This window comes from Schistocerca americana, chromosome 2 (assembly GCF_021461395.2).
Source record: "Schistocerca americana isolate TAMUIC-IGC-003095 chromosome 2, iqSchAmer2.1, whole genome shotgun sequence".
NCBI lineage: Eukaryota > Metazoa > Arthropoda > Insecta > Orthoptera > Acrididae > Schistocerca > Schistocerca americana.
The window spans coordinates 44,568,261-44,640,349 of NC_060120.1; positions in this window are offsets into that span (position 1 = coordinate 44,568,261).

Genomic DNA, 72,089 nt, shown 5'->3' on the forward strand with positions numbered 1-72,089 from the left:
ACGATGTTTGATTATATACGTAATTCCTGTTGTACCCTTCATGTAATAGAGCTGTTACAGACTGAGTGCAGGTAAGCTGATTTTAAACAATAGCAGTGAAAATACTGGAATTAATTGTAGGCAGTAGTCTTGAGTTCGAATTCCGATAAGTTAAAGGTGAAAACCATCTTTTAAATCCAGGTAAAAATTGTCCTCTGGGGCGATAGCTAGTGCCACACCACTGTAATCGTCAATAGTGAATTTAGAGCGTTAATCGTATTCATCCAGTTTCTCATAACACTCACCCAGATACAGAAATGAGGTTAGTGTGCCTCTCAAAACGTTCAGAAAAGAAGAAATGATGGGGATAATATGCTACAGAACGTGACGGTGTACCTTTTATACCCTAAAACTTTCATTTCTATCTCCTTCTGCATTTCCATGCTGGCCTCAGTTTTTGATTCTTCCACTTTAAGGGAGAGTAATATTCCAACTGAAGTAAAAATAGGTGATTTGAAATGCTATCTGCTTCTTCACTATTTGTTATAAGTTCATACAGAATGTCTCTCCCTCAGAGTCCAATATTTCCTGAATGTTGGAAATGGTTAACACCGAATATGGGATCTCTATATTAGAAGTCAATGATGTAGCAGGAAACATCGGTGATGGTCAACAGGCTTTTGACACCATGTGCTCTGTTAATCCACAACGGTGCGGTGGTGCTCGACTCGGTGGATAGCAGGTTCGGGCCGTAGTCGTGTAAGAAAATTTTACCGCTAATATTTATCCAACTGTGGCCAACGGCCTCGCCGCAGTGGTATCACCGGTTCCCGTCAGATCACCGAAGTTAAGTGTTGTCGGGCTTGGCTAGTGCTTGGGTGGTGACCATCCGGTCGGTCGAGCGCTGTTGGCAAGCGGGCTGCACCCAGCCCTTGTGAGTCAATCTGAGGAGCTACTTGATTGAGAAGTAGCGGCTCCGGTTTCGTAAACTGACAAACGGCCGGGAGAGCGGTGAGCTGTCCACATACCCTTCGATATCCGCATCCAGTGGCAGCTGTTGGATGAGGATGACACGGCGGCCGGTTGGTACCGTTGGGCCTTTCGAGGCCATATCGGACGAAGTCTAGTTTAGTTTTTTAGCCGATTGTCCTGGTTTAACTTACAAATTTTTCAGCAGACTCTCCAGAAGGCATGAAAACGGTCAATAATGAAAGCGAGGATTAAGAAGAAAAAACTGTCAGTAATTAAAGCCAGGATTAAAAAGAAAATATTTTGGAACTCAGCCAATAAAAAAGTTCGCTTCAGATCACGGAAAGGAACCGGAGGATTAATTTTGATACTACGTCAAATTTTGGAAAGCAGGTCACATCTAAACAGAAAAATTAATGTAGCATTTATTGACTTTGAAAAATCATTTATAGTTGTTGCTTGAAAGTTACTGTTTGAAGCAATGCGCAAAGTAGGTGATTCATTATGAGTACAGACATAAGTCAGAGTACAGAACTGGCTAACAAGGTTAGCAGGAAATGAAGAAAAATCAGGAGTGTAAGGCAAGGGTGCCCTCTATTACCTTTTCACAAGGCAGTGCCCCACAGTTCTAAAAAAAAAAATGGTTCAAATGGCTCTGAGCACTATGGGACTTAAGTTCTGAGGTCATCAGTCCTCTAGAACTTAGAACTACTTAAACCTAATTACCCTAAGGACATCGCACACGTCCATGCCCGAGGCAGGATTCGAACCTGCGACCGTAGCGGTCTCGCGGTTCCGGACTGTAGCGTCTAGAACCGCTCAGCCACCTCGGCCGGCCACAGCACTCATATTTTACAAAATAGCTCTCATATATTACCTCCTTAAGCTGCCGGTAGAATAATCTATTTATACAACCTGTTTCAGTCGTCTGAAAATCATGAGGTTCGGAAAAGTATTCATAGCATAATGTTAGGCGAAATATAAAATGGTTACCGTTAGATAAATTGAGAACGTTATTTGTATTAACATTTGATAACAGTACATTACTCATTGTTTTGCTACCTGATGATGACGATTTTGTATTTCGCCGAACATGAGACCGTGAATACTTTTATTAACGTGATGATGGTCAGACGACTGAAACTGGTTGTATAAATCATGTACTCTACCAGCAGCTCAAGGCGGTAATACCATAATTTTCAAAAGAGAAGATGACTGGAATCAATATTAAAGGTATTCACATTCAATGCATCAGATTCTCCGAGGACACTGCAGTAGTGGCAGACTCAGAGAAAGAAGTAACTGAAACGCTTCGATTCAGACCTTCAGCCCATTTTCCCCTTGTTAAATCGTCAGTATTGCCGAGGCTCTCCAATATTGGAATAGCACACCAGCTTTGAATTAACGTCTTTGTTAGGAAGGGCACTGGACTAGGGTGGTCCGTGCAGCTGTGGTAGCCAAAATGCTTAGAGCTTTAAATCAGGAGATAAGAAAACTAAAACTGAAAATAAATCCCAAAAAGACAAAACTTATAGACAAAAAAGGAGATGGAGTGAGTGAGCAACTCGAGGAAGTAACAGAATTTCATTGTCAGTTTCACTCTCGCTGCAGCATGATGGAGGAAAACAATAGCTGTCTCAAGGAAATCAAGAGGAGAATAGCACTGGACAAGAGTACATGCTAAAATAAGAAGAACCTGCTACTGAACAAGCACATCAGCTTCCACCCAAAGGGAAGACTTGTAAACAACTTTGTGTGGAGTTTCGTGGCATATGGATGCGAAATCTGGACGTTAGCGAAACAAAAGAAAGCTTGCCTCGAATGAAATGTGGTTCTGGAGGAGAAATACTAAAACACACTAGAATGACAGAAAAAAGAATGAAATGGTTCTGCAAGAATAGGAGAGGGGGAACAGCTATAGAAACTTTCAGGTCAACGCAAAGCAAAACTAATTGGAAACATTACTTGACATGATATGTTTCTACAAAATGTTTTCAGTCTTGATCGTTGGGGAGAAACGAGGGGACGAGTGAGGGTATCCTGTTTAAAAAATATGATTCGTGAGATGGTATGTTCTGGACACATGGAGATGAAGAGGACTGCTAAAGAGAAAATTTGTGGCTGCGTAGGCAAGAAGAAAGCTATGTGACTGTATCTGGTGAAATCCTCTCCCTTCTCTCATACCCAGAATACAAACACTGCACTTCACTAAACTTACATGCATTGTGTGGCATTCAATTTCTGCGAAGAAAGACTCCCAGCCGACCGGTGAGGCCGAGCGATTCAAGGCTCTTCAGTCTGGAACTGCGCGACCGCTACGGTCGCAGGTTCGAATCTTGCCTCGGGCATGGATGTGTGTGATGTCCTTAGGTTAGTTAGGCTGAACTAGTTCTAAGTTCTAGGGGACATGACCTCAGATGTTAAGTCCCATACTGCTAAGAGAAATTTGAACAAAAGACTCCTAACCCGTCAGAAGGAGAAAAGGAATATTTGTAATTAGGCCACTGAACATACAGCTCTGTTTCTCCCAGCCTTCTATAACAGAGGCCATACTTCATTTCAGTAATCTTGCCAATGTGTTATCTAACTCAACCTTTTCTTTTTATTGGCACAGTGGATTTGTAGGTCGCATAAACATAAACATGCTACTGCGCATATAACCTTGCACCCATTCTCACGTATACACGATTTTATGTCATTGTTCTTATCGGGTACTTCAGCTGTCACTTTGTTATCATTACGAACGTATAAAACCAATAGCACGACTGTCCTAACTAGACCGTACATTAAGAGATCCGTACCTGCAGCAAGGATGCTCATAGATACGTCTTCAACCAAGTGAAATTATTCCGTAGCCAATGCTGATGTCACACGCACTTACGCAAATTTGAGAGTTACTTTACATACAGCTAGTTGTTGGATGGTAGTACATTTACTTACCAGAAAGTTCGTGAACTGTCAGATAATGAAAAACGTGACGAAGAAGGTAAGTGGTATTTAAGAAAGGCTCAGAACACACCTTATCTCAAGTGTTACTAATCGTTAGCTTTAGCCTGGGGAAAAAATCGAGTTATCAGCTATCTAGAACACAGAAAGCGTCCGGGGATGCTGTATCGATTCCAGTGAGTACCGCCTAGTCTCGGAACGTCTGTCGCTCTTCACGAGACGAGACGAGGTCAAGAGGATGTTCCGACTCTCTCGAAACAACAGGTAATACGAGCTCTGCGCGCAGAAAATACGAGGGCTCAGAGTCGAGAAATTCACTGACAAGCCGGCCATTAGCTTTTAGAGAACATAATTAGAGCTAATCGCTGTTTTAAACTAATGATGAAATTCCGTAAATGTTTTGGAAGTAGCTTTTCATTAAGAATTCCCGGCGACGATGCTTTGGAAAGAAGTGCTGGGTGCTTGTAAATACAGTGCTCACCCATGAATAACGAACGAACTGGACTTTCGATTTCCCCGTTCATAGATGACTATTAGGTTAGTGTAATTTGAGTTTGTATTGCTGTAACAAATAATGAAAACAATTAAATAACGCCAGCGCGTCTGCATCTTACGTAATAGCCAAATACATTTGCGTTCCGACTCGAGTAGCTACAACGTAATTGCCATGGACCCTCTCACAAACTGAACTGTGTTTTGTTCTAAGCGAATTCGTCAAAAGTGTTGCGAAACTGTTATAATGGATCATCGTTCTTACATTGAGATCTCTTCTTGTCGGGTCGTTAGACCTACTATACATGCTCGAGGGAAAAATACTGCAGATTTAGTGCTTCGGTTTGATAAAACTTCAGTGACCCTACGCACCTGTACTTACCTGTTCCTAATTTTTCTTATAGCCCTTTTCATACAAGCGATGGCGAAAATTGAAATAGATGAATTACGCAAATAGAGAACAGCTACACAAAAATACGTAAAGGATTGTTTACCATGAATGTAGTTCGTCAGTTACGTGGCTTTAGTGGTTCTGGTCAAGTCGAAGGTTGGTGTAATATGATAATACAATTGCAAATACCAGTTTCACAATTGCAGCACACTACCAGTTGCAAGTTGTAACACCGTAGCTCTAATGCTATATTGATTTATTTTGCCTTTTGTTTTATTTAATGTTACGTCTTTGAGCTTCATTAATGTGTTTGATTGAATCGAAAACACAAAATTTTATACTCCTTTCTGTGTAAAAACTTTGATGTCTTTTAGAGTGTAGGAAGTGAAATGTACGAGCAAATTATATGTATTGTCTTTGTCATATAATATCTTTGGTTATCTTTAAAATTAAATAATTTTATTTAAATAATTTTGTGTAGAACCACAAATATATGCAAATGTTCTGTTTTATTTAAAATGTTTGTTTGCTGTTATGTAAACTGCTGACCTTCACTTAGAGTTCTTAGTTATTTTGTATGTAAAAGGTGTCGTGGTTGCCCTCGGGAACGGAACTGAATCGCGAGCAAATTGTGGTTGGCCCAAGTAGAAAAGGTGGAAAAAAGAGTCAGTCGGGGACGAACTACCAAACTGTCAACTGCTCATGTAAAAGTTGTGTACTGTGCTGGTTCCGAGAGAGGCTTTTCCTGACACTTTCCAATGCCTCGGATGGATGGATAAAGAGCTAGAACTATTTTGAAATTGGTATCTATCATCGCCACCAAGAAATGACAGAGTCCAGCAATTCTACCTGCAAATCCACCTACCAATATGCATTCGCCACCACGCTGCGCAATCGCTAGAAAGGAGCCAAGAATTGCAAATATGTAAAGTGAAGGATCAGCTCATTGGATGTTTTAGTGTGCGCAAATGTAAGGTAATTTATACTCGAACTCTTATACCTACCTTGATTTTTTATCCCTCTGTCACATTTCCACTTAGGGTCCTTCCCATGCTAAAGTGATTACCGAGTGTCCTTATTGAAAGAACATTAAAGCCTAGTGTTTTAACTAATTAATGCCTCTTTAACAGAGTAAAAAGAGAGTTAAAGTTAATGTGGCAAGAGAGTGAGCTAAAGTACATGATGCTCGCTGAAAATAATTCTTCTATTAAAACAGCTTATTAATATGTTGTTGCCAAGTTCAAAATTAAAAGTTCTTAAAACTGAGGCCTGTAAAGTTTTGCTTGGTAAATGATCACATTACTGCTTGCTGTAAATCGCAAAAGGTGAGTCAGTTTCTTACAGATATGTCAAGTTGTGTTCTACTGCAGAAAGAATTGAGAACTAATACTGTTGAAGGTTACATGTCCATACTTGTTAATGGCTTGTTTCTTTAGTGTATTAAAAGTGTGTTTAGTATGCTCTGCTACAGTGGTCAAGATTAAGGGCCCCCCTCCACTGAAAGTAGTTCAAATGCACAAAGTTACTTAATTATAGCAAATTTCAGTTACTCTTGCTATTCAAGTGAAATTCTGTACAATATTGGGTCTCTCTTGTGTATTAAAAGTGCATATTAATGGTGTAACAGGATCCATAGTTTGTCTATTGTGCTCATGCTACATAACGATTAATAGAAAGACAACTATGTATGAAAACAGTAACTTCTTTATTCAAAAGTCAGTGAGAAGTAATCTGTTAGTGAATTCCATTTAATTTTCATTCTAAATAAAAAGGTGTTTAGTAGTGAGAGACTTAATCTATGCACAATAACTACTTTTGCTGTACACGATATCTATATTACATGTCAGATAGGAATATGTTTGAAAAGTAATATTGAACCTATGTCCAATGTTTGATTCTAAAGTGCACTGTAATAGTAATATTATTGAAACCACTCAGTTTGACTAAGCCCTGAAGATAGTAGTGTGTATCGTTATCTGTTATATTTATGCAAATAGTTTGTTCTGCTCTGGCTCTCAACTCCAAACTTTACGATAACATATGCAGGTGTCAGAGTTCATTGCACTCGCGTGTGGCAAAATATAGGTTGTGTTTGTCCGTTAAAGTTACTCATTACTACTTTCTTAAACAAGAATGTTAATCATTCTCATGCCTAATTAGTATGGTGACCGTTTTTTTTATTCTTTCAACAGTGTGGATAAGTAAATTATTGTTTGTTACTGTTTGAATATTTACGTAATTGTGGCTTTCACTTCCTATAAGCCACCTCCGTTAGGTACAACACGGTCAACATAACGAAATTCCTCTCAGAGGGTAACACTGCTCTGTTGCGTTATACCATAACTGCTTTAATAAGATAATTTTATTTCACGACCTGCTTCCAACTATAAGGTTATGGTATAGCAGTAGTGGAAAGTAGTGTTATACGTGGCTTTTCCGTGACAGGACTTTTTGTTCTGTTGGGACATGGTACGCAATAGACCAAATTTGGTATTTGATTGCACAAGCTACGTAAAACCGGTTGCAGTGTTATAAAGTGATTTAACAAGAGCTTGATCATGCCGGATGTTATACGAAATTTCGTTCGCCCAGTTTCGTTTAGTTCAAGAAGGCAGAAGAAATCTGGTGCTAAGATCACTTTCCTCTCTACAAAAATATTATTGATCGGAAACAGGATTGGGCGTACTGAAAGATTCATGATGATTAACTGTAGAAGTTTATGCACCGAAATTGTCCGTGAATTCGAGGAGGCCACTGCTAAGCAACAATATGCGCATATAGATTATCAATTTGAGGTTATAATTTCACTTAAACTGCTTAAATCTGAGCAGCGTTCTGCTGTTGTGCTTCGAATAAAATAAAATAATAAACAAAACGAACTGTGGGAAAATGTTCAGTACAGGACAAGATTATCCTGTTTTTTGGGGGACTTCATTTTGGTAATAAGTGTGTCCATCTTTTATTAAAAACTGCGCCTGACACTGAGAGAAGCCCGCTGTTTCCACGTGGAGACCCTCTGTCGTGCAATGTGGGGAGATAAACGTGAGTTACCAGAAAATCTTGCAAGTACCACAGGAGTGGGGAAAATCGTATTTGTATGCTGTAAGAGGGAGGTAACGGAAAAGACCCACCGTGGTTTAACAACTAAATTAAGAAACTGCTGACGGATCAAGGGCTGTCGCACTCTCGGTTCAAAAGCGAATGGGCAAATAACGGCAGTAAAAAGTCAATTAAATTCGCGCGTCTATACAAATATCGATGCTCGAAGCTTACAACAACTACCACCGTCATACCACAGTAACCGAGGCCTACAAAAAAGACAGGCTGCGTCGCGTACGTCACGAAGGCAGGCCTGAGCTCGCTCGCTCGCTCAACTCAGCATGCAAACTACATTTCCACACCTGTTAACTCGTAACTAGATGTGTACGTACGAACGAGAATCGCATCTTCTGCTGGAATCCACTATTATGAAGTGTTACTGCTATTTACCCTACAATGATCGGAAGTCCATGGGCCTTCTTACAATTTGTTACGGTTGTACTGGGGTATTCAAACCACGCCAAAATGATTATCAGTTGCGCCACTTCCTGTACGAAATGAGGACTGTTATGCAGAAGAAACTGTATCGAGTATAGATCTTAAATTACGAGGTGCATTCAAGTTCTAAGGCCTCCGATTTTTTTTCTCCGGACTGGAAAGAGATAGAAACATACGCATTGTTTTAAAATGAGACCGCGTTCATTGTCAGTACGTCCAGGAGATGGCAGCATCGTACGGCAGATGGAATTTCACCGCCAGCGGCGAGAATGAGGTTTTAAATACTTAAAATGGCGACGTTTTCCTTACTTGAACAGCGTGCAATCATTCGTTTTCTGAATTTGCGTGGTGTGAACCAATTGAAATTCATCGACAGTTGAAGGAGACATGTGGTGATGGAGTTATGGACGTGTCGAAAGTGCGTTCGTGGGTGCCACAGTTTAATGAAGGCAGAACATCGTGTGACAACAAACCGAAACAACCTCGGGCTTGCACGATCGAGAAAGTGGAGAGAATTGTTTTGGGGGATCGCCGAATGACTGTTGAACAGATCGCCTCCAGAGTTGGCATTTCTGTGGGTTCTGTGCACACAACCCTGCATGACGACCTGACATGACGCACCCGCACATCGAGCTAACGTTACGCAACAGTTTCTTCGTGATAACAACTTTGAAGTGATTCCTCATGCTCCCTGCTCACCTGACGTGGCTCCTAGTGACTTTTGGCTTTTTCCAACAATGAAAGACACTCTCCGTGGCCGCACATTCACCAGCCGTGCTGCTATTGCCTCAGCGATTTTCCAGTGGTCAAAACAGACTCCTAAAGAAGCCTTCGCCGCTGCCATGGAATCATGGCGTCAGCGTTCTGAAAAATGTGTACGTCTGCAGGGCGATTACGTCGAGAAGCAACGCCAGTTTCATCGATTTCGGGTGAGTAGTTAATTAGAAAAAAAATCTGAGGCCTTAGAACTTGAATGCACCTCGTAAATTTTGTTGTAGTACTGTTAATCAGTAAGAACGTAATAGCAGATTCCAGTAGAAGATGCAGTTCTCGTTAGTGCGTACACGCCCACCTGCGAGTTAGCAGGTACAGAAACGCATTTGTCTGCTGAGGTGAGCGAGCGTGTTCAGGCCTGCCTTCGTGACGTGAGACTTGCCTTTCTCGTGGGCCTCGATAGCAACATACCTTGTTGAGAACCCGAGAAAATTCTGGTCCTGCGTAAAATCGCTGAGTGGATCTAAGGCTTCTATCCAGTCACTCATTGCGCTCAACGTTGCATCGCGTTTGTTGCCACGTCATTGGCTTATCCTTCTTGTGGAACGTAAACCACACCTTGTCGAGTGCGGTCACGTGCGACTGTAAGATCGTCTTCACACGGGACGTGTTTCTCACCGCGAAGCGCACCAGACAGTGTGTCCGTCGTGGCTGCTGCAGCGTCCGAAACTGCCGGCAACATTTCGCGGAACGTGCTCCTCATTGCGATTTGCGACCACAGCGCTCTCCAGAGGCAGTCTGCGATATCACATAGTTTTTTCCTTTCTTTTTTAAAGAAAAGGATGCGCCTAAAGAGCTCCGTTAACTTGGTTAGTGGATGTCGAAGAAAGGAAATCGCGACGAACATTCTGGATCCGTTGATGCCTTGAAGAGCGATTAATGCTGTACAACGATCTGGTATATACGAATATTCTAATAGAAGTTCCCGTTAACTCAACTGACTCTTCATCTCATTTTCGATTTTAAATTGAAAATGGAAAAGATCCATATTCTCGGTGTTGCATTAACTACCACCACTGAGAAGCACGAGTATCGGACTACATTATACACATTTCAAGATGAAGATTTGTTTCGTAATTTCATTTGAATGGAAGACGAGATTTTTTCGAAGCTGCTCACCATAACTGAAGAAGATATTTACCGGCAAGCTACGAACACGAGGTAGTGGATAAAACCAAGAGACAGGTACCTATATTACACAGATGGTTTTACGATAGCAAGGACATCCAGAGTATATCTTGTGTTTATCTCATGGACTGGGGGTATCGCTAAGATTTCTGGCCACTGGGTAAACATTCCAGTCATTGGCCTTTGCCACAGTAATTGTAGTAAATACTTTATAATAAATAACATCAGCTTTTGCAGATAAAACTCCTATTAAATTAGTGAGAATGGCCTAGAGTGTTTTAGTAACGAAAAGTTAAAAAAGAATATGTGGAAGGAGGTGGTCACCAATCTGCTAACATTCTTTTCAAAGTTCATAACTCGCGACGCTGTCAGATTTTTTATCTTCTTTTTATTCTTTTTCAATTGAAAATTTGAACCTACAAAGAAAGTGGTCTGTTTGCCACCACCATTTTGGCCCTGAGAAAATATCTGAACCACTCAGCCGTTGGCCCCTATTACAACCTATTACAACAATTCCTTCTAAACTAAGAACGCAGGGAAGGAAAGGGGGAGAGTAACAAACGTGTGTAACAGAGAAGAAGTTTTCTTTCCCCTCATATTTGTGAATTCCACGAGAGCCACCTGTGCCTGTGGAAAAATCCATGCACGTCATCTCGAGATAAAGAGGAATGAAGTTGGGGATCATAGTATCAAAAAAGTGCATCAAATCAACTGTCTATTAGCAGGTTCATTCCAACTACGCGGAGGGTCGTAGAAAGTACCCCGAAGCAAGTTGCAAACGTACTGCCTGTATTTCGGATTATGAAGAGTGCGAAGTGTCGTTCGTCCACATAAGTTCAAAATCAAGAATACTCTTCTCGCCTGTGTCGAGATAACATCGACCTGCTAGGTCACAGAACCAGTTTATAGACTGAGTCTTTGTCTGCAGGTAGAACTCGTCATCTGGGAACAACAGCGTGGTCGATGATGTTCAGTCAGGATTGGCACGTCTGAGGAAGGCCAGAATTCGCTGGACCAAGCGACAGGCATCTAATGTTGGGGCACAAACAGAGCGATGATAGTCAGTGTCCGGAACCCCACAAACGACGTAAAGCGAGGAGTCAGCGAGGTGAACTTGATGGAGAGGAGAACGATTTGGTTGTTTCCCGTTGACTGTGCCATACCACACGGAGCGTGCAGCAGTGTCTAGAAAAGTGGCGTTCACCGAACGTCATACACTCATGCTCATAAATTAAGGATAATGCTGATACATGGTGAAACAACGCTCTGGTGGGCGGTTTGCGGGTTTAAATCACCTCGGGGTATGACAATGCGGTGCATTTGACCTGCGGTCGTCGCACGGTGGCGCTGGCAACAGTCCACATACGCAGAGGTGTGTTGGTGCATGTCAGAGTACAGAGCAGCGAGTAAGTGTGCAGACGTTTTCAGGCGTGCTAACGGTGATTGTGCGTTGAAAATGGCTCAAAGAACACATGTTGATGACGTTATGAGGGGTAGAATACTAGGGCGATTGGAGGCTGCTCAAACGCAGCAGATCGTAGCACGGGCCCTCCGTGTGCCACAGAGTGTGATCTCAAGATTATGGCAACAATTTCAGTAGACAGGAAACGTGTCCAAGCCCTACAGTACGGCACGTCCACAGTGTACAACACCACAAAAAAGACCGATGTCTCACCATCAGTGCCCACAGACAACCACGGAGTACTGTAGCTAGCCTTGCTCGGGACCTTACAGGAAGCCACTGCAACAGTTGTCTCCAGACATACAGTCTCCAGACGACTGAACAGACATGGTTTATTTGCCCGGAGACTTGCAACGTGCATTTCACTGACCACTGGTCACAGGAGAGCCCGTAAAGCCTGGTGTTACGAACACAGTACATGGTCATTATAACAGTGGTCCCAGGTTATGTTCACAGACGAGTCCAGGTATAGTCTCAACAGTGATTCTCGCTGGATTTTCATATGGCGTGAACCAGGAACCAGATACCAACCCATTAATGTCCTTGTACAGGACCTGTATGATGATCTTGGTTTGATGGTGTAGGGTGGGATTATGATTGGTGCACGTACACCTCTGCATGTCTTTGACGGAGGAACTGTAACAGGTCAGGTGTATTGGGATGTCATTTTGCCCCAGGGGTGCAGTGGGTCCCACATTCCTCATGATGGATGATAACGCACGGCCCCACCGAGCTGCCATCGTGGACGAGTATCTTGAAACAGAAGACATCAGGCGAATGGAGTGGCCTGCCTGTTATCCAGACTTAAACCCCATCGAGCACGTCTGGGATGCTCTCGGTCGACGTATCGCTTCACGTCTTCAAACCCCTAGGGCACTTCAGGAGCTCCGACAGGCACTGGTGCAAGAATGGGAGGCTATACCCCAGCAGCTGCTCGACCACCTGACCCAGAGTGTGCCAACCCGTTGTGCGGCCTGTGTACGTGTGCATGGTGATCATATCCCCTATTGATGTGGGGGTACATCTGCAGGAAACAGTGACATTTTGTAGCACATATGTTTCGGGACGGTTTTCTCAACTTACTGTGGACTTACAGATCTGTGTCGTGTGTGTTCCCTATGTGCCTATGCTATTAGCTCCAGTTTTGTGTAGTACCACGTTGTATGGCACCACATTCTGCAATTATCCTTAATTTATGAGCATGAGTGTACATTGCGCCACCTGTAGTGCGGGTTCTTTTGCTCTGTCACATTGGGGGGCGCGGACCTGATGCACCTCAGTGCAGATCGCCTTCGTCGGCAACAAGTGCACAGGCCACAAGAGGCAGAAAGGTAACTGTGCTCCAGATAATGTCCGATGTGATAGAAGGGCACTGGGGTGTCTGGCAACTTCACCGGAGGAACGAACGAGGCCGGGGCAGATGCATCGAGCAGTAAGCTGTGAGCTGAGAAGAAGGGTCTGAGTTCTTTCCAGAACGTGGTAAAGACCCACACTCCCTCGACGTTGGATAACAAAGGAATCTACAGCAGTTAACATGTGGAGAGACATGGTGTACGTGACCGGAAGAGCCAGCGCCATGTGAGGGATCCGCAACGCTGTACGGGTGTTGACATATTGCAGAGGTCAAGGGAATGTAGGCGATGTTCAAGGAGTCGAAACCTGACCCACTGCAGCAGCCGTCTGGAATTCAGGGCCGCAGAGCGTTGCAGGTCAGCCGTAAAATCGATGTCGAGGCAGCTTAAGGTATTGGGCACGTTGAACAGGTCAGCGCTCCCCTGAGACAGGTCTGTACCGATGATGTACGAGTACAGAGCTCATGATTTACCCACGCAAGCGCCGCTCGGGAATCTTTGGCACTTCGAAGGCAGAGGACCAAATCGTCAACAAAGGCGATGCAGCAAAATCGATGTCTGCCTAGCGACTTTCCCTTCAGTCTTTGTCGTAGTCCACATAACAATGGTTCTCGGGCGAAGGCGTACAGCAGCGCCGACAGGGGGCACCTCTGTCGCACCGATCGCCTGACCAGGATCTGTTGTGTGAGCCTACCATTATACAGCACAAGAGATTCAGTGCCGTACAGGAGAAGTATGACCATCTCTACAATAGTTTCTGGACATCCTTTATGACGGAGGACGTCAATAAGAAAAGACTGATCGACCCGGTCAAACACCAGGCTGAAGTCTAAGAACGCCAAAGTCACGGGCATATGTTGAACTCGAACAAGGCAACCAGATCCCTGTAGCAGCAGGACGCTATCCGGATGTTGTACACTCCGCCTAGCGACGCCTGTTCATAGGATGCCACGTGACAGGCCGTCCTCTTAAGCTGCGCCGCCGAGAGAGTGGACGGGCGACAGTAACAAATGTGCGGCCCCTGTGGGGTAAAAAATAGAGGCAAGGAGGGCCTCTAGAAAGGCATCAGGGACGCTCACCGCAGGGGACATCACGCTGTGACGTCACCAGCACCTCGTCCATATGGGTTTTTATGTCCCATGAGGGGTCTGCTTAACGGTATGTGCAGACTGCAGCCTCACAACTCTAAGGTCTCCTTACTCGAGCATTTAAAGATTTAGGGAAAACTTTTTGGCACTTCTTCAATTTCGGAAGGTAGGAGGGTGAAAATACACGGGGAAAAGATTATTTAAAACTTGTACCGTCAGAGCACCTGGTCTGGCATGTATATAAGTAGTTCATCTGTGGGTTCTGGTGGGTAAGTTCGCAAGCATCACGGCATGTGACGTATATGACCGTATCTTTTGATTGTATTGACTTAGAAACTCAAATTTTTTCACACCGTCTAGAGACCGTAGCCCTTATCATATGATAAAAAATTTTACTTGATACCTCTACCCGTTTCTGAGAAAAACAGTCTTAACAGTCAGCTTGACAGTAGACAAACAGACAGACGGAAAACAAAGTAATTATAGGGATTCCGTTTCTGCTTACTGAGTTACAGAACGCTAAAAGCTGTAAAAGTTCATTATTTATTACAGTCATTACGCTTTAGCGAATCTTGGGGCGTCACTTGTGTTGTAATAACATCAAAATAATACGTACATAAACAGTGCTATTTCCAGAGATGTTACAACACTCAGTCGACAAGGGGCCGATGTCTAATGGTTGAGATGATGTTTGATTGCACTACAGTTGACCTTAGGGTGAACAAACCTTTGGCAAGGAAGACATGTCGGCTGTATTATCAGTCTACAGATCAGCACAGTTACAGTCCCGTGTTAAGAGATGGTCTAGGGGTACTTTTAAATTATCGCTCTCTGGCACCGGGAACGGTGGGAGTAGCAACTGACAGGGAGTTTTGTAGGCGTAAAGCTCTTAACCAAAGGTAAATGAACTGTACTAAACAATTTGACACAAAATCATAACTCAGGCCGCATACGCAAGAAGGAACAAACCAGGAAATAACACACACAACAAGACTCTCGCTTCACGGCGATTATCATGTTTAAAAATAAGAATGCAAAAGTAAGAAAGCACTAATTAAATGCTCCACTGAGATCGAAATTTTACAATGAAGGGAGCACGAATTATCATACAGACTAATTGCATACATACCAACAGCAGAACACAAAGATACTTAATCACACAATACATTCACCCAAGACCGACACCTTAAGCAAACTACACAGAGAATGCAAATGGACAGACACAGTCAACAGTGGGCCTTTGATAGTATACCGCACAATAATAAGAACAGAGAAAGCAACAGCAGTCACATGAAAATTCTGCCTACAACACAACTCAGTCAAACTGAGCATGGCCCTACAACACCAGGGCCTAACTGCGGTCTCGTAATGCTTCAGCAACTTGAGCCTTCGATACTTAGGTAGGGTAGCACTGACAGAAACGTTTTAACGATGAGATAGCATCCACCATACACTGCTTTCTAGCTATGCTCTCCAGCCTAAACGAAGTCTCATGTTGTTAGCAAGCCACACACAGTTTAGACCGTCTGTTCATCCAACTGCTTTGCTGCTCCATGATGCTTCCAGCTCCATCTCCAGGAGGCAACTCTTGAACTCGCTGTGGCCGAGCGGTTCTAGGCGCTTCAGTCCGGCACCGCACTGCTACTACGGTCGCAGGTTCGAATCCTGCCTCTGTCATGGACATGCGTGATGCCCTTACGTTAAGTAGGTTTCAGTAGTTCTACGTCTAGGGGACTGATAACCTCAGATGTTAAGTCCCATAGTGCTTAGAGCCATTTGAACCATTTGAACTCCAACTTACTTTCGCTTTCGCTGGCCCGTTATACCACGTGTGTGAGAAAAGTAATGAAAGAAATTTTTTACCTACCGAAGTTTTTATTATTCCAAACAATAATATTTCCCTCTTCAAACTAGATCCTTTCGGCAGCTATACAACGCTGGAATCGTTGTTGCCAGTCTTGGTAACGGCGCTGAAAGGATTCAGTTGCTAGTGTCTTTAACATGTCGGTCACATTCTTTGTATGTTCCCCAGAGTCTCAAAATTACGTCATTTTAAGACATTTCTCAATATAGGGGACACAAAAATCACAAGGACTCATATCAAGTCAACAGCGGAGCTGTGGAATAAGAGAAAAGCTTTTTGAGTTCAAACGTTCTGTGCTGGAAGCGATTTTGTGACGTGATTCGTTGTTATGATGCAGCATCCATTTGTCTGCAATGTCCGGTCTCCACGATTCACGCACTTTCTGAGCATTTCAAGAACAACTTTGTAAATCGCTTGGTTAACAGTTTGTCCTGGAGGAACAAACTCTTTCTACACGATACCCCTACTGTCACAAAAACAGATCAGCATTGTTTTGTACCTTGATTTGCTCATTCGAGTGTGATTTAGCACCTATGATCACACTGCTATACAATTCGCGATCATTGGCAATCCTCTGAAACAGATCAACGCACACGTTTCTTTATTGTCCTTCTGCTCAGTTGTCACATTTGTCGGCAACATTTTGGCACAAACCTTTCGCGGTGCAAATCTTCGTTCAAAATTAGATGTACGATGGACGTGTTTTAAGTTTAACAGGTCACCCATCATCGTTAAACGTCGGTCTGATCTCACAAGAGCGCGCACACGTTCGCCGCTGTCGTCTGTTTTTGAAGTTGGACGTGCGCCTGAGCGAGGTTCATCTTCAGTGCGACCTTGGCCTTCTAAAAATCATTTGTGCCAGCGAAAACCTTGTGCTCGTGATAAGGGATGTTCCCCACAAGTCTGTTTCAATGTTTCAAAGGTCACAGTAAGGGATTCCGCAAGCGTAACACAAAAGCTGATTGCATAGTGTTGTCCTGAGTTCCGCTGTTCCATTTTCGTAAGACACAACAAAAACACATCTTCACTGATGGCGCTCTCAGAAGTCGCGTGGTGGCTGTACGGAGCTGAGACTCGGACTGAGCATCTGGAAGGGTTGAACACACCAGTCTACTCTAGAGGAACAACACAGCGTTGCCAAATCGCCCAAAATGTTATTAGTCTCATTAATTTTCTCACGCATCTCACAGCTCCGCTCCACTGTACTGCACTCGCTTTCTCCCAATGCTGCCAAAGGCCACCCATCCTCGATCTATATGTAACCACACCCTTACCTTGGCCATCCATGCCGATACCCGAACAAGCTTGGAACAAACCTTTCGCAGTGCAAATCTTCGGTCAAAATTAGATGTACGATGGAAGTGATTTAAGTTTAACAGGTCACCCACCATCAGGCCACCAATTGGTCACCAATGCTGCTAAAGGCCACCCATCCTCGATCAATATCGAATCACACTCTTGCCAATACTTCCTGGGCCATCCGTGCCGATGCCTGAACAAGCTTGACAATCGCCCCGTACGTCGTCCTGTAGATGCAGCAAAGGCTAATCAGTTGTTACCCATGGCAGCACGGTGCTCTCTGCAAGATGAAGTAGCTTCTTCAGTTTTGTACGTGAAATATTAAATTGCTCTGACAGTATGCTGCTTGTCACCTCGCCAAGATACTGTGGTCGGCAAGTAGAAAAAACGCGTGTCCTGTGGTGCACCTGGCAAGCGCGACAACCACTGGTGCAACTGCTACGTGGAATGGGAATTCAAGGGTGCCGTGAAATTGCTGCGACACTAAATCCCTCCCGCAAAACTGGTCGCCACCCCACGTCACACAACAGGGTGTGATAACACTACAAAAATCTAAAATTAAAATATGATTTACGACAGTAAACACAACGCAATCTAACACCAGCGCCTACTACAGGAGCACAGATTAAGAAACAAAGTACGTGAGTTCGCTTAAGCGTCGATTTAAGTGAGGACACGTTGACGCAGCATTCTCTAGACGCAGTCCCCGTCCAGCGGGTCGCCTAGAAACGCGACCGAGCAGAGCCCTCACGCTGTTCCTTTGTCACACCAACTCCACCGGTGTCTTCCTTTTCTATGGACAAACTCGTCTCAGGAGGTTAGTAGCGCCGTAAAGGAACAACCACTTGGCTCCAACTCCTAGAGTCATCTAACCTTTCGTCTATTTGTAACGCCGGAAATGCATATCCTCCTATTTCCATCTATTGTACTGTAAGTTTTTTCCTTATTTTGTTACCTGAATATATGACATTTCTGTGCCTTTATATATTGTAATTGTTTTACTATTTGTATATATATATATATATATATATATATATATATATATATATATATTTATGCATTTATGTCGATGTATAATTGGTTTGTTTCGTAAATATTATTTGTATTTTTACGCTGGGTCTTGCCTAGGGAAAACTGCTATCGAACGATTACATCGGTAGGTCGTGTGAAGAATCAAAGTGTGTAGGATCTTTGGTAGTGTTAACTCTGCCGCGTGGAGCGCGGGCTGAGCAGGAGAGTCTGGCTGGAGTAGCGAGTGGAGCAGGTGTGTGGTGTGAAGCTCCCGCGAGTTGCCGCGCTTTCGGGGTTTGGCAGCATGTAATTGCGCTCGACTTGCGATGATAGTTTCTGACATGGTGTCGCGGACGGGAAGCATTAGCTGGCGCACATCAAGAGCCCGTTTCGTCTGGTGACCGTGTCGAGAAGAAGGCGCGCCAACATCCAGCTTCTGCAACAGCGACGGCCGACAATGAGTGACTGTCGCCAAATCCTCGATCGACGGCTTCAAACCTTCAATCAACCAACAAGGAAGACTGGAAGCACGTAAAGTTTTAGAACTGTATGGCAGACCTCAGCTTTTCAAACTTTTAAAATTGTTGCCTCGCAAAATTACAGCAACTTAGCATGAACCTTTGTTGCTCACTGCCCCAATTGCATTGCCAAGCAGGGTCCCTTCCTTTTCCGGAATGAACCCGAGTGTCGTTGAAATTCAAACGCCAGCATAATTCCATTTCACTGCTTTAATTTCAAAGTTCACTTTAAGTATTCATAGCTGGCTACAATATTTAGGTTACACGAGCACAAATTAAGAGTGCGAGTTTTGTTAGCATATTTTAGCTTACCTGTGACTGCAGCTCAGCTTGGTACGTACTAAATTTTACTATTGTTAATTGTTCAGAATCATTTAATTCAAGTTCAAAGTTAAATCTCTTGTTTCTAAATTGCGTAGAGTCAAGTTGCTTTTGAAATGATTGTTGAGGTAGTCCAAGACTAACCGTATTTTACTGGATTTCGATGTGCTTAAGAAAGAAAGCTTCTTATTAATTTCAGTCACTAAATTAACTTTCAGTTTTCTGGTTTTATTAATTCTTCTGCTAAATTAAGTCAGAGTGTAGCGAAATTTATTACTTCTGACAAACTTTCAGTTTTCACACTACACGTGTCAACCTTCAGTTGCCACGCTTCTAGTGCTAATTATATGTGTAATAACCTTTCTTTTTCAGTTACTATAGTAATTGTCCTTAGGACTGGCGACCGTGATCTCCCCCAAATCTCAAATATCTAATTACCGCTAGTTAATTGTTAATGAAACGGCCGCACATTTACTTTCTTTATTAACTTTACCCCTTTTCAAAATTAATTTCCACCAGTTTCATTTGCATTTTTCCTTTCATTTAGATGTAACCCTTTCCTCCCTCTTTACCGACAGCTTAACTTCGGTGACGATTGCTTTTCCCAAATTTCCATTAGGTACACGCGGTTTAATTTTTCACTGTCATTAAGGTCGATAAGTGAGGAGGAGGTTACACGTGGCGACCTGGTGACAGGACAATCTTCAGATTTGAGGTTGTTCTGGACACGAATTTGCATTGTACAAATCTCGTAACAAAGTACTGGTTACGAAATGGTCGATACGTCAGCGAGAATATTAGTGTGAGAAATCCTAATTAGATTTGAGATTTTGCATTTATATTGAAAAATATTAAAATGAGTGAAGGCAACAATTACCAAAATTTGGTAAACTTGGGTACGGAACAATCGGTCGAACAGTGGGAAACGCGCACCGCGGTACCCATTGTTCAGGGGCAGGCGGCTAGCATGAAAGACGCGACCGCCGAAACGCAACAAAGAGCAGAAATGGAATTCCAAGCTTTAGAAAATTCTTCGGAATCGGAAGTGAAAATCAAATCTGAATCCCTTGATGAATACGGGGGGACATTTAAAGAGGAAGCCGCTACTGATGTAAAACCGGTAGTTTCCGGGAATTTAACCGATGTATTGAATGTTTTGATTAACGAAATCAAGAGTCAATCGGCAGAAATTAAAGCTCTGTCTGCCAAGCAAGACGATCAGGCTGCCAAGCAAGAAGCTCAGGCTGCCAAGCAAGAAGCTCAGGCTGCCAAGCAAGAAGCTCAGGCTGACAAGCAAGAAGCTCAGGCTGCCAAGCAAGCAGCTCAGGCTGCCAAGCTAGTAGCTCAGTCCGAAAAAATTGAACGAATGCTAGACAATCAGAACAAAGCTATTAATGTTGTTAACAACAATGTTGAAGTTGTCAACACAAAAGTTGATAAAATCAAAGACGATATTGTCATGATTAATACCGAAATCGGTAATCTTAAACAGGAAATGATAGGCGTTCAGGCGGAAATTGCGAGCATAAATACTAGTTTTGATTCCGAAATTAGCAGAATCGAGAAAAATGTATGAGACGCAGTTGCTCCGATCATCGAGAATAAGGTGACGGATCAAATTCAATTAGTGAGAAAAGAGGATCAACAGAAGGTGGAAACTAATACCTGCGAAGAGAAAAAGAGGGAAGTGGAAACGCTTGCGACAACCACTTGCCAAGTGATTACGAGAGTGTCGGAATTAGAAAAGAAACTTGAAGAAAAACAGAGCTATGTGCCAATCTGTGCACATAGTTCGGAATTGTTGACGAAAGAGGAGCGGTTCGACCCCTTGAAAAAAGGCGGTATACACGCGACGGATTTCATTAAGAATTGTGAAAGAGTTTTACCCAGATCATGGACTGATGATAGAAAAATTAATGCGATTATTGATGTGTTGGCTGGTGGTGCCAAGCGTTGGGGCTTAAACCTCAACATTACGAACCTGACTTTTGACGAATTTAAAAATTTGTTTCTGGCTGAATACTGGTCAGAGCAAAAACAGCAAAGTGTCTGGCGCGAATTTGTCGTATCGAGGCCTTTCGATGCGAATTCGCGCGGCTCGATGAAGGAGTTTTGTGAGGGCTGGATCCGCAAGTTGGAATATTTGCGTGATCGCCGCACGGAATCCGAAATAGTCTGGGAACTCTACAGGAAGCTTCCAGATGACACAAAACGCTACGTAGGAAGCAATCACATGACAATCAATGATTTCCTGGGAAGAGTTGAGGACGAGGACAATTGGTGCAATAATCGCGGCAGTGGTAGAGGCCGTGGTAACAACAACGGGTACCACAGCAACCACAACAATGATAACTATGGGAATAATGCATACCGCAATCTTGGCAGCAATAACAATAGTGGTTCGGGCCGTAATGACAATCGGTACAATGCAAATGATAACAGGAATGACGGAAACCAGTATCACACTAGCGTGATACAGGCTTCGCAGAATAGTAATAACGCCAGAGGGTGTGATCAGCCGCCTCAGTAGCATCCGTGGAGCGTATCTGCTGGGACGAGACAGGGAAACCATTAGCCGCGCCGGTGAGGGGCCGACCGGGCGTGGAGAAATTTTGGCGGCCCAATAACAGTAGAAAACCCAGGTGTCGTCGTTATGAAAATTCCGTATGGAATAATCAACGGCGGGAGAGTGTGCCAGTGTTAAGAGATAGGAGTGCGCCCACAAGTAGTAGATCAGCTGTATACATGGCAGTAGAAAATACATTCACTGTCAGTGAGAACAATTTAAGTAGTGTTCCGGAAATCGATTATAAAGTGGCAGCTGTAATACCCACAGCGGAACTGGAGATTGAGTTTAAGAATGATTCGCAATTGTTGAGAGAAGATCAGATGTCGGATAACACGTCCGTCGTTGAGCGAGGGGATGCAGAGAGGGATGAGGTCTGGTTAAGGCAGTTCGGTCGCTTGTACGACGAACTAAGAGATTATAGGGGCCTGTACGGGAGAAGTATTTATGGAGAGCGCGGGCAGAATTTGCCGCGTCTCGTCCCACAGGAAGATAGTATTTGTGAAGTGATGGAAAGTTCTGGCCCTAACCGGCAGACTTTACCAGAAATAGTTGATGTTAATGGGGAGTACGAGCAAGATTCGTCGTGTTTCGTCCCGCAGGAGTTAGATGTTGAAGTAGTAACGGAAAGTTCTGGCCCTAACCGGCAGACTTTACCGAAAGTTATAGTGTTCGAAGTGGCCGACCCATCCGACGCAAAACTCCAGTTTAAACATTGCGAAAGTATTGTGGAGAAAGATTACGAGAATTTTAGTGATAGCCGGACACGATTGGTAGAAAAGCATGTGGATTACAGCGTGTATGAGGTTAGAGCTGACATTATACGGTCAGACGATGGCAGTGTGGGTTGCGCAGATCTAGAGGAAGTAATTGCAGATACTACTGGGCACATTTCTCCAGGTAGATTGGCAGATGAGATCAATCTGACTAAAGAGGAATCAACGAAGGTGACAATTAGTGAATTGATAGCAATGCAACACTCACTAGTTGACGAGTTACAGGAAAAGGGTTCGGTATTGGAGGCGAAGCTACAGACTAAGCCTCAGGAGAAACGTGTTGAAATTAGAACTGTATGTGAACAGAGGCTGAAAAAGCCGCCAGATAAGCCGAATTTAGGATCAAAGCCGGATGGTTTTTTCTGGAATGACCTGGATATAGACGAGGATTTACTGTGGGAAAATAAAGAAACAGTCGAGGACAAGTGTAGACAGATAGTAGTGTCTGTTAATATGCACAAACTACAACTAAACGTGTTGATTGACACCGGTGCAGAATTGAGTGCTGTATCTGGGAAAATATTTGAGTTACTGAAAGACAGACCTGGCATCGTAGTTATGCCAGTAACAGGAGTGAAAGTTATCGGTGCTACTGGGAAGGCCAGTAAACCGGTCACAAAACAGATTTTTGTCAACTTCGAGATATGTGGGGCACGATTTGAACAAGAGTTTGTCGTCGTGCCAGACTTAACTACGGAAGTAATTATCGGGTTAGATTGGCTATTAAAGTACCGTGCAGTGATTAACTGCGAAAGCAAAACTTTGACATGTATGTCACTAGATAAAACAATGGTAGTTGGTTTTGACGAGGCAGGAGACGGTGTGCATAGACAATACCAGCCTATACACATTGTTAACTGGCCGGATGACATTGACGTAGGAATGAGTTTGAACTGCCGTAACATGAGGAATCTTGGCATTGACAAAAGTGTAGAAAGTAAATTGGAAGAGATAATCAAATTCCCTCCACGGATTAACATTAGTATTGGTGTGAAAAAAGATCGTTAGCGAGAAGTAATGAAGCTTAAAGCCGATGCTCGCATACGTCGTCATGACGCTAAAGCGCGTTTTGCTAAGTTTGCAATCGGAGACTTAGTACTTGTTAAAGCTCATGAGAAATCGAGCGAGATAGACAATGAAATCTCTAAATTTAAGTTTGTTTATAATGGACCATATAAAGTCATTGGTATACCTCACACAAATGCTTATTGCTTAGAGTATCCAAGCTCTGGAAAACGATTAGGTATACGGAATATAGTAGACTTGAAATTGTACCAACCTAGGATCGATTAATACCACACAATGGGTAATTTGTACAGTATGTAAATATAGAGTGTAAGATTTAAGGTTTGCTAGATTGCCATGCTTTTGCCTGACCAAGAGGACATTAAAGAAGTTGTAATTAATAAGTAATTAATTTTGACTAAATGATTTAAGAGAGAGTGATTATTTATCAATTGAAAAATCCAAGCTGCTAGTTTAAGTTTTCAGCTGAGTCACAGTAGATTAAGCAATGTAAATATGATTTTGTAACTAGCTGTAAGATTTCATGAATATGTGTTTTACTAGCATTGCCGATGTACTTAGACGCTGTTTTAAGTTTCAGGCTAGTACATGCGTGTGATGATGGACAGTGTTGAGTTATCCACTGTGATAGTGTTAATGGACTCCTTGAGATTACTCGGGAGTGAGTTTTTCCCAAAGAATTCAGTGAAGCGAACGTTCTGGAAATGCCGTTAGACAGGCGAGTGAGATCAAGCGTGCCGCACAGGCGGGCGCAACAATACTGACGAAGCGGAGCCGCTGTCGGCTCTTGTGCCGCCGTAGGCTCTCCGTGCCGCTCTCGGCATTCTTTGCACTTGCGGGTACGAAAGGCGGAATATTCTTCCCGGACAGCTGATGTGAAAGAATTCTGCTGTCAATATTTATGTTTTTTTCGATCCACTGAATATTATTTTCTTGTTTAGCGTTAAGTGGAATCTCATGACCAGATAATAATTATGAAAAGGTTATATAAAATGTGTATTCTATGTAATTAATAATTAATTTGAGTATTTTGATCTGCCTGTTTTTATGACCATGTACTCTGATTGGTTTTGTAAATAGTATTCCATTTCTTGATAGTGTTACGAATTTTAATGATTTTGAAGTAGCTAAACCATTTTCTATGCTTTCTATGAATTTTAATATGTTGTCAACCTGTTTCATTTTGTACAAGATGACAGAGTGGAATAAGATTAGGACTGTCTCCACTCAAATTTTACGGTCTAAAAATTGATTTATGCTTAATTAGACGAATGCTAAATTTTGATGATGTTTTGAGCATATGCATTTCAGCTGTTTCTTTTTTGGGACATTTTCTGATTCTGTTTAGGTTACACGAACATCCTCAGACAATGTGGGGCACGTGTAACGCCGGAAATGCATATCCTCCTATTTCCATCTATTGTACTGTAAGTTTTTTCCTTATTTTGTTACCTGAATATATGACATTTCTGTGCCTTTATATATTGTAATTGTTTTACTATTTGTATATATATATATATTTATGCATTTATGTCGATGTATAATTGGTTTGTTTCGTAAATATTATTTGTATTTTTACGCTGGGTCTTGCCTAGGGAAAACTGCTATCGAACGATTACATCGGTAGGTCGTGTGAAGAATCAAAGTGTGTAGGATCTTTGGTAGTGTTAACTCTGCCGCGTGGAGCCCGGGCTGAGCAGGAGAGTCTGGCTGGAGTAGCGAGTGGAGCAGGTGTGTGGTGTGAAGTTCCCGCGAGTTGCCGCGCTTTCGGGGTTTGGCAGCATGTAATTGCGCTCGACTTGCGATGATAGTTTCTGACATGGTGTCGCGGACGGGAAGCATTAGCTGGCGCACATCAAGAGCCCGTTTCGTCTGGTGACCGTGTCGAGAAGAAGGCGCGCCAACATCCAGCTTCTGCAACAGCGACGGCCGACAATGAGTGACTGTCGCCACATCCTCGATCGACGGCTTCAAACCTTCAATCAACCAACAAGGAAGACTGGAAGCACGTAAAGTTTTAGAACTGTATGGCAGACCTCAGCTTTTCAAACTTTTAAAATTGTTGCCTCGCAAAATTACAGCAACTTAGCATGAACCTTTGTTGCTCACTGTCCCAATTGCATTGCCAAGCAGGGTCCCTTCCTTTTCCGGAATGAACCCGAGTGTCGTTGAAATTCAAACGCCAGCATAATTCCATTTCACTGCTTTAATTTCAAAGTTCACTTTAAGTATTCATAGCTGGCTACAATATTTAGGTTACACGAGCACAAATTAAGAGTGCGAGTTTTGTTAGCATATTTTAGCTTACCTGTGACTGCAGCTCAGCTTGGTACGTACTAAATTTTACTATTGTTAATTGTTCAGAATCATTTAATTCAAGTTCAAAGTTAAATCTCTTGTTTCTAAATTGCGTAGAGTCAAGTTGCTTTTGAAATGATTGTTGAGGTAGTCCAAGACTAACCGTATTTTACTGGATTTCGATGTGCTTAAGAAAGAAAGCTTCTTATTAATTTCAGTCACTAAATTAACTTTCAGTTTTCTGGTTTTATTAATTCTTCTGCTAAATTAAGTCAGAGTGTAGCGAAATTTATTACTTCTGACAAACTTTCAGTTTTCACACTACACGTGTCAACCTTCAGTTGCCACGCTTCTAGTGCTAATTATATGTGTAATAACCTTTCTTTTTCAGTTACTATAGTAATTGTCCTTAGGACTGGCGACCGTGATCTCCCCCAAATCTCAAATATCTAATTACCGCTAGTTAATTGTTAATGAAACGGCCGCACATTTACTTTCTTTATTAACTTTACCCCTTTTCAAAATTAATTTCCACCAGTTTCATTTGCATTTTTCCTTTCATTTAGATGTAACCCTTTCCTCCCTCTTTACCGACAGATTAACTTCGGTGACGATTGCTTTTTCCAAATTTCCATTAGGTACACGCGGTTTAATTTTTCACTGTCATTAAGGTCGATAAGTGAGGGGGAGGTTACATATTCCCACTGGCTTCCTCAGTCTCTACCTCCCTTCCTTGATCGAAGTACCGAATGCCCTCGATTTTGTAGGCTAATTCCAACAAATACCAGACTGTTTCAGAGGGCACAGAAAACAATATGTGCGACCAGTCTGCTGGAGTAATTCATTCTGGTATTTGCAATTATTATTAAATTAATCTCTGGCAGCAAGAATGGCTTTTAATTGCCTCCTCTGACAATGTTTCGTACCCTATTCATACATTATCCGAACGCTTTCTTCATCCACTGTTAATTTTTTCTTGGGCCTACATCGGATCAGCTTTCTATACAGCTGTTAGTGGAACGTACATATCGATTCTTCTGCAGTTATAGCCCAGTCTACCCCCTGCATTAAGTTTCACTAGTGTGCGAGTATAGCATGCGCTAAATCTCTGAAACACCTAATCCGAATACCTGCTTCTGATCGTTCAACGATACCAAGTAGCACAAAAATGCATGGTTTCTGGAATCCAATCCACGGTAAACCCACTCTCTTATCTCATCCCTAACAGAAGATAAGGTTACATGGTTACTTCTTTAGTCTACTGTGCACTCTCAACGCTTGGGGCTATTAATTCTCTCACCTGACTACGATCGTCCCTATCCACCCTGCTTCCTTGTAACGTTATAGAAAAAAAAGTCAAATGTGTGTGAAATCTTGTGAGACTTAACTGGCAAGGTCATCAGTCACTAAGCTTACACACTACATAACCTAAATTATCCTAACGACAAACACACACCCATGCCCGAGGGAGGACTCGAACCTCCGCCGGGACCTGCCGCACAGTCCATGACTGCAGCGCCTGAGACCACTCGGCTAATCCCGCGCGGCTAACGCTGTAGCCGACAATAATTTAGTCACAACGGAATTACAGACATTGGCTGCGAATGGGCATTTATTTAAATCAATTGGGAAAATTGAAAATTTGTGCTGGACCTGCTACTTTTTTTGTGCTAAGTTCCTATGGGACCAAACTGCTGAGGTCGTCGGTCCCTAAACTTATACACTACTTAATCTAACTTATACTAACGTACGCTAAGGACAACACATACACATATGCCAGTTGGAGGACTCGAACCTCCGAAGGGGAAGCCGCCCGACCCGTCAAGGCGCCTCAGACAGCGCGGCTACCCTGCGCTGCTGCTGGGCCTGGATTGGAACCTGGGTCTCCTGGTTACTAAGCAGGTGCTCTGACCACTGAGCCATTCGGACACAGTGGTGATCGTAGCTGCACGGACTGCTCTAGCACGCCTCCCGTCAGACCCAAAGTGTCAACTTACCGACACACTACTAATCTAGTGCCCCTCCTCCTTATTATTCGCGGCATTCACCCATTCCCGAAAGAGGCCGGAGCTGGAGTGCATCTGCACTGAAGAGTTCATTGGCCGTCCTCGCCGAAATTATATAGACAGAGCGTGTCTGTTTTCGGACGTGTCAGGAAGAACCGACACGATTCTGATTCAGCAGTCCCTATGAATAAAGGCACAAATTAGTTAAAGACATTTCTTGCACCTAGTTGGCTGTGTAATTCTTATGTCTGAAAAAAAGACGTGGTCCGTTGATAGTGACCGGACCAAATATCTCATGAAATAAGCGTCAAACGAAAAAACTACAAAGAACGAAACTTGTGTAGCTTGAAGGGGGAAACCAGATGGCGCTATGGTTGGCCCCATAGATGGCGCTGCCATAGGTCAAACGGATATGAACTGCGTTTTTAAAAATAGGAACCCCTATTTATATTACATATTCCTGTAGTACGTAAAGAAATAGGAATGTTTTAGGTGGACCACTTTTTTCGCTTTGTGATTGATGGTGCCATAATAGTCAAAAACATATGGCTCACAATTGTAGACGAACAGTTTGTAACAGGTAGTTTTTTTAAATTAAAATACATAACGTAGGTACGAAAAATGGCTCTGAGCACTATGGGACTAAACATCTGATGTCATCAGATCCCTAGAACTTAGAACTACTTACACCTAACTAACCTAAGGACATCACACACATCCGTGCCCGAGGCAGGATTCGAACTTGCGACCGCAGCGGTCGCGCGCTTCCAGACTGAAGCGCCTAGAACCGCTCGGCCACACCTGCCGTCTGACGTAGGTACGTTTGAAAATTTTATTTCGATTGTTCCAATGTGATACATATATCTTTGTGAACTTATCATTTCAGAGAACGCATGCTGTTACAGCATGATTACCTGTAAATACCATATTAAAGCAATAAATGCTCAAAATTATGTCCGTCCACGTCAATGCATTTGGCAATACGTGTAACGACATTCCTCTCAACAGCGAGTAGTTCTCCTTCCGTAATGTTCTCACATGCATTGAGAATGCGCTGACAACTGTTGTCAGGCGTTGTCGGTGGATCACGATAGCAAATATCCTTCATCTTTCCCCACAGAAAAAATCCGCGGACGTCAGATCCGGTGAACGTGCGGGCCACGGTATGGTGCTTCGACGACCAATCCACCTGTCACGAAATATGCTATTCAGTACCGCTTTTGAGATTCCCGATTCTCGCGCAATTTGCCTGCTACTGATGTGTGGATTAGCCGCGACAGCAGCTAAAACACCTACTTGGGCATCATTTGTTGCTGGTCGTGCTTGACGTTTCACACGTAGCTAATCAGTTCCTGTTTCCTTAAATAACGTAATTATCCGGCGAACGGTCCGGACACTTCGATGATGTCGTCCAGGATACCGAGCAGCATACATAGCACACGCCCGTTGGGCATTTTGATCACAATACCCATACATCAACACGATATCGACCTTTTCCGAAATTGGTAAACGGCCCATTTTAACACGGGTAATGTATCACGAAACAGATACCGTTCGCACTGGCGGAATGTTACGTGATACTACGTACTTATACGTGTGTGACTATTACAGCGCCATCTGTCCCAATGCGAAAAAAGTGGCCCAACTAAAACATTCATATTTTTTTACGTACTACACGAATATGTAATAAAAATGGGGGTTCCTATTTTTAAAAAAAAATGCAGTTGATATCCGTTTGACCTATGGCAGCGCCATCTAGAGGGAAAAACCATAGCGCCATCTGGTTTCCCCCTTCAAGCTAGACGAATTTCGGTCTTTGTAGTTTTTTCGTTTGATGCTTATTTCGTGATATATTTGGCCAAGTCACTATCACTGGACCACCCTGTATATATATCATTCACCTTAAGAAAATTAAACACCTTGATGCTGAAGGCAGCTACGGCCTGAAGATGGCGCATTGAAGGGCCGAAACTGGTGGCTACACAATAAATAACATCATAAGGACGGTTGCAGGCGTTTCATTTTCTTACAATAAGGAATAGCCGTGGTACCCAAGGATGGACATACAAAAACTATACATAATTTAGTTTTAAATCTATCTTCGTGGCTCTGACCTGCAACTCTTCTAGCCCAGGTTAGCTACTCGCTTCTTAATCAGTACCTTCCAGTCACTCAGTTGGTTAGTATAATGACTCCCCCAGACTGCAATTTTTTGAACTGGAGGGTGCCTCACCTTCAAAAAGTTTAACAACCAATTCAGCTACAGTCAGAGCTGACTTCATGGTAGCAAATACTTAACACACGTGCTGCTACTCCCTTAATGTCAACTGCAGTGGCTCTTCCATCACCTATCGAAGCTGTTTGGTTATTCAGACACTTCACCTGCATGAGCGTGTCTGTGAATGGCTACAGCATAGGTCAAATTGACGTTCCTTAACCCAAAGCCATTTGAGACGTCCCTAACGGCAATTACTGCAACACTTCAACACAAGGACACAGAACCAAAATGTCACTATCTTAACACAGTCACTAGAACCACGCCAACACAACTCGCAGCCACAATCTGCCACCAGTCGGGCGCAGGAAATGGTGGGAATAGTAAGTGGCTAGGGACTGCGAAGGCATAAAGATTTTAACGAAATTAATTTTATTAAACAGCTGAAAAAATATAACAACCCAGAGCACACACGTCTGAGAAAGAACGTGACTTGCAGGAGATAGGACTGATTTTTATCAAAACGCGCTTGATATCTAGTAAAATAGAATAATCATCACTTCGCGCTATGCCGTATCCCTTGGGTTTGCGAAGCTAAACCAGTGCATTGCTCCGTTTAGCTGCCTTGCTGCTCTGTCGTTTCCAATTCCATCTCCATCCTCTTAGCTGTTTTCATTTCACCTATCCATTCCACCTTCTCTCTACGGCACCGTGGCATCCTGTTCTAGATGACGACACAGGCCACCGTTCCCCTGTCTACACGGGACTGCAGTGACACTGTCACTTCCTGGGCCATGCATGCTGACACCCAAATAAGCTCAGTTATCATGACATGTAAGGCCCTGGCAATGCTCAGATGTCTTGTCAGCCATTACCGACGGCGCTGGTTCCATACTGAACTTGCCAGTTAAGTTTCCTAAGTCAAACTAAAGCGAGTCCTCTCATTGCCCCATTGCTGCCTTCACTGACGGGGAGACATGTATGCCCTCTGGCGCATCAGCCACACCTGAAGAACTCGGGTTCAGCAGCCATGAGGGGCAGGAATTCCAGTGCATCGTGAAATTACTAAATGACGTCAAACTGCGAAAATACAAAGCTGAGCAATAATTTTTTTTTTTTCAGTTACATGTCTGCAGTCCTAGTACAATACTGAATTCCTTTTGCCACAATAAACTAGAAGGTCGCCAGTGGAGCCTAACGAAAATGCCACATCCCATTAATATAGAACACTATCGTACTGTCATTTGACACATAGGTTCAGACTCATCCACTGTGATCGAGGAAGACTGCATGAGGAAGGAGGCAGTAAATTCCATTTGTTTCAAAGAAAATGCCTTTTTTGCATGCTGCAAATCGAAATTTTTATTTTTGTTTATGCACTCAGACGCGTTTCGCCTTTTTTACAAGGCATTGTCAGTGGGTGTACTGAAATATTACATGATTTGTCCTTTTTACACATAGGTTATGGTTTCGCATCTAGGCTATACATTTAAAAACAGTTCCTTAACGTTTTCTTATGAAATCGAAATGTACTTAAAGGTAACTTCTAATTCACCGCATCCAAGCAAACTGCATTTTCTCATCTGGCAACCAGGTGGACTTCCAGTTCACTGTTTACGTTACAAATCACTGTAACTGCTATCTTTTTAATATAGATATTCATTTGTTTTTCTAAGTGTTACCAACATTCTCAGTTTTCTGCATTCAACTGTTTTGTGAATATGTGTGTGTGTGTGTGTGTGTGTGTGTGTGTGTGTGTGTGTGTGTGTATTAGAGAGGGAGAGAGATTTCTCAATTTTTTAATAAAATAATAATTATTTATTTTATTTTTATTACTGTTTTTTATTCATTTATTTATTCTTAAAAATAATAATAACAATTATTATTATTATATTTTCCTGTATATACTTATGAGAGGAATCAGATGTGTAATCATTTGTTGGGATTTCTGTATACTATATGATCAATCAGTGTAAACAATGAGTTGTAAGTCATATTTACTTGGTCATTTAGCAGTTGTTTCTTTTCAGCCTTTTTGTACATACGATAATTTTCCTGTAATGTTAGCAGATGTCTTTCATTATTTATTCTAATTATTTTCATATCATTTTCTCTTGTAATAGGTTTGTGGTTATTATCTCTCAAATGTTCCGCAAAAGTTGAGTGGCTCGTTCCATATTTCCATACTCTGATATTTTCTTTGTACAGGGTGTCAGATGTTATTCTTGTTTGTCCTATATACCTTCCATCACATGTGGCACACTGTAGTTGGTGTATTCCCGCTTTCTGGTAGATATCTGTGTTTTTTGTTATTTTTGGAATGTGCCTTTGGATTGAGTAGTCTGTTTTGAATACTATGTTTATCGCTTGTCTTTTGAAAATGTTTGTTATTTTATGTGTGAGTTTGTGCTTGTATTACTGTGTACTATCTTGAATCTTGTTTCTTCTTTTCCTGTATTCTTTGTGTCGTTTTTGTTTTGTAACTGTTTGTGCCTGTTTGTGTAGTGTTCTGTTGTACTGTTGTTTGTGGGTGTTTATGTACTGTGTTCACTGACTGTATTTGTTTTTTAATTTTTTTTTGTTTAATTTGGTGACTAGTTCCCTATTGTACCCATTGTTTGTTGCTATTTGTGTGATGATGTCTAGTTCCTTCTGGTAGTTTTCTGTGCTGAGTGATACTGTGTTGAGTCTACGAAGCATGTATCTGAGTGCTGATTGTTTCTGTGAGTGTGGTTGATTAGAAGTCTGGTGTAGGATTGTGTCAGTTGTTGTAGGTTTATGGTAGATTTCAAAGCTATGCTGATTGTTTTCTTTTTTAATGGTTATATCTAAAAAGTTTATTTGGTTGCTCTGTTCTTTTTCCATTCTAAATCTTATCTTTCTGTGTACTGTGTTTATATCTGTTTGCAACTGGTCAATTTTTGCCTGAGGTTCATCTATTAAACAAAGGATGTCATCCATGTATCTGACCCAATAAAGTACGTTGTAATTGAAACTTCCTGGCAAATTAAAACTGAGAGCCAGACCGAGACTCGAACTCGGGACCTTTGCCTTCCGCGGTCTGGCACACAGTCTTAATCTGCCAGGAAGTTTAATATCAGCGCACATACCGCTGCAGAGTGGAAATCTCATTCTATGTTGTAATTCTTTTTGATAACATTTTTGAAAATTAATTTTTCTGCATGGTTTATGAAAGTGTTTGCTAGGGCACCTGATACTGGGGATCCTATTGGTAACCCATCTTCCCTTACCGACCTCCCGACTCAGCAGCATTAGTGGCAGAACAACTGAGAGAAAATTTGGAATACATTTCACATAAATTTTCTCAGCATGTTATAGTCTTAGGTGGAGATTTCAATTTACCAGATATAGACTGGGACACTCAGATGTTTAGGACGGGTGGTAGGGACAGAGCATCGAGTGACATTATACTGAGTGCACTATCCGAAAATTACCTCGAGCAATTAAACAGAGAACCGAATCGTGGAGATAACATCTTGGACCTACTGATAACAAACAGACCCGAACGTTTCGACTCTGTATGTGCAGAACAGGGAATCAGTGATCTTAAGGCCGTTGCAGCATCCCTGAATATGGAAGTTAATAGGAATATAAAAAAAGGAAGGAAGGTTTATCTGTTTAGCAAGAGTAATAGAAGGCAGATTTCAGACTACCAAACAGATCAAAACGAAAATTTCTGTTCCGACACTGACAATGTTGAGTGTTTATGGAAAAAGTTCAAGGCAATCGTAAAATGCGTTTTAGACAGGTACGTGCCGAGTAAAACTGTGAGGGACGGGAAAAACCCACCGTGGTACAACAACAAAGTTAGGAAACTACTGCGAAAGCAAAGAGAGTTTCACTCCAAGTTTAAACGCAGCCAAAACCTCTCAGACAAACAGAAGCTAAACGATGTCAAAGTTAGCGTAAGGAGGGCTATGCGTGAAGCGTTCAGTGAATTCGAAAGTAAAATTCTATGTCCTGTCTTGACAGAAAATCCTAGGAGGTTCTGGTCTTACGTTAAATCAGTAAGTGGCTCGAAACAGCATATCCAAACACTCCGGGATGATGATGGCATTGAAGCAGAGGATGACACGGGTAAAGCTGAAATACTAAACACATTTTTCCAAAGCTGTTTCACAGAGGAAGACCGCACTGCACTTCCTTCTCTAAATCCTCGCACTAACGAAAAAATGGCTGACTTCGAAATAAGTGTCCAAGGAATAGAAAAGTAACTGGAATCACTCAACAAAGTCCACTGGACCTGACGGGATACCAATTCGATTCTACACAGAGTACGCGAAAGAACTTGCCCCCCTTCTAACAGCCGTGTACCGCAAGTCTCTAGAGGAACGGAAGGTTCCAAATGATTGGAAAAGTGCACAGGTAGTCCCAGTCTTCAAGAAGGGTCGTCGAGCATATGCGCAAAACTATAGACCTACATCTCTGACGTCGATCTGTTGTAGAATTTTAGAACATGTTTTTTGCTGGAGTATCATGTCGTTTTTGGAAACCCAGAATCTACTATGTAGGAATCAACATGGATTCCGGAAACAGCGATCGTGTGAGACCCAACTCGCTTTATTTGTTCATGAGACCCAGAAAATATTAGATACAGGCTCCCAGGTAGATGCTATTTTTCTTGACTTCCGGGAGGCGTTCGATACAGTTCCGCACTGTCGCCTGATAAACAAAGTAAGAGCCTACGGAATATCAGACCAGCTGAGTGGCTGGACTGAAGAGTTTTTAGCAAACAGAACACAGCATGTTGTTATCAATGGAGTGACGTCTACAGACGTTAAGGTAACCTCTGGCGTGCCACAGGGGAGTGTTATGGGACCATTGCTTTTCACAATATAAATAAATGACCTAGCAGATAGTGTCGGAAGTTCCATGCGGCTTTTCGCGAATGATGCTGTAGTATACAGAGAAGTTGCAGCATTAGAAAATTGTAGCGAAATGCAGGAAGATCTGCAGCGGATAGGCACTTGGTGCAGGGAGTGGCAACTGTCCCTTAACATAGACAAATGTAATATATTGCGAATACATAGAAAGAAGGATCCTTTATTGTATGATTATATGATAGCGGAACAAACACTGGTAGCAGTTACTTCTGTAAAATATCTCGGATTATGCGTGCGGAACGATTTGAAGTTGAATTATCATATAAAATTAATTGCTGGTAAGGCGGGTACCAGGTTGAGATTCATTGGGAGAGTGCTTAGAAAATGTAGTCCATCCACAAAGGAGGTGGCTTACAAAACACTCGTCCGACCTATACTTGAGCATTGCTCATCAGTGTGGGATTCGTACCAGGTCGGGTTGACGGAGGAGATAGAGAAGATCCAAAGAAGAGCAGCGCGTTTCGTCACAGGGTTATTTGGTATCCGTGATAGCGCTACGGAGATGTTTAATAAACTCAAGTGGCAGACTCTGCAAGAGAGGCGCTCTGCATCGCGGTGTAGCTTGCTCGCCAGGTTTCGAGAGGGTGTGTTTCTGGATGAGGTATCGTAGATATTGCTTCCCCCTACTTATACCTCCCGAGGAGATCACGAATGTAAAATTAGAGGGATTAGAGCGCGCACGGAGGCTTTCAGACAGTCGTTCTTCCCGCGAACCATACGCGACTGGAACAGGAAAGGGAGGTAATGACAGTGGCACGTAAAATGTCCTCCACCACACACCGTTGGGTGGCTTGCGGAGTATAAATGTAGATGTAGATGTAGAAATAGTATTCATTATTGAAATGAAAGTAGTCATGTTCAGTTATCAGTTATCATTTCCTTAGCGTTTTTTTATGAAATGGAAAGGAGGAAGACTCTGTAAAGAAGCCTAATGTTTCTTCCTTAGTTCTGTGAAAAACTGGGAATTGCAAGAAAAGTGGGTGTCTGTTTCTAGAATCCTGGCATATCACAACCGAGGCGGCAGTAAAAAAAGTGAGTCGTCGGTCCGAAGCAGCTATGGATCCATTTTCAACATTTGGAAGAAATTGGGAACATGACAAAGATCTTCTGCGCCTGGTGGCTCTGTGAATTCTCCTAACCAATTAAAAAGGGAAAAGGGGCACTGAATCGATACAGCAGCGAAGTTGTTGCAAGGCCAATATGGATTATTTATCCACCCAATCATGACGGACGAGACAAAATAGCAAAACAGGCAGTAAGAAAGATGTCCAGTCACACAATCTCCATCAGACAAGATGATGTTAAGTGTTTTCCGGACTGCCATGATGTGATGGTAACAGATTATGCTTGTAAGGGGTAAACTATCATAGAAAAATACCATCATAGTCTCCCAGGTTCTGTCAAGGTGAATCATTGGATAAAGATTTCCAGAGTGTTGGTTTGCTCCACAGTAGTAGTGGAACAAAAACGAAGTCAATTCTGTCCGCATTGTTGCCAAATTTTATCAAGATTGCAGCTCGCCCTGGGGGTAGATGTAGCAATATCACATGACTTCACCACTCCCTCTCTTTCTCCTCTCTTACTTAACCTCACCCCCCACTTGCGAACTGAAGGAAGAGTGAGTGTGCACTTAGCTGCTGCAGAGGGAGGGATGTAAGATAGTGCCTTTGTTTATTTATATGTGAATTGTCCTACAGCTAAATCTTGAGATGACAATGTGAAATGCACTTGTTCATTTATACAGCTCGTTGCACAACCAAAGTGAGTGGGCAGTAGTTAATGACACAGTCATGCACAACTACAGCATATGTTGCAGTGTGTTCTTGGAAATATTCTGAAGATTGTACTGTGTCAAGTATGTTTGAGAGATTCATCTTCAGTCATGTGCGAAAAAACGCTGTAGTATTGTAAGGTTTTGAGGACAGAACAACAACTGTGTAAACTATAAATATTTCTGGTTTAATGTTGCAATCTTATCATAGAAGTACACGAATTTACACAGTTTACATTGTGAAATAATCCTAAACACGACAATGGTAAATTTTAACTAGAAATTTCTATACAAAATAATTTTTACGACTATGTCATGATGTTGGCCAGTACTAAGGCAAAATATCTGATTCCGGTTCAAAGTTCGGTACTATTTAGGATGACAATATCAGGCGAATATGTTCAGATCTCGAGTTGCTTTACTAACCAATTGCTCAAGGTTGTATGTTGAGAGCGCTCCTAGAGCAACATCACACGAGTCTTTTCTTCTGCCCCCTGTCATAAACGTGTAACGTTCCCGGTCAATGGACGCCCGATTAAAGTCTCCAACTATAACTAATGGATAATTTGGATATTTATTTCCTATGTACTCAAGTCTTTCCCTGAAACGTTCTGCGACGTTTGTTGCGGATGCTGTTGATCTATAAAAACATCCTAATAGAATGGTCACTCCTTGTCTGATTGACAGCTTTATTCAGACTATTTCACAGTCCGACCCAGTATCGATCTCAACTGCGTTTAAACAGCTTTTAACTGCAATGAACACACCTCCTCCCATAACATCTGTCCTATGTTTCCTAAACATTTCCCAATCCGAGTTCAAAATTTCATTGCTATTTATGTCCGGTTTCAACCAGCTTTCGGTACGTAATACTATATTGGCATTACTATTGTTTATTTCGAAAAGTAACTTGGGGATCTTGCTACAGACACTTCAACAATTTACTAACAAGAGATTTTACATATTTAAATCCTTTGGAATGACCTGCGTAGGCGAAGTGACAGTGAGCCATGGTGTGGCTCCCTTTGGTGCCATTGGTAGGTTGGCATCGTGTAATAGGGCTAGTGGCGTCTCGTTTTCTTCTCGTGCTTACTGGCGCCACTATGTGTGCTAGTGTTGTCTGGCCGCGAGTGGCAGCAGCAGCGTACCCTAGTCCTATCCTTGGAAGGACGTCAAGTGTATTCTGGATCGAAGTGTGTTGGGTAGTTCGGTTGGGCCGGAACAACAGTGAGGTCTGGCAGCGGCAGCACATGCCGGAACTGCTGGCGGCACACAGGCACTGTCGGATTGAGGGGCTGTTGTGAGAGCCACAACCTCGTTTTCCTCCGGACCCAGGAAGTTTGAGTTGAGTGAACATTAACCCAGTAGTGAAACCTCCACTATTTTGAGCTCACGCCGTTTGTTCATGCATTGCTACTCGCAGGGTCGTTGAGACGAAGAGCAATGAGTGGTGTGTTTGGAGTTGGCGAAATTAAATAGCCGTCCTCCGGTTGTTATTATTAATCATTGAATTCCTTTTGTGTATTGATGAAATTCAACCAGCGGTATTTTTCTGCCTAGTGGCCGCTAATGCCCCAGTTACCTGTCCTGGAGGTTAGCCGTATTTTCGCGGCAGTGTAGCTTTCCTGGTCTTTCCGCTGCTGTCCGGTAAGGCGTGTAGTTCGACACCCCCCTTGATTGTGGTTCGGATATTTTGTTGTTTTGGACAACCTTGGTCGTAGTGGTTCCTTCTGTTTCTGGATGTTCTAAACAACGGATCCTGATGACGCACTGCTGTCCGCCGGTTCCGCCTTCTTCAGAGGCCCACTTCTCTCTTTGTTTAATCAGATTGTAATGAACGTCTTTTTTAAAATATTTTAATTTCAGTTATTACTGCTGGGGTCTTCAGCCACAATAATTGGAATTTCTAGTCAAGAATGTTTAATTAGATATTGTCTATTAATAGTGAAATTTTGATGATTGTTTCTTTTTTTAATGTTTTAGTATCTCTTGGAGAAGTTTAGCTGCTTTAAGAATCGGCTATTCCCACCTTCAACCATTAAACTGTTTTTGAGTTATTACTATCGGGGTATTCAGCCAACAAATAGTTTAAATTTCTAGTCAATGAGGCCTTCAACCATGAGTGCAATTGGTACTAAGAATTTGTAATTAGATATTGTCTCTTAATGGTGAAATTTTGATGACTGTCTTTAAAAAAATGTATTTTAATTTTGAGTTATTACTATTGGGGCCTTCAACTGACAAATAATTTGAATTTATGGTCAATAAAGCCCTCAGCCATAAGTGCAACTTGCTTAAGAACTTTTTTATTTAGACATTGTGTCTTAACAGTCAAATTTGATAATTGTTCCTTATTGTCAACCTCATTTGCAATTGGTTCCAAATAAAGTGTACGTGACTACAAAAAACAACTGAACAACCAACGGTAACCGAGTAAGGCCCCATCCACACCGAATCCTGCCTTTCCCTAAATCCCATGTTTCAGACAGTTTTTGCAGTTGGCTCATCAACAGCAGTGTCATGAAATGGTAATTTTTCAGGCCAGCAGTTTGTTTCCGTGGAGAGGAACCTAATCTAAAAAAAAAAACCATGTGCACGCCAGAAGTACTGTGCTACCCTTGTAGCCACTTCCTGTGTGTAGTGCATCCCTGATCAACAAGGTGTAGTGCACCCCTGATCAACGAGGGACATGCTACAACCTTCCACCCCATTGCGTAGGTCGAGGAATCTACCACCAATTTCGTCTTTAAGTCGACATAGCCCCTGGTTTAGATTCTCCACTCGACTTCAAACCAGATGGCCCTGGTTCACCCTGGATACAATACTGCAAATCGTCAGCTTGGCTTCCACTCTTCGAGAGATGAAGGACTCCTTCGCCAATTTAGTCAGCTGTTGAAAGCACCCAAGGATTTCCTCGGAACCCTGCCGACTCGCATCATTGATGCTGACATGTGCAACAATCTGCAGTTGCCTGAATCCCACATGCTCGATAGCCGCCAGAATAACGTCTTCCACATCCCACACATGGCCCCCCCCGACAAGCACACCGAGTGAACGTTGGACTTCTTCCCCATCCCAGACGCTATATTTCTGAGGGTCTGCATGACCTGCCTAACATTGGAGCTCCCAATAACTAACAAACCCCTATCCCCACGTGCCTGTCTGGACCTTGCTGAAGGAGCGGCCATTATCCTGGCAGAAGGTCCATTCTGATCCGGCTCAGCCTCCCCCCCCCCCCCCCCCCCCCAGGATCAGATAGCACACTGAATCTATTAGCAAAGTGCATGGGATTTGGCAGGAACCTGCATCCCACATGCAGCCTTCGCCTTGAGGATCAAGACCTCGACAATGTCCGCCACTCACACTGAGGTGACAGCAGGCTGGCCAGCTCAGTCGCACCTGAGGACAGCTCAATGCCAGAGAGCTGTGACATCTCCCCTGCACATCTAGTACAGCAGAGGCTGCCCCAGGCACCCCTTCCCCACCACACCTCAAGGTGGCACTCTGGAGCTTGTTGACTGTGGCCAACAAAGCTTCCAGCTGTGTTTGTACTGTGGCCAACTCCTCCTGTATCCACACACAACAGACACAGTCCCTATCCATCTAGCTAATAGGTGATTTACTATAAGGAACTTAAGGAAACCTACTGCCACACAATGTTAACAGCTACACTCTAGTTGCCAGAAAGGACACTCAACAGGCCGGCCGCTGTGGCCGAGTGGTTCTAGGCACTTCAGTCTGGGCAGTGCTGCTGCTGCGTTCGCAGGTTCGAATCCTACTCCGGGCATGGATGTGTGTGATGTCCTTAGGTTAATTAGGTTTAAATAGTTCTAAGTCTAGGGGACTGATGACCTCAGATGTTAAGTACCATAGTGCTTAGAGCCATTTGAACCATTTTTGACACTAAACAATGGAAAACAATAAAAATGTAAGGTAGAAGCTAGATCGAGTGTTTATTTTCTTGCTAGGGGTTATTTAGTGAACACTAAAGGAAGAAACAGTGACCTACAGTAAACTGCTAGGGGCTATCTAGTGAATATTATTAAAGAATTAAACAGTAACCTAAGGTAAGCTACACCTACTGATTATCCCTCGTATTTATAACGTAAACTAACATTTACGTACGTGCGAAACTGACCTAATAAAACTATAAAACTACTGTCTTCAATGTATCGAGTCTACATGACCGACTAATACGTTGGGCTTCATTCTTTCAGGCTTATGAGATAGAAATACGGTGTACAAAAGGAGTTAAGAATGAAGTACCAGTCGCTTTGTCACGTTTTCCCATAAGTACGGAAGGGTCCTCAGATTGTTTAGAATATGGTAAGGTATTTACAATATATTAATATTTCAGCTGTTAGAGTATGAACGCGAATTAAAACGACTGCCAAATAATTCGCGCCAGGAACAGCAAGACGGGTTCGTAAAGTGGGAGCATGGTTAGTAACCGAAAATGGGACACAGTGACGTTAATAGAGAATTCGTTCAATTATTTGACTTACTGAGCTTATCGACTGTCATCAAAACCTCCGTAGCTTGGTCAGCGATCATAACCGTATGCTATATTGAATGTATAATTATTTCTTTCGTAGCCTTCTCTCAAGTGAAACTTGCTTCCCTACATACAGACGTAATAGAGTTCGTTCTTGTAAAATATAACTTCTGACATAGTCGAGATATAATAAGCTAGGTTTCGAAGTAAAGTTTTCTATGTATGTCAATCAGAAATAATTCCGTGAGAGTTCTATTTATCCTGTCTGCTTAAAACAGTCAGTCGCTATCTTTGAATCGATGCTACGATTTCATGTTCCATACTGTAACGATACTAACAGATCAGCATTGATACGCGCCGTAAAAATTTAAAGAGTTCTCTCAAAACACTGCCAATAATATTCTCTTTTCAAATAAAAATACAGTATAATCATTTAAGCCATACCGGCAGTTAATTATCAAACGAAATCATTATCTTTCTCTTCGAAAGATAAACTCTCTTTTCACATTTTCGTACTTATTTGTCAAAATCAACCATTCGATTATTTGAAACCAAACTGAATAATATCAGTCAAATAAAGATTTTCGTAGATTCTAAAGTGTGATTCCTGTGATCAAAGCTACACGTACGTTCCCACTGTACGGTAAGAAGCCGTTGGACAGGCTGCCTGTCTCACCTAAATGGCCGTTAGTGTTAAAACCCCAGGCCGACCCTTGGAAACTACTGAGCGCCGTTCCTTGTGTGTTACATAGTAATTTCCCTCTTTGGGGTTTAGTTATTTAATTCATGTGTGGCCTTCAGCCAAGTATCAGTGTCTTTTAAATTAATGTTCCTGTCTTGCCCTTAAGGCATGGGATTGTTATTCTTTATAGGGGCCTTCAGCCGAATTTCGTATAAAATGTTTTAAGATACGGCCTTCTGCCTTTTAAAATTGAAACTCTTCTTTCTGGGACTTAAGCCGTTAAATTACTTGTTGATGTGCGGGCTTCAGCCGAGTTTTAATGTCTTTTAAATTAATGTTGTTGTCTTGTCCTTAAGGCATAAGATTGTTATGCTTCTGTTTTAGGATGCGGCCTTCTGCCTTTGATTGAATCTCTTCTTATTGCTTAGTATGCGGGCTCCAGCCAGGTTCCATTAAAATTAAATTGCTAAGGTCTTTAGCCTGTTTAGATTGAAGATTTAGATAATATTCTTAGGTTAAACCTTCTGAAGAACCTTGTATTTCAATTTCTTGCTTAGGCCTTGTGTCTTGGATTTTGAATGTGGCCTTCAGCCGATCTATGATTAATCAAAGGGGGTCGATTAAAGTTTTAAGTGTTTTGCATCCTTCTTCATTACAAATATTAATGTACCCTCTTACGAAATCAAGATCCCATACATCACCCTTGTCACAAATGAGATATTTTATAGGAGTGGAACGCTATTGTTGGAGCCTGGTCAATATAAGTTGATCACAGGTCTTCACGAAAAATCATTCGAAGTCACTGTCCGCATATTCATCAGCATCTCAAATCACCACACAGTAAATCTGCACTATAGCTTGTCTGACCCCACCAAAATCAAATCCAAATCTTTGATGAACTCCCGCCTATGATCAACGATGCACACAGTTCCCCAAAGAAATTACGCCGAGCGCCCCTCTTGTGCAGGTTTAGCGAACAACTCCCTAGCCCCTACGCCAAATTCAATATGGAACTACCAAAGTTAGCAAACGCCTAGCACAACTTCGACTTTTGAAATCCATCAATTATTAGAATTGCCCATTGGTGATCTCTTATAGTGACCAGCTGCACCACAATGTCGTATCATCTCTGTAGACTGAACTGTCCAGTGGCAGATTTCTTCTATGACTTGCGTTCTCACAATGGTCAAGATACGAGGATGGTGGGTCTCGAACATGTTCACATATATGCAATTAATAACTTACATATGTGATTAGAATCATACTGCAGCGGTTTTCTGCACAAGGGGGACGGACAATCTCTCAAACGTACTTGAAACAGTGCAATCTTTGGAATGTTTCCCAGAATACACCGCAACGTATGCCCTAGTTCTACATGACTATGGTTGTGCAACGAGCTGTATAATTGGACAAGTGCATTTCAGGATGGCACCTCAAGATGTGAACATCATAGCAGACGCTCAGGGTTGCTGTGATGATGAACATAGTTTATACTTGTTGTATGTCATACAGAAGATGCTGGTATAATAGAGACATTCACAGCAAACACTGCGTCGCTGATGTCGCTCTAGGAAGTGAAATGTCCTAAAACATGGAGGAACGCAAAGTGGTTAACACGTTTCTACCAGTGAAATCGCTGGGATGAATCTGATGTACCTGACAAAGATACGGTGACGTCGCTTCGATTATTCGACAACATGGATACCATTATCTACGACAAATGCGAGAAGGTGATCACATAGATGTGTCGAATCTTCACGTTTGCTGATCTTCGTTGACTGAAGAAGAACATATGTGAAGTTGTGTCTGCTTACGACAATATAAAACTGCCGTTAACTCAAAATAATTTGCTTCTTGAGATACAATTTGCTTCTTGAGATACAATTTAGCTCTTGAGGTACAATTTGGTTCTTATATATCAATGCAGAGATGCTAATAACTATGACTGGATACGGCCTAGTTTTAATATTTTCAGTGCAGATTTACCTTAAACTTACACACTATTAGAATTATTAATAACTATGACTAGGAAAGAAATCTTCCACAGTCCACCCAACATCACCTACACCATGTGCTGCAGCTGCAGTGCAGCTCCACCAACGTCGTTATACAGACCCTGAAAATCGTCTTGAATCTCGAGAGCCCTTGATGCTGCACGACGCACACCATTGGTCCGCCCTTGGGTGGCACCATCCAGTGTGCGATATGCTTACGTCATACAGCTTAGACGCACAAACTCCACAATCGGTGACCTATCCGCCTAGTCTTTCATTAGGCCAGTAACACTTTTGTTCTATGGAACAACACCATAAGGATTATTGACCTATATGAAGACACGTTGAATTCTTCAGTGTGGCACACCATTACTTCATATGGATCACAGCTCTTCACCCAAGAGACGAAGCTATCTTTAACCATATAAAGTAACTTGGGATCAACGAAATGAGGTTCCGCAAATTGTTAATGGAATCAGCACATGTGGAACTTGGACAGTTCCACTACGCACATCCCAACATGGACAGGTTTCATGAACTCTACTGCAGTCTTCGACATCTCCAGCAGCAGCTGAGTTCTAGTTGGAGATGGGGACCTATTTGAAATTTGTGCCATAGCGCCTGTCCCAACACGACATCATAAGAATTTCGCGATAACTGCATTAGTGCATAAGTCTTTTTCAGAATCTTTTTTTGCGGATGCCCTCTTCCCAATATTTATATCAATATACCCCTTCTACCAGTGTGACTGCTGAAAGGAGATAGCCCACATAGATGCAGTCAGCGCCATCCTTAACCAAGACATTGCAGGAGGTTTCTGTCATGCGTGATATATCTCTTCTTGTATCCCAATGTTGTCGTCAACTCGGGGTGGCCCCAACCATTCGGACTAGTTGCTCTGGACATAAAGACAAATCACTTTGCGCGTCCTGCGGACTATTAGGGTATGGAGATCTGCCTCCAAAATGTACCCTACCGCAGAATTAGCTGCCACACTATGGATACTCACCTAATGCCTGTGTTCGGCCTCTGACAGACATCGAAAATTGCCAATCGACAGCGATTGGTGCAAAACATGGCCTGTCAAGTTATTCACCTCTAGATACATGATATTGCTCGAATCAATGGTTGCGTGGATCTTGTAACACCGAAAAATGCAGAATGCATGGCACCTGTTACCCATATATAACTTTTTCTGAATGGTATGTAAATATTTGTAATTTAAATGCTTTCTTTTAATAAGTAAGGACATTGCTTCACTGTATGTGTACATTTAGGTAGAAGTCTGTTGAAGTTTCATTTTATTTATCTGTGTTTTACTGTGAAACTTATAAGCTCTGGGAAAAAGCCAAAGGAATTGTTATTTGCATTGACTAGCAACGATAATGGCAGTGCTTGTGCGTTGTAAAATCTTTGGGTAGGGGGTTGTTGCGCAGAGCGCGCAGAGAGAGAGGGAGACGCGTTCCAGCGCTTGTAGTGTGCGGAAGTGTGGTGTTAACGCTCTCGCAGCAGAGAGTACCGTTTTCGGAGGCATCATGTACGCGCGCCGGCCAGATGTCTAGCTTCTCGCCATGGGACTATAAGTCCCACCGCCACACCTTCACCTGCCCATGTTAGGCAAAATTTTTCTGCCTGACTCATGTAGTACTATCACCGTCAGAGGGTGGCACGGGACTACAAGTCCCACCGCCACACCTCCAAAGTGAATTGCAGTGACGCAGTCACTGCCCTGTGGAAATTTACTGCCTCACCAACACAGTTAGACCGCAATAGACCGGTGATGCTGTATTGTAACATATCACCCCGGACTATAAAAAAAAAAAAAAAAAAAAAAAAAAGCCAGATGTCTAGAGCAGGAGTACGGACAGTGGACGGGCGGAAGAGGCTGTATTAATTACGATTGCCCGTTCCTATAATTAGCCGTGGTTCCATAATATGCTACCGTCTTCAACAACAGCAGCAGTTCCAGCAACACAGTTTAGTCGTATGCACAGCACTGAAATATGACTGTTCATTGCTAGAAAGTATTAACGGCTAACCCAACAGCACGGCTGAATGTGATCTGATTGATAACATTTATTTAAATAATAATCAGTTAAACTCGGGACGAATGTGTCCTCATTGCCCGCAGACATTGTTACCAAGCAGGATCCTTATTCCTTTTTTTCCCTAATATGCTAACTGAGTGTCATAAGAAACAAATCGAATAGTTGCAGCCAGTTTATTAATGAATAATTTCTCTTTTAAGAATTTTAGCCTCAGCCTACTTTAAATTAACTGTTGTACAACAGAGGCTTCAGTGTATGACTGAAGCAAAGCAATTTCATTTTCCAAGTTTGAGAATCAATCACTGGAAAAAAAACCAAATCTAAAGAAACGCACAAATTAAGAGTGCGGAAGTTTTATTTATCTTACATATAGCTTGGAGCACATGGCTGTTTGTTTTGGTATGCATTCTAGTATTTAATTCTGTTCAAGTCAGTAAAAAAGACTCAGTTGTTCAGACAATAATATGAAATCCAATTTGCAAAATAAGTAGGGCAAAGTAAAAAGTGCTTGTTTTTTTTTTCTAAATTTCTTTGATGACGTTATGTTGAGGTCACTGAAAGACACTGTTCACGTAACGAAGTTCAGTACTATCATACAGTTTAATTGCATATTTTCAAATCATTACTCGATTGCCTTTTTCAAAATTTAATGGCAGACTTAACGTAAGAGTGACTTCTCAGTTTTCTTTATCATTACATATCACTTTAAATTAGTGTAAAAAAAAGTGGCAACATTTAGTTGCCACTCTAGTGTTTAATAATACACGTTTTTCTGTCCCATGATCTTGCACAGGATTTTGGATGTAAATTGCCCTAGTGGGCTGGCTATCACTGATTACTTCCTTTTCGTTCATTAGTATAACTTTTGGATTCGTGATCAGTGGTACCCCTTTCTGTCCAGTGTTGTTCGTGAGTGAATGCGCAAAATAACTTTCATTTTCCAAATCATAGCCCTGTTCGGTTTAATTACTTTTATTTTTAGTAGATTTTCCATCAGAAAGGTCTGTTGTATACTTTCCTCCTACTTATCGGTACGGTCGCAGGTTCGAATCCTGCCTCGGGCATGGATGTTTGTGATGTCCTTAGGTTAGTTAGGTTTAACTAGTTCTAAGTTCTAGGGGACTAATGACCTCAGCAGTTGAGTCCCATAGTGCTCAGAGCCATTTTTTTGTAAGCCATACGTGGGTTATTCACCGTGGGAGGTCTATGCACACATTGGCGAAGTCCGTCAAGGATTCCTCGTCCAAAGAAAAGAAGCCTATCAGAATCGGAAAAATGTTCGGTATTGACTTTCGTTTAATTGAGCATAGCGTTCCAAGACAACCACGCTGCTCTGTAATAGAAGAGTGGGTGCAGAGAAAATGTGGTCGTGCATGCGCTCCGAAATTTCTAGAAAACATTCGCTAGCAAATGCACATCAGTGTGCATATGAAGTCTAGGACACTCAGTCAAATCTGGGATGTTAAACTGTCAAAGATTCGCAGCATCCGATATGGCATCGCCTGAAAAGTTACTGGAGTCTGGTTTTGTTGAGTTTCCCCAAACAATAAGATACTCGTACGGAAATACCCCATGCATTGTGACAAACTGCAACTTTATTTCATCGTCATTGCACCTTGGTTGATGTCCCTCCTGAGGCAGCGATTCAACAAGTTTCTGGAGCGGTGCATTCATAAAGCGTAACCAGTCCAGGAAATGGAGCGTAATTCCTAGCGTTATTCGTTTGGCAAATGAGATATGTTTCTCAACACTCTCAGACAGTCCACTGACCTGATCATACTTCGAACTCATTGTAGCCGAATGCTCAGCGATAAAGTGAGCGTTATACCCGCGTAGATTGTGGAAAAACGCGGTAATGTGTTGTGTTAATTGGTACTTCAAGTTGCAGCACCACAATGGTAGCTATCCCTATGAGGAGTTTCCGCTTTCCAATCCAACGGCAGCCCACGATCGTGGCTGTTAACAGCCTTTATGTACAAATCATCATTATCCTCTGACTTCGTCGTGGGAATGTTGGTGCTGTAAAGCTTATCAGCCTCCCATGAAATTTTCCTGAACTCAGTGATCAACAAAATCACAGATTTAACCCAAAAATACGAACTGTGATGGCTAAGACTTGAATCATAGGATAATGCAACTTAGTATACTGCCGCATATGCTACTGTTTTTCTGTGAAGGTAGTACGTGACGCTGAAGGGTGAACTTCACAGCGTGTCCTAGCAGTGAGCAAGCACTCGAAATCAGCGTAAACTACAAACGGGCATCGCTCCTGGTGGAAAGCGTTCTTAAACTTTGAGAATTCCTGTTTATCGGAAGGCATTGCAACACGTGCCGGTTTCCTGGGAGAACAATCAACTTCATACTTGGCAAAAAATTCGCCTGACCAACAGGCATTCAGAAACCTGAAGGAAATACGCTGTTAATTTTATGCGCATGTTCACTCATTTGGAAGGGGAGAACACGGGACACGTTCTTGATCCAACAGTTTTCCTTCCTATTTTTCTCATCTGAGAAAAACAGCATGTTCACACGCGTCTTACTCTGACCTGAAATTTCCGACAAAAAGGAAGAGTCTGACGACTATGTTGGAATCTTTATCATCATCTGACTTGCACTTATCCAGAATATAAACATAGATCTATATATCAGTATACTGAGCATGAATTTAGGGTATGTTCTGAGTTTTAACAGGAAACTCGATACTGTCAAAGTTATAAGATGATATCTTCGTTATCTACCCACACGGAGAGGAAGAGCTACGACATTTCCACCAGCACCTCAACCAGCAGCACAGCAGAGTCCAGGTCACTATGGAGACAGAAACGAATGAGATGCTGTCTTTCCTCGACGTGGAAGTTTAGCCGGCCGGAGTGGCCGAGCGGTTCTAGGCGCTGCAGTCTGGAACCGCGCGACCGCTACGGTCGCAGGTTCGAATCCTGCCTCGGGCATGGATGTGTGTGATGTTCTTAGGTTAGTTAGGTTTAAGTAGTTCTAAGTTCTAGGGGACTGATGACCTAAGCAGTTAAGTCCCATAGTGCTCAGAGCCATTTGAACCATTTTTGTGGAAGTTTACAGAAAGCCTGACTGTAAACTGGGACGTAGTATGTACGGGAAGCTAATCAGTACTGATAGTTACCTACATACTTCCTCTCATCATCGCTCTACGCAGAAGAAATTCGCCCTGCACACATTAACCAAGAGGGCTCAGAGGATCAGTGATAAGGAATATAGCTTTGGTGCGAATGTTTATGGAATTAAAATAACACAATAAAACTAGGGCGACAAAGAATGAAGGTTATAGAGGAGAGCAGAAAAAGGCACAAAACATCGCTCTGTTACCATATCTTCAAGGTGTTACTGCATAGGTGGGCAAAATTCTCCGCCGAGCAGGTATCAAGCCGATTTTCCAAAGCAGCAACAAAGTAAAAGATGTTCTTCGAACAACGAAAGATGCAGTTGACAAAAAACTACGAGTCCATGCTGCTGCAGTTTACGAAATCAGGTGCGAATGTGGATTAGTGTGTGAAGGCGAGACGGGGCGACCCATCAGCACACGGATATCTAAACGCGAAACATATATCCGGTTAAGACAACACATCATGTCAGCCGTGAGAGCGGCAAACGGATTGATTTTGGTGAAGCTCGCGTACGGACGAAACAGCCTCTTACTTTCAGGAGGAAGATTGGAGAGGCAACAGAAACAGCCAAGCGATCCGCCAACATGAACAGAGAAGGCGGGTACCGGTTTCCGACATCTTGGCTGCGGGCAATAGCAGCGTTACGCGGCGTCAATTCACGTGAAGCAACACACACACGCGCGCGGAAGATCGCAGCGGCCGCATGTACATAGAGTACTGGTGCGCCTCGGCCGGCGCTGGAAAGTAGGAAAACCACGCCACGTCACAACTGCAGCCTGGTTTTCCACTGGTTGATTTTCACAAATCACAAGCATTAATGGAAACACCAATCAAAACGTCGGGTATCCACCAATGAAAAGAAATAATAAAAACACCAGTAAAGACTTCTAGCATCCCTCCCGTTCATAATTAACAGCCTATCAGAATTAGATAACAGCCACCTCTGCAAGTATGTAAGAAACAAAGTTTTCTCACTCAGCAGTTAACAAAAACACCCTGAAGACGGTCACTTGCTACAGGGACCAAAATATCGGGAGTTTTATGTACTGACATACCCAGAATAATTTTATTGAATGCGACAATGGCTGCGGAAGCCGACGTTTATATGATGCTGATCGTCATTTTGGACATTGAAACATGACCGCTTTATTGCCATATCATTACCCTCATTGACTGGATCATGGGCATGTCGAGGTGTGTTACTCAGCTGAGTGCCTTACCTGAGCCTCTTACTTCCGTCTTGGAAAACTTGTCTCGTATAGCAAAGTGAAATCTTCAACCAATGTAGCGATTGAGGGTGCTCCGCGGTACTACTCCTGTTCTCACCCAAATGTAGATTATGCTAGTCTCCGCTGTAGCACCTCCTTATTTGGGGGGGTTTGAGCTCGCAGCACAACACAGCATTTAAGGGAGGGGTACCACGGATGATTAATAAGGCGAGTGTGCTCTCTCTCCAGCAGTTGGAGGCATGCTGGTACAAACTCTAGTGAGTCTTTGTGCCCGATGCAGGGTTCTCAGTTCGCGAATATGAGATCCGCTCATCAAAAGTGTCCTCAATCACCACGAAGCTTAGCTCTGGCATGAGTTTCCTAACCTAGTGCTTTGCCAACCACAGAAAGACAATGGGTAGGTGTTGGCTGCTGCCATTCTTCACTGCCCCAGTGTGAGAACCTGGGCTGAGGCAAAGCAAGAGAGTGAAGTGTATCAGCAGCGCCTGCTCCTGTTGATGGCATGTCGTCTCTCTAGCGTTGGCGGCCAGGTTGTTGGAGGGATACAGGCTGGCCGGATGTAGCAACAGTGGGTACCTCAGGTCTAGATGGCTGTTGTGGCAGTGGTGGTGTCATACATGGACGCCAGCCAGAGCGGGGCTGCAGGAGCGACAGCTTCAGTGGGGTCAGCTAGCCGTTCAGCTGCAGGCTTGTCCTGCTGTGTTGCCGCCTACCTTTTCGCCTGGTCCACAGCATACTGTAATGGAGTAACGTGAAAAGAGAGAGAGAGAGAGAGAGAGAGAGAGAGAGAGAGAGAGAGAGAGAGAGGGCGGGGGGGGGGGGGATGGAGAGAGAATTCCTGCTACTACTGTTAATGGTACTGGAAATAAAGACACAACATCAATTACATATAATAATAACTACCTAAACCCCATTCACCCCAAGACGATATCTCGTCCCAGATTCTGCTTCACATTGGACACACACCACTTAGTCAGGCACCGGAGGAAACTGGGGTTCACAATACACCGACTCACACCTCATTTCGTGCCCCCAGTCCGGCATGGGGCACTGGGTTTCAGAGAGCTGGTGCTCCTGCAGGATCCCACGATGCTCCCGTTGATCTATGGGTGCTGTAACATGAACAATGGAAAAACTCAGAACTGGAAACTTTTTCTAAATAGACCATGAAACCTGATATTTCATGTGCTTTCATAGAGGGCGCGAAGCAGACTGGATTTTCTAGTACATCTCGACTAGCCTATCAATTTCACTGAGATCGTGTACTGTAACAATGGTAAATAAGGTTTGTAAACTTCTTCTTCCACTGTAAATATATACTACGAAATCTGAATACTAAATTATACACTTAAAATGAGGTTGATGCATGATCTGAGGGGCTGCACACCTCCGCCAGCCAACCCACTTTCAGTCTCCAGATGCCGGATCAACTCCTCCTTCAAGTCGTACATGTAGGCTACAACAAAGAGAGAAAAAAGAATTAGAAAAATACGCAGCTGTTAATACTACTCGTAATATCTGATTCTAATTCCCAAAACACACATGGCATGAAACGACAAACAACATAAAGCCGTCCTTTACACACTAGTTGTTTTCACGAAAATACATAGAGCTACCTGAACCTAATTCACTACACATACATGGTATTGAAACCTACAATTATGCATGTAAGGGGAAAGAAAAAGACCTATGTACCATCATAAGTCATTTCCTATCACTAACACCTCTGAAACAGGTACGCTTTTGGTAATCACAATTTCAATCAACTACAACATAGGCTGAGTAAAATATCGGATCTTCATAAAAGGGCAATAAAAACAGGTAGAACTTGATTAATAAGAATGTCAAAATTATTCAAATGGTTCAAATGGCTCTGGGCACTATGCGACTTAACTTCTGAGGTCATCAGTCGCCTAGAACGTAGAACTAATTAAACCTAACTAACCTAAGGACATCACACACATCCATTCCCGAGGCAGGATTCGAACCTGCGACCGTAGCGGTCACTCGACTGCAGACTGTAGCGCCTAGAACCGCACGGCCACTCCGGCCGGCTAACCCAAATTACGAAACAGCTTCTAATTTTATTAAAAGGGAACAGGGAGGCCTTCAAGAATAACGGCTTCAATTAAGTAAAATCACCAAATACCAACAGGCACGCCTTCACTAATAATAACTTGTGTTAAATAAAATTACCAAATAGAGAGCAGGCAGGCCTCCAGTGATATCAGTTTCAGATAAGTGAAATCACCAAATAGAAAACAGGCAAGCCTTCTTTAAAAACAGCTTCTGCTGTGTCGTCCGAACAAGACAAAGCCAGTGCAAAGGCACCACAGGCGCAAAGATGAGAGCTGGTGCCAGTACCATAGAGACTCGCCGCTTGCGCGAGCTCCACCAGCGCCATGGGGCGACGCTGAGGATGAAGATATCGAATTCGTCTCGGCCAGTTAAGGGTGGAATTACAGTCCGCCAATGACCGTACGACAACGAACAAAAGTCTACTAGCAAGAAAGAGTAGCTCTCTCCCGCTTGATTATAGATGATCGTCCAGGGCTGACTTAGAGAGGGAACGTCGTTTAGTGAACACTTAGAAGTGAGTAGACAGCTGTTGTAAATTGCATGTACTATGTACTGTGAAGCTTACCTCCGATTCTTTGCACTTACCCATTGAGGGCCTTTTTTGTGTTATATTATGAGCTGTGTTGCGACTTCATTATTCAACAAGTCACAAGATACACTATGTGATCAAAAGTATCCGGACACCCCAAAAACGTAAGTTTTTCATATTTGGTGCATTGTGCTGCCATCTACTGCCAGGTACTCAGTATCAGAAACCTCAGTAGCCATGAGACATCGTGAGAGGGCAGAATGAGGCTATACGCGAAACTCACGGATTGTGAACGTGGTCAGGTCACTGGGTGTCACTTGTGTCATACGTCTGTACGCGAGATTTCCACACTCTTAAACATGTTTCCAATGTGATAGTGAAGTGGAAACGTGAAGCGACACTTACAGCACAAAAGCGTACAGGCCGACTTCTTGTGTTCACTGACAGAGACCGCGAACAGTTGAAGAGGGTCGTGATGTGTAATAGACAGAGATACATCTACATCTACATCTACATTTATACCCCGCAAGCCACTCAACGGTGTGTAGCGGAGGGCACTTTACGTGCCACTGTCATTACCTCCCTTTCCTGTTCCACTCGCGTATGGTTCGCGGGAAGAACGACTGTCTGAAAGCCTCAGTGCGCGCTCTAATCTGTCAAATTTTACATTCGTGATCTCTTCGGGAGGTATAAGTAGGGGGAAGCAATATCTACGATACCTCATCCAGAAACGCACCCTCTCGAAACCTGGCGAGCAAGCTACACCGCGATGCAGAGCGCCTCTCTTGCAGAGTCTGCCACTTGAGTTTGTTAAACATCTCCGTAGCGCTATCACGGTTACCAAATAACCCTGTGACGAAACGCGCCGCTCTTCTTTGGATCTTCTCTATCTCCTCCGTCAACCCGATCTGGTACGGATCCCACACTGATGAGCAATACTCAAGTATAGGTCGAACGAGTGTTTTGTAAGCCACCTCCTTTGTTGATGGACTACATTTTCTAAGGACTCTCCCAATGAATCTCAACCTGGTACCCGCCTTACCAGCAATTAATTATATACGATCATTCCACTTCAAATCGTTCCGCACGCATACTCCCAGATATTTTACAGAAGTAACTGCTACCAGTGTTTGTTCCGCTATCATATAATCATACAATAAAGGATCCTTCTTTCTATGTATTCGCAATACATTACATTTGTCTATGTTAAGGGTCAGTTGCCACTCCCTGCACCAAGTGCCTATCCGCTGCAGATCTTCCTGCATTTCGCTACAATTTTCTAATGCTGCAACTTCTCTGTATACTACAGCATCATCCGCGAAAAGCCGCATGGAACTTCCGACGCTATCTACTAGGTCATTTATATATGTCCAGACCATCACACAGGAATTCCAAACTGCATCAGCACCCACTGCAAATTCTATGACAGTTAGGCGGGAGGTGATAAAACTTGGATTTCATAGTCGCGCGGCTGCTGATAGGCCACACATCACGCCGGTAAATATCAAATGACGCCTTGCTTGGTGTAAGGAGTGTAAACATTGGATGTTGAACAGTGGAAAAACGTTGTGTGGGGTGACGAATCACGATGGACAATGTGGCGGACCGATGTCAGGGTGTGTGTACGGCGAATACCCGGTGGCTGTCATCTGCCAGAATGTGTTGTGCCAACAGTAAAATTCAGAGGCGGTGGTGTTATGATGTGGTCGTGTTTTTCGTGGAGGGGGCTTGCACCCCTTGTTGTTTTGCGTGGCACCATCACAACACAGCCCTACAATGATGTTTTAAGCACCTTCTTGCTTCCCAGTGTTGAAGAGCAATTTGGGTATGGCGATTGCATTTTTCAACACGATCGGACACCTGTTCATAATGCACGTCCTATGGCGGAGTGGTTACACGATAATAGCATCCCTGTAATGGTCTGACCTGCACAGAGCCCTGACATGAATTCTATAGAACACCTTTGGGATGTTTTGCAATGCCGACTTCGTGCCAGGCCTCACTGCAGCACTCCGCTAAGAATGGGCTGCTCCCCAAGAAACTTTCCAACACTTGTTTGAACGTCCGCCTGCGAGAGTGGAAGCTGTGATCAAGGCTAATGGTGGGCCAACACCATATTGAATTCCAGCATTACAGATGGAGGGCGCCACGAACTTGTAAGTCATTTTCAGCCAGGTGTCTGGGTACATTTGATCACGTAGTGTAAGTAAACCTTTTAACTCATTTCTGTGACTTTGTCACTAATTTGTTGGAGTGTTGCACAACCTTTTTTCTCCTATCCTGTTACCTGACCCTCGGGGATAACTGTGTAATAGTGGCTGCGAGAAATTGTCTTAGCGGTGTACTGTTCCAGAAGCCGTTTCACGAACTCACAAAGTAGGCCTAGAGTAACAACAGTCGCAGGTTTTGAATTTTGAGGTCTTAGCTGTTGTTATTGAAGGCCTGCCTGTTTTCCATTTTGAATCTGTTGTTATTGAAGGCTTGCCTGTTTTGCATTTGGGTAGTTTTTCTTAATTGAAGATGTTATCATTAAAGACCCGCCTGTTTTCTATTTGGTGATTTTACTTGGTTGAAGCTGTTATTAATTAAGGCCTGCCTGTTTTGCTTTTTTTAATTTGCTTAAAAAAAGCTGTTATTATTCATGGCCTGCCTGTTTTCCGTATGGTAATTTTACTTAACTGAAGCTGTTATTAAAGAAGGCCTGTCTGTTTCCTGTTCGGTAATTCTACTTAACTGAAGCTTTTCCGAATCCTCGTCGTCCGTTTTTTAAAAGTCTTGTCGCTTCTTCTGTGCAGGCCGCGTTGCCACTGTTGTTACGATAGGCCGACTTTTTGAGTTCGTGAAACGGCTTCTGGTGCAGTACACCGCCAAGACACTATGAACGTGTCTTAATTTTTCGTTAGTCTTGATTTCATTATTAAGAGCAACGTCTCTCGTGCCTTTACCTTTCCCAAAGCCAGACTGCTCGTCACCTAGCGCATCCTCAGTTTTGTTTTCCATTCTTCTGTATATTATTCTTGTAAGCAACTTGGATGCATGAGCTGTGAAGCTGACTGTGCGATAATTCTCGTACTTGTCAGCTGATGCAGTCTTCGGAATTATGTGGATGATGCTTTTACGAAAGTCAGATAGTATGTCGCCATACTCATACATTCTACACACCAACGTGAATAGTCGTTTTGGTGCTACTTTCCCCAATGATTTTAGAAATTGTAATGGAATATTATCTACCCCTTATGCCTTATTTGATCTTACGTCATCCAAAGCTCTTTTAAATTCTGATTTTAATACTGGATCCCCTATCTCTTCTAAATCGATACCTGTTTCTTCTTCTATCGCATCAGACAAATATTCCTCCGCATGCAGGCTTTCAATGTAGTCTTTCCACCTATCTGCTCTCTACTCTGTATTTAACAGTGGAATTATCTTTGTACTCTTAATGTTATCACCCCTGTTTTTATGTCACCGAAGGTTGTTTTGACATTCCTGTATGTTGAGTCTGTCCTTCCGACAGTCATTTCTTTTTCGATGTATTCACATTTTTCCTGCAGCCATTTCGTCTTACCTTCCCTCCACTTCCTATTTATTCCACTCCTCAGCGACTTGTATTTCTCTATTCCTGAGTTTCCCTGAACCTTTTTGTACTTCCTCCTTTCATCAATCAGTTGAGGTATTTCTTTTGTTTGCCATGGTTTCTTCGCAGTTACCTTCTTTGTACCTATGTTTTCTTTCCGAACTTCTGTGATGGCCCTTTTCAGAGATGTCCATTCCTCTTCAACTGTACTGCCTATTGAGCTGTTCCTTACTGCTGTATCTATGTCCTTAGAGAACTTCAACAGTATTTCGTCATTCCTTAGTACTTCCGTATCCCACTTCTTTGCTTATTGATTAATGTCTTAAACTTCAGCCTACTCTTCATAACTTGTATAATGCGATCTGTGTCTATATCTGCTCCTGGGTACACCTTACAATCCAGTATCTGATTTCGGAATCCCTGTCTGACCATGATGCGATCTAACCGAAATCTTCCTGATGCAACTGGTCTTTTCCAAGTATACGTCCGCCTCTTGTGGTTCTTGAACAGAATATTCGTTATTACTTTCTGAAACTTGTTAAAGAACTTAATTAGTCTTTCTCCTCTGTCATTCCTTGTCCCAAGCCCATATTCTGTTGTAATCTTTCCTTCTACTCCTTACTATGCGTTCCAGTCCCCCATGACTAATAGATTTTCATCTCCCTTTATGTGGTGTACTGTCCTTTCAATATCCTTATATACTTTCTCTATCTCTTCATCTTCAGCTTACGACGTCGGTATGTACACCTGACTATCGTTGTCGGCGTTGGTTTGCTGTCGATTCTGATAAGAACAACCCTGTCACTGAACTGTTCACATAACACACTCTCTGACGTACCTCCCTATTCATAACGAATCCTACTCCCGTTATACTATTTTCTGCTGCTGTTGATATTACCCTATACTCATCTTACCAGAAATCCTTGTCTTCTTTTCACTTCACTTCACTTCACAGACCTCTACTATATCTAGATTGAGCCTTTGCGTTTCCCTTTTCAGATTTTCTAGTTTTCCTACCACGTTCAAGCTAATGACGTTCCACGCCCTGACTCGTAGAACCTTATCTTTTCGTTGATTATTCAATATTTTTCTCATGTTAACCTCCCCCTCGGCTGTACCGTCCCGGAGATGCGAATAGGGGACTATTCCGGTATCTTTTCCCGATGAAGAGGTCATCATGACACTTCTTCAATTACAGGCCACATGTCCTGTGGATACACGTCATTTGTCTTTAATTCAGTGGTTCCCATTGCCTCCTGCATCCTCATGCAGTTGATCATTGCTGATTCCTCCGCCTTTAGGGGCATTTTCACACCCCCAGGACAAGAGAGTGCCCTGAACCTCTGTTCGCTCCTCCGTCCTCTTTGACAAGGCCGTTAGCAGAATGAGGGTGATTTCTTATGATGGAAGTCTTCGGCTGCCAATGCTAAATATTAATCAAAATTTAAGCAGCGGCGGTATTCGAAACCGGGACCGAAGACATTTCGATTATGACTCAAAGACGCTACCCCCTTTTTTTGTCTTTGATCTTATTTTGTTCGATTTTGTCCGTTGCATTTGTTTCTCTACGGATGTCCCATGACACGCGTTCAGGTTCAGTGCTCACCCGTTGACTCAGTGTTTGTATTACAGAGGGCAGCTAACCTTCTGACCGAACACGCTGAGCCACAGCGACGGCATATTTTTCTCATGTTAAACCGCTAGACCACGGGTCTCACTTGAAGAGTCCATACCAGCTGAACACGAGTGCAGTCGTAATGGCCACCGTGAACCCAGGACTGGCAATTAACCATACAAATCTAGAAAACGTGTCAAGAACCATCAAAATACTTCGGTTCGCCTTCTTGGTACGAGGAAGAGGCCCTACGTAATCAATAAAGAGTTTGTCCTTAGGGTTCTCCTTATGCTCTGATTGTAACAACCCCTTCGGAGGACTATTACTCGATTTAGCCTTCTTACAGGCTCCACACTCACCCACTAATCTCCTGATATACAACGTGAGCCACGTGAGGTGAGCCTTAACTTTTTCAAAGGTTTTATAGAGGCACAGATGTGTTCCCACTACAGAGTTGTGAAAATAATGGAAAACGGGAGGCACCAGCTCCTGAGGCAAACAAATTTTGAAGTCCCCAGCTTCTTTAATGTGTTTACATAGTATGCCATTCCTGATGGAGTAGTTGCTAAACTCTACACCAGATAAGAGTTGCTTTCTTAACGGACCCCACAATAGATATTGACCCCGTCTGGTTTTAAGGTCCTCAAACAATTAGGGAACCTCAGGCAGAACGGTACACACAACCAGGTGAGACTCACTGAAGTCCTTTTTCTCTACAGCCCCCTCCTCCTGAAACATGCGACCGACGGTGTCGCCGACTTGGTTGTGAGGTCCTTTTACGTGTCGCATCTTGAAGTGAAATGTAGAGGTGCAGACCGCCCATCGGGCAATCCTACCAGTGTTCCTTGATCGAGCCAACACCCAACTTACAGCCTGATTGTTCATCTCGAAATGAAAGCCCCTGTGCTCAGGATGGAAGTGGAACTTCTCTAAGGCGAAAAGCAGAGCCAGAGCCTCGCACTCATAAACGGCGTAATTAAGCTCAGGACCAGACAACCTTCTAGACGCAAAAGCTAATGGGCTTCTTATACCTTGATCCTCTTGCAACAGCACCGCAGCAATAACGGCACTGGAGGCATCAGTTTGAACGATAGATCTTTTGTCGAAATCCGGCACGGCTAAGACCGGCGGGTTGGTGATAGCGGTCTTGATAGCTTCAAAGGCCGCCTGCTGACTCTCAAACCAGAAAAATTTCTTCTCCTCCCTACGTAGTTTATTCAGGGCAGCGGCCATCTGGGCATAATCAGAGACAAAACGGCGAAAGTAATTCGCCGTTCCAATAAAACTGGCTATCCCCTTCATATTTCGAGGCTGAGGAGATTTCTTCAGTATCTTAGTTCGTTCCTGGTTAATCCTAATGCCGTCCCCGGAAATTAAATGGCTCAGAAAGGACACCTGTTTACTAGCAAGTGTAATCTTGGACGGTTTAACGGTCAACCCTGCATCCCGAAACATGGAGAGGACCTCCAGAAGATGGGAAATATGATCTTCAAACGACTGACTATAAATGAGAGCAACTAATAAACGAGACAAAACAGCCGTCCCAGTGAACAAGCCAAACGGCACACAGTAGAAATCTTAACGGTTCTAATCAGTGCAGAAAGCAGTGACATGTTTAGACTCCTCGGTAAGAGGAATCTGATTCTAAGCTTGGTTGAGATCAAGCACCATGAACCACTTAGCCCCCGATAACAAGATAAAGCTGTTATGGGGATCTGGCAAGGGGACAGATTCTAAGATAACCTTTATATTAAGGATCATACAATCAACCACCGACATGTAGTCCTGATACTGAGCTTTTAGGAAGGAGGAAAATCGGTGACGCGTAGGGAGATTGTAACCTCCACACAAGAAAGTTCCGAAACCTCCCAACAGTAAAAAATATAATTATGTCATTCACATTCAGTATAATCTACCAACAGAAAAATTGCGTAACCTATCAATAATAAAATGTGACTAATCTCTCAATAAAAAATTTGTGGCTCTCTTATAACCTTTCAATAATTGACTGCGAATTTAAACTGGTAAATTTTGGGCGTCAGCAGCGCTGCGTCATGGCCCTGAAAGATCATTCTGAATAAAAAAAATGAAAATTCTTACTTCAATGAAGTCGCCGGATAACGCATATATGTCTGCTCTTATAATAAACATTTCTGGCATAGCCCAGTGCAATGCTGGCCGACAGATTTGTCATGTATAAAAGGAAACAACTGATTTTTCTTTACAATAATCGGTATGACCATGGATTGGAGAAATTAGTAAATTCTTTAAATTGAGTTGAATGATTGTCAAAATTTAATTTTTATAACAAACATTATTATTAAGAGATTTCTTTTTAAAAACATTTACATGGGACTTGATATAACAATAATACATATGCGGCACGCTGCTTTTACCTTATACTACAACGCTCAGGGACCGCCATCGCTCCCCCACGACCGGCCCGGCCAACTCCATACACACGACTGCTGGCTACTACTTACTTCTACTGCCACACAGTTCCTACTGCAGTCAACACTGCTCTCTGGCCTGAGATTCTCTTATAGCTTACATATCGCAGGCAGCGCGTGAGAAATCTATCGAAATTGCATCTGCTCGAGTGCGCTAGCAACAAATTCCATAATCATGGACCTCTTACAAGATGTTCACGGCCTAATGACCCCCTCCTTCAACTTACTCGCCAATTTCTGTATCAAGATTTTCATTTTGGGTGGCTGGAGACGATGAAGAGACTGTCACACCGGAGTATCGTCAGCAAAGTGTACGATGTTAGTGATCTCCGATATGCTAGAGAAAATCTCGGGAAACTCCCGCAACACATTCAACAACAGTCCTGCCTGTCCCGGCTCAAGATGGACCACATCAAATTCACCGGAGTTACAACTTACTACCACACTGGTGCAACTGCAAGAGCAAAAGAATATCTTGTCACTAGCCAAATAATCCACTTTTCTGAATAAAATCTCTCCTGAACAACAAACTGAGCGTTAGATCTTTAACAAGCAAGAGCGTAACGTGCCACGAGAAATTGCAAATGGACAAATTACGGTGCACCTCGCCGACCAGAGGCTGCTCTTGCCGATTGGCTACACGATATCTCTGAGGGCGGGGGTGCACGGAAGATAATTTACATAAATTCACACTCTCCAAATGTTGCTGTTGTTGTGGTCTTCAGTCCACAGACTGGTTTGATGCAGCTCTCCAAGCTACTCTCTCCTGTGCAAGCTTCTTCATCTCCCAGTACCTACTGCAACCTACATCCTTCTGAATCTGCTTACTGTATTCATCTCTTGGTCTCCCTCTACGATTTTTACCCTCCGCGCTGCCCTCCAATACTAAACTGGTGATCCCTTGATGCCTCAGAACATGTCCTACTAACCGATCCCTTCTTCTAGTCAAGTTGTGCCGCAAACTCCTCTTCTCCCCTATCCTATTCAATACCTCCTCATTAGTTATGTGATCTACCCATCTAATCTTCAGCATTCTTATGTAGCACCATATTTCGAAAGCTTCTATTCTCTTCTTGTCCAAACTAGTTATCGTCCATGTTTCACTTCCATACATGGCTACACTCCACACAAATACTTTCAGAAACGTCTTCCTGACACTTACATCTATACTCGCTGATAACAAATTTCTCTTCTTCAGAAACGCTTTCCTTGCTATTGCCAGTCTACATTTTATATCCTCTCTACTTCGACCATCAGTTATTTTGCTCCCCAAATAGCAAAACTCCTTTACTACTTTAAGTGTCTCATTTCCTAATCTAATTCCCTCACCATCACCCGACTTAATTCGACTACATTCCATTATCCTCGTTTTGCTTTTGTTGATGTTCATCTTATATCCTCCTTTCAAGACACTATCCATTCCGTTCAACTGCTCTTCCAAGTCCTTTGCTGTCTCTGACAGAATTACAATGTCATCAGCGAACCTTAAAGTTTTTATTTCTTCTCCATGGATTTTAATACCTACTCCGAATTTTTCTTTTGATTCCTTCACTGCTTGCTCAATATAGAGATTGAATAACATCGGGGAGAGGCTGCAACCCTGTCTCACTCCCTTCCCAACCACTGCCTCCCTTTCATGTCCCTTGACTCTTATAACTGCCATCTGGTTTTTGTACAAATTGTAAATAGCTTTTCGCTCCCTGTATTTTACCCCCGCCACCTTCAGAATTTGAAAGAGTGTATTCCAGTCAACATTGTCAAAAGCTTTCTCTAAGTCTACAAATGCTAGAAACCTAGGTTTGCCTTTCCTTAATCTAGCTTCTATGATAAGTCGTAGGGTCAGTATTGCCTCACGTGTTCCGATATTTCTACGGAATCCAAACTGATCTTCCCCGAGGTCTGCTTCTACTAGTTTTTCCACTCGTCTGTAAATAATTCGCGTTAGTATTTTGCAGCTATGACTTATTAAACTGATAGTTCGGTAATTTTCACATCTGTCAACACCTGCTTTCTTTGGGATTGGAATTATTATATTCTTCTTGAAGTCTGAGGGTATTTCGCCTGTCTCATACATCTTGCTCACCAGATGGTAGAGTTTCGTTAGGCCTGGCTCTCCCATGGCTGTCAGTAGTTCTAATGTGTAAGGGGTCCGTAGGCCCTTACTATATGTTTGCACTCGGGACAGGTCGACAGGGCAAACAATCGATAGTGTCATGTTGCGAGAGCGAGTGTAGAGTTGAAGGCAGTTCCCAGGTTGCGGGCCGAGCGGTGTGGAGGCCTGTTGCTGTAGTGCAAGGCTTTACCGCCAAAGGAAGTGGCCATCGCCGCGGTTTAACCCCTGTGTGTTAGAATAATACGGGAAAGCGAAAAAGCATAATTACTAGAGTGATCAGTGATATTCTGTGCCGAAAATTTTGGATTCGCGTCTACCGCGCTGGCATCATTTGGATTGCAGTGTTGGATTGCAGTGTTGGATTGCAGTGATTGTATTTGCGTGTGACGATTATGAATAACGGAGAAGCCTGTGCTGAGATTAGCCGTAATTAAATATGTATGACGAAGGCAGTAGCTGTCTCCCATTTCTTGTGTTTTTGAGACGAATATAGGTCTTGATTAGTGAAGCTGTGTTGTTGTTCTTCTTGTTACCAGACATTACATTATTACAGCATTTTAGAAGCACAAAATGGAATGTAACAACTCCGCAGCAGTCCATTCCGATTGCCAGCCCCATTAGGTTCACGGTCACATTAATTAAATATTTATTTGGGCTGCTATTCAGATTCCGATCGAGCGGGATACATAAATCGGAGGTGTTACACCCTTGGCTTACCGTGAAAGGACTAATGCAATTTTCGGACGAATAGTAAGAACAATAGGTAATTTTATCTTGCTTAACGTGAGAAAATATTTTTTCCGATTTTGAATCGGGACAGAGCATAAACTTTAAAATCGCGACAAGAATCAGTGCATTTTTCAACAATACGAACTAATAACATCTTACAATTGTGACTAAACTTTCTTTTCTTGCCATATTAAATAAGAATAATAGTGTCGTTAAACTGTGTTATAATGTGCAAATGCGTAAATCCGCGCGAAAAACTGTGAAAAGTGGACACTAAAGAAAGACACGTGTGAACATTGCTATAGCAAAACGAACTAAGAATTCGTCACGGAAGCTTTTAAAGAAGTGTTTAGTAGTAATATTGTGACTGGAATTGCTCTTTGAATAGTGAAAATGGGACAGCTTCATGTGGACCCATAAACTGTTATGCAGACGACAATTTATTGTGCCGATGCAATTGTTGAGTGACGTCACGCAGACCCGTGTAGCAGTTGGGCCAAAGAGCTTCGATCTGCGAGGTGATTTCACACGTCATCCCAACTACCTGTGCAAGGAGTAGTTCAAGCACAGATGCACTACACCGACGGTCTTCAGCGCGACTTCGAGACACCGAGCGCCGACCCGGCATCTAGTGGCCGAACTACAATTACGCCCGCCTGCAGCGCCATGGAGCGGCCGGCTGAGAACTACGACGTCCTGCCACAGCGAACTGCGCAACTTCAGGACACCGAGCGCCGACCCGGCATCTAGCGGCCGAACTACAACTACGCCTGCCTGCAGCGCCATGGAGCGGCCGATGGAGAACTACGACGACTCGCCACAGATCTTCATGTGGCTCCGGCAGCAGTACAGTGCCACACCTACTTCAAACGTCAAAGCATCGCGACTCGTGGTAACGTCAGTTGGTGAGTGAAGGCGACTGGTTGACATAACATTAAATTGTAGTGCGCAGTCTTCGCGGTAAATAAACAATTGTAAACGGAAGTTCACACTAGGAAAAGTGCCAAATTACAGTAATATCCGAAAAGTTTGTGAAACTTATTTATGCATACTGCGCAGTCCAAATGGTGATTATACAGATATGCTTATTGTTTTTGGGGATTTTACATTTATAGATTTTATGAGTGGTGTGATTTGTCTTATTTAAAATATTTCACATAACCTCTGTATGTGAGAATTGGTATTTGAAGTTATTAGGTTTGAGAGTTGTTATGTTCGGTATTCATACGTATTGTATCAATTTTGGGATTAACTGAAAATACTGCAAGTACTGTTTGGTTAGTTTCATGCTAATTAGGAGTGTTTTGGGTTACTAGAGGTTATTCTGTATTACTTGCCTGTGCATTAAAAATAAACCAAACATGTCTACTGAAGATAAGCAGGTTTGTGAGGCAGTAGTTGAAAGGAAAGGGATAGGACAGGGAGACAGAGATGATTCAGGAATCAGTGATTATGGATTGTCACTAGATAGCCCATTAGCACATTCAACTAGTTATCCTGAGACACCAGGACAAACGACGAGAGATAAGCCTGTTTCAGAGGATGCAGATTTACGGTCGATGTTGGCAGCCTTGCTAAAAGAAGCTAGAGAAAGGGAAGAAATATTCCGCAAATCATTAGAGGAAGGTTTCAGAGAATCATTAAAGGAAGGTTTACGAGAAAATAATGTATCGTTAGAGAAAGGTTTCAGCCCATCATTAGAGAAGGGTTAACAGGAAACAAGAGAATCACTAAAGGAAGATTTACCAGAAACTAGAGAAGAGGGAAGAATATTCCGAGAATCATTAGAGAAAGGTTTACAAGAGATCAAAACATCGCAAATGAAGATGGAATGTAATGTGAAGAAGGAAATGCAGGAGTTATAAGAAAGAATGAAGATGGACATCGACGAGAGAGAGAGGAAGCTACAGAAGAGCATAGACCAAGTCCAGGTAGACGTGGAGAAGGTGGAAGGGAAGTTAACAAAAAAGATAGAAGACGATATTGAAGAAACGAAAGCCGAATTGGGAGAAAGAATCAACGAAGTGGAAACAAATTGCAATCATCGAATCGCCGAGGTGACGCAGATACAGAAACAATGCAATGATGTGGTTAAGGGGATAGGAGATAGGCAAAACCCACTGGCTGTCAATCTGAGAAATGCTATAGCCGTGCAACGAGAAGAGGATAACAAGAGGGTTGCAATGGAGGTCAGGCAATTACAACAGGGAGTGCAGCAATTGGAGAGCAAGACAGAAGAAATCGATAAACGAATTAGCAATGCCACCTTAACCGTTGGGGAAGGTAGAGTCGTTACCTTGATGAGCAATGATAATCGATACGTCCAAAATAATACAGGGCAGAAATTTAGACCGAAAGGAGGGTTGCACCCAATGATATTTATGAAATGGTTAAAAGGAGTTTTCCCAGCACATTTTAAAGACTCAGACAAGATTCAATTTGCGATAGATAGGATGGAAGTTGAGGCCTTCACTTGGGGAGTCAGGAAGAAGGAAGGGACTACTAGTTATGATCAGTTTGAAGAGGAATTCTTGAAGAAATACTGGTCCAAAAGTCATCAGTGTGCAGCAATTGACGACCTACTCCACTGCACGCCACTTAGTACATGGAGAGGAACGTTGAGAGAGTTTGCCGAACATTTGTGGGAATTGAACGAGACCTTGGAACAACCCCTGAGTGATGATGTAATGATATCAGCGATAAAAAGAAGAATGAGCCGGAGAATGCAAGAAACTGTATCCGGGAGCCTAATTAAAGATAGGGAGGCCTTGATGGAAATACTGGAACAGTTGGAATCTGTTCGATCACAGGAACACAATCAAGCTAATGATCAAAACCGAAGGGGAAGTAATGACCCAAGGAATCATTTTGGTAATTCGTCTAATTATAGAGGAAGAGGTGGTGGCCATAGGTACAGGAACCATGGTGGTGAACGGCAATGGAGAAATGATTGGAGAAGGAGTGAAGAACCAAGAAATCATGAGGGAGGATGGGATAGGCGAAGGAATGACACAGTGCATATAGAAGAGGCGGAGAGACCGGAAAACTGAATGACACTCCAGATGAGGTCCGGTCAGGAGTGAGAGCTACAAGGACCAGAGTAAACCTGCTAAGACACGACAATGGTGGAGATCTGAGAGAAGATCTACTGGAGGAAAGAAGTAGGATTCCCAAAGAACCCATGCTACCCATGATAGGGATCAAGCTATGTGGACTGAATATCGAGGCATTAGTCGATACAGGAAATGAAGCATGTGCAGTATCCAAAAGGTTATATGAACAGATACTAAAAGCAAATATTAGCTTGCCTAGTTTCCCGGTGAGTGGAGTGAGAATTGTGAATGCGTTGGGTGCAAGGAGTAAACCTATTAAAGAACAAGTGTTGATTACCTTCGAGATAGAGGGAGAAGAATACGAAGCAACAATTTTGGTGGTGGCCAGATTGAACACATCAATTATTTTAGGGATAGATTGGTTGAATGAAGTTGATGCAGTAGTGAGTTTTGATGAAGGTACTGTCAAGGTCAAAGGAAGAAAGGGAGAAGAGAAGAGGTTAAAGTTTGCTGAGGGGAGTGCAATCGAAGAAGAGGAGGAATTTAGAAGAATAAATTTGTGTCATGAAGAAGAACCCACCATGGGATACAGGGAAGAGGAACTAGGAGAAGAAGTGTTGATATACCTTGAGGGATTAGCACAAGAGGATAGACATAAAGAGGATAAGATCAGTAAAAAGTTGGAGGAGATGACACACCTAGATGAGGGGACTAAGAAGAAATTAGCCACAGTATTATACAGGCGTTGTAAAGTATTTTCTCAACGACCAGGTATCATGAAAGGGGTGGAGTGTAAGCTAAAGATAAAGAACCATAAACCGTTCAATATAAAACAGTATTCCATTCCCCAGGCGAAACGAAGAGCAGTAGATGAAGAGATACAGAGGATGATGGACCTTGGTGTTATAGAAAGGGCCAACAGTCAATATAACAACCCCCCCATTTGCTGTTGATAAGAAGGATGGAAAGGTGAGGATAGTTTTGGATGCACGAACAGTGAACAAAATCATCGAGCCGGAGTGGGACGAACCTGAGACTATAGAAGAACTGATTCAAGAATTCCGAGGAGCAAAGGTGCTTAGTAGTATCGACTTAACTGCTGGTTACTGGCAAATACCATTGGCCGCAGAATCCCGCCAGTATACAGCATTTACTTATGGAGGAAGATGCTATCAATTTAGAGTGTTGCCATTTGGGCTTAATGTGTCAGTGCTTGAATTCATAAGAGCGATGGTTAAGATACTATGCGAGGAGTTACTTAAAAAGGTCACCGTTTACGTGGATGACCTCTTGATAGCAAGCGAATCATGGGAAGAACATTTGAATAGATTGGATGCAATCTTGGCAGCTTTTGAAACCGCAGGGGTAACTGTAAACATGGACAAGTCGGAATTTGGCAAATCAAAGATAAAATTCCTGGGCCATGTAATATCCGAGGAGGGTATCTATCCTGATCCTAGTAAAATGGACGCTATTAAAAATTTTCCGACCCACCATAGTAAGAAGCAGTTGCGACCATTCTTTGGGGTTTGTGAGTTTTATAGAAAATTTGTCAAAGGATCTGTACTTAATGCCCCGAGTATGAGAGAATTGACCAAGGCGAGGATACCGTGGCATTGGAGTGCAGAGTGCCAAACCGAATTTGAGAATATCAAGGAAGCACTATATAGTGCAGACATATTGTACCACCCGGATTTTTGCAAGGATTTTTATTTAGGAGCAGACAGCTCTGACTATGGACTAGGAATACATTTGTACCAAATGGAGAGGAGCGGAAATGATGAGAGTGTAAGAACAATAGCGTTCAGTAGCAGAAGTTTAAATGCTTGGGAGAGGAAATATTCGATTACTGAAAGGGAGGCATTGGCAATTGTGTGGGGGTTTAAGCGTTTCCGATATTATTTGGCCGGAAGATGTGTGAAAGTAGTGACTGACCATAAGGCCCTTACATTTCTGACTACAAGCAAGTTGAGGCATAGCAGACTAACGCGATGGGCCCTGGCATTACAAGACTATGACTTCGAGATAATTTATGAACCAGGAGCAACACATATAATACCTGATGCTTTATCAAGTTTACCAGCTGACTCGAGAGGAATGTTGGTGGACAGGCCAGAAGGAGAAGGAGTTAGAATTAACCTGATGAAGGGAGTACAGTATGAAGAATTCATAAGGAAATTCCTAAAGAATGTGCACAGGGAACAGAACGAGGACGAGAAATTAAGACAATTAAAAACAAATACAGGTGTGCAGGAGAGGTAAGGATTCGCACATTTTATTATATTCATAATGGGATACTTTATAAAAGAAACAAGGAGAGTGAGGAGAACTGGAAACTCTGTGTGCCTGAGCATGTGGTAGAAAAATTAATTTGGTATACACACTATAGTAATGCGCATTATGGACCGAAAAAGTGTCTGGAAAAGTTGAAGTTAGATTGTGCATTCAACAACATGGGAAGGCGTATACGTAAGATACTGAGTACTTGTGACACCTGTCAAAAATCTAAAACGACTACAGTACAGCACAAAGGATATATGCATCCAATTGTACCAACAGCAATTAAGGACATAGTTGCAGTGGATCTCTTTGGGCCACTTCCTGCCTCACGAGGGAATTACACACAAATCTTAGTAGTGGAAGAACTGGTTTCCAAGTACATAAAATTTTACCCGTTGAAGAAAGCTACTACTAGAGCCATCATTAACCATTTTGAGAAAGACTATTTTCAAAAGGTGTGTATTCCTAAGCGAATTTTGAGTGATAATGGGTCACAATTTAGATCAAAGGAGTGGACAGAGATGCTTAATGAGCACAGAATAGAGGAAATTGCTATTTCTAGGTACAGGCCAGCTTCTAACCCTGCAGAACGAACAATGAAGGAATTGAACCGTTTATGCCGAACATACTGTCATAGGAAGCATGGTTCATGGAAAGAATATCTGGAAGAATTTGAGCGGGTCAGGAATCACCTCCCACATGATTCTACAGGGTTCGCACCATGTGAAGTATTGCTCAATCAAGAACCTGACAGTATTTTTCGTGAGTTGTTAGTCTACCCACCAGGAAGTTCATTGACTTGGGAAAGGAAATTGGAGCTAGTGGAATTAAGTATGAAGGAGAAGGCTAGGAAAAGACAGGAAAGACACGACAAGCTAGTGAAACCGATAACTTACCGAGTGGGAGATCTGGTACTAGTAAAGGCTCATGCAAAATTCAAGAAAATAAACTCTGAAATACATAAATTTAACCATGTTTATAAGGGACCGTACAGGATTATAAAAATTGGTCATCCTAACACTGTGGAGTTGGAGTATGCACGGACAAAGAGAGTGCATGGTAAGGAACATGTGGAGAACATAAAAAGGTACTACTCACATGAGCACAGGGATAACCCAGATGAGGAAAGGGAACTCGATTAGGGCAAATGTCTGAAATGAGAGTGTTCAAGCTCCTTGATGTAGTTGAGTAGGACATGTTTAGAACATTTAGTTGTTAAACGGACATTTGAAAAAGGGAAATGTTTATTTACGTTGTGTTTTCTGATGTATTATAATTAGAACTGCATATTTCATATCGACGATTACCTGAGAATGGGTATAAAACCTGTAACAACTAATTTGTAGTATAATAATTCATATATCATGTGTTCAAGTAATAATTTTTGATTGTAAGTTGTGTGTTTCATTTAATATTGGACTATAGAGGACTATTGCTGTTTGATATACAAAAATTGTAATTTGGACAATGCCATGTATATGAGATGTAATAACCTTTTGTAGAATATTGTTGTTGAGGCAGCCCACTGCTGGAGTCGAGGGATTATTTGGTGAATTGTAATTTCATTAACTAATTACACTATGTGCTTTGTTCCGATGTAGCAATGTTTAATTCCCTTGCCGATTCTTTTGCGCCGGAGGCTCCAAAGAAGTTTTCGAGGGCGGGGATGTAAGGGGTCCGTAGCCCCTTACTATAGGTTTGCACTCGGCACAGGTCGACAGGGCAAACAATCGATAGTGTCGTGTTGCGAGAGCGAGTGTAGAGTTGAAGGCAGTTCCCAGGTTGTGGGCCGAGCGGTGTGGAGGCCTGTTGCTGTAGTGCAAGGCTTTACCGCCAAAGGGAGTGGCCATCGCCGCGGTTTAACCCCTGTGTGTTAGAATAATACGGGAAAGCGAAAAAGTATAATTACTAGAGTGATCAGTGATATTCTGGGCCGATATTTTTTGGTTTCGCGTCTACCGCGCCGGCATCATTTGGATTGCAGTGTTGGATTGCAGTGTTGGATTGCAGTGATTGTATTTGCGTGTGACGATTGTGAATAACGAAGAAGCCTTCGCTGAGATTAGCCGTAATTAAATATGTATGACGAAGGCAGTGGCTGTCTCCTTTTTCTTGTGTTTTTGAGACGAATATAGGTCTTGATTAGTGAAGCTGTGTTGTTGTTCTTCTTGTTACCAGACATTACATTATTACAGCATTTGAGAAGGACAAAATGGAATGTAACAACTCCGCAGCAGTCCATTCCGATTGCCAGCCCCATTAGGTACACGGTCACATTAATTAAATATTTATTTGGGCTGCTATTCAGATCCCGATCGTGCGGGATACATAAAGCGGAGGTGTTACAAATGGAATGTTGTCTACTCCCGGGGCTTTGTTTCGACTCAGGTCTTTCAGTGCTCTGTCAAACTCTTCACGCAGTATCGTATCTCCCATTTCATCTTCATCTACATCCTCTTCCATTTCCAAAATATTGTTCTCAAGTACATCGCCCTTGTATAGACCCTTTATATACTCCATCCACCTTTCTGCTTTCCATTCTTTGCTTAGAACTGGGTTTCCATCTGAGCTCTTGATATTCATACAAATAACTCTCATCTCTCCAAAGGTCTCTTTAATTTTCCTGTAGGCAGTATCTATCTTATCCCTAGTGAGATAAGCGTCTACATCCTTACATTTGTCCTCTAGCCGTCCCTGCTTAGCCATTTTGCACTTCCTGTCGATCTCATTTTTGAGACGTTTGTATTCCTTTTTGCCTGCTTCATTTACTGCATTTTTATATTTTCTCCTTTCATCAATTAAATTCAATATTTCTTCTGTTACCCAAGGATTTCTACTAGCCCTCGTCTTTTTACCTACTTGATCCTCTGCTGCCTTCACTACTTCGTCCCTCAAAGCTACGCATTCTTCTTCTACTGTATTTCCTTCCCCCATTCTTGTCAATTGTTCCCTTATGCTCTCCCTGAAACTCTCTACAACCTCTGGTTCTTTCAGTTTATCCAGGTCCCATCTCCTTAAATTCCCACCTTTTTGCATTTTCTTCAGTTTTAATCTACGGTTCATAACCAATAGATTGTGGTCAGAGTCTACATCTGCCCCTGGAAATGTCTTACAATTTAAAACCTGGTTCCTAAATCTCTGTCTTACCATTATATAATCTATCTGAAACCTGTCAGTATCTCCAGGCTTCTTCCATGTGTACAATCTTCTTTTATGATTCTTGAGCCAAGTGTTAGCTATGATTAAGTTATGCTCTGTGGAAAATTCTACCAGGCGGCTTCCTCTTTCATTTCTTACCCCCAATCCATATTCACCTACTACGTTTCCTTCTCGTCCTTTTCCTACTATCGAATTCCAGTCACCCATGACTATTAAATTTTCGTCTCCCT